The sequence below is a fragment of the Melospiza georgiana genome, chromosome 24, assembly GCF_028018845.1.
Source record: "Melospiza georgiana isolate bMelGeo1 chromosome 24, bMelGeo1.pri, whole genome shotgun sequence".
Classification (NCBI taxonomy): Eukaryota; Metazoa; Chordata; class Aves; order Passeriformes; family Passerellidae; genus Melospiza; species Melospiza georgiana.
The window spans coordinates 365,674-436,581 of NC_080453.1; positions in this window are offsets into that span (position 1 = coordinate 365,674).

A 70,908-nucleotide genomic window follows, 5' to 3' on the forward strand; every position below is an offset into this window, starting at 1 on the left:
GGCACACTGGAGCTGTGAAAGGCATCCAAAAGGGAGTGCAAAAGTGCCACAACATGGCTGCTTTCACAGCTTTTTCCTTGGCACCATCCCTATACCTAGGCTGATTTATCTGCCTAGGGTTAGGGTTAGGCTTCAGCCTAGGGCTAGGATATTTTGAACCAGGAAGCCCTGAGTTCCAGGCTTACTGCAGCTGTTAAAGGCATCCCAAAGTGAGCTCAGAAATGCCACAACATGGCTGCTTACACAGCTTTTTCCTTAGGAGGAACCCTTATACCCGGCTGATTTACCTTCGTAGGGTTTCTATTAGGCTTAGAACTAGGACTTTAAAATCAGGAAGCCCAGACCTCCAGGTACACTGGAGCTGTGAAAGGCATCCAAAAGGGAGTGCAAAAGTGCCACCACATGGCTGGTTTCACAGCTTTTTCGTTGGCACCATCCCTATACCTAGGCTGATTTATCTGCCTAGGGTTAGGGTTAGGGTTAGGGTTCAGCCTAGGGCTAGGATTTTTTGAACCAGGAAGCCCTGAGTTCCAGGCTTACTGCAGCTGCCAAAGGCATCCTAAAGTGAGCTCAGAAATGCCACAACATGGCTGCTTTCACAGCTTTTTCCTTAGGAAGAACCCTCATACCCGGCTGATTTACCTTCCTAGGGTTACTGTTAGGCTTAGGCCTAGGACTTTGAAAACCAGGAAGCCCTGTGCTCCAGGCACACTGCAGCTGTTCAAGGCATCCCAAGGGGAGCGCAAAAGTGACACAACTTGGCTGCCTCCACTGCTATTTCCATGAGACCATCCCGAACCATAGGCTGATTTTCCTTCCTAGCGTTGAGGTTTGAGTTAGGCCTAGGGTTAGGGTTCTTTTAACCTGAAAGCCCTGAGTTCCAAGAACACAGCAGCTGCGAAGGACTACCCAAGAAGAGCACAAAAGTACCACAACATGCCTGCCTCCACAGCGATTTCCTTGGGGACATCCCTAATTCCTGGCTGATTTGCCTTTCTTGTCGTCGGGCTGGGGTTAGGTAGGCCTTGTGCTAGGATTTTTAAAATCAGGAAGCCCAGACCTCCAGGCACACTGGAGCTGTGAAAGGCATCCAAAAGGGAGTGCAAAAGTGCCACAACATGGCTGCTTTCACAGCTTTTTCCTTGGCACCATCCCTATACCTAGGCTGATTTATCTGCCTAGGGTTAGGGTTCAGCCTAGGGCTAGGATGTTTTGAACCAGGAAGCCCTGAGTTCCAGGCTTACTGCAGCTGCCAAAGGCATCCCAAAGGGAGCGCAGAAGTGACACAACATGGCTGCTTTCACAGCTTTTTCCTTAGGAGGAACCCTCATACCCGGCTGATTTACCTTCCTAGGGTTACTGTTAGGCTTAGGCCTAGGACTTTTAAAACCAGGAAGCCCTGTGCTCCAGGCACACTGCAGCTGTTCAATTCATCCCAAGGGCAGCGCAAAAGTGACACAACTTGGCTGCCTCCTCTGCTATTTCCATGAGACCATCCCCAACCATAGGCTGATTTTCCTTCCTAGCGTTGAGGTTTGAGTTAGGCCTAGGGTTAGGGTTCTTTTAACCTGAAAGCCCTGAGTTCCAAGAACACAGCAGCTGCGAAGGACTACCCAAGAAGAGCACAAAAGTACCACAACATGCCTGCCTCCACAGCTATTTCCTTGGGGACATCCCTAATTCCTGGCTGATTTGCCTTTCTCGTCGTCGGGCTGGGGTTAGGTAGGACTTGTGCTAGGATTTTTAAAATCAGGAAGCCCAGACCTCCAGGCACACTGGAGCTGTGAAAGGCATCCAAAAGGGAGTGCAAAAGTGCCACAACATGGCTGCTTTCACAGCTTTTTCCTTGGCACCATCCCTACACCTAGGCTGATTTATCTGCCTAGGGTTAGGGTTAGGGTTCAGCCTAGGGCTAGGATATTTTGAACCAGGAAGCCCTGAGTTCCAGGCTTACTGCAGCTGCCAAAGGCATCCCAAAGTGAGCTCAGAAATGCCACAACATGGCTGCTTACACAGCTTTTTCCTTAGGAGGAACCCTCAGACCCGGCTGATTTACCTACGTAGGGTTTCTATTAGGCTTAGGTCTAGGACTTAAAAATCAGGAAGCCCAGACCTCCAGGCACACTGGAGCTGTGAAAGGCATCCAAAAGGGAGTGCAAAAGTGCCACCACATGGCTGGTTTCACAGCTTTTTCCTTTGCACCATCCCTATACCTAGGCTGATTTATCTGCCTAGGGTTAGGGTTAGGGTTAGGGTTCAGCCTAGGGCTAGGATTTTTTGAACCAGGAAGCCCTGAGTTCCAGGCTTACTGCAGCTGCCAAAGGCATCCCAAAGGGAGCTCAGAAATGCCACAACATGGCTGCTTTCACAGCTTTTTCCTTTGGAAGAACCCTCATACCCGGCTGATTTACCTTCCTAGGGTTACTGTTAGGCTTAGGCCTAGGACTTTTAAAACCAGGAAGCCCTGTGCTCCAGGCACACTGCAGCTGTTCAAGGCATCCGAAAGGGAGGGCAAAAGTGAGACAACTTGGCTGCCTCCACTGCTATTTCCATGAGACCATCCCCAACCATAGGCTGATTTTCCTTCCTAGCGTTGAAGTTTGAGTTAGGCCGAGGGTTAGTGTTCTTTTAACCAGAAAGCCCTGAGTTCCAAGAACACAGCAGCTGCGAAGGACTACCCAAGAAGAGCACAAAAGTACCACAACATGCCTGCCTCCACAGCGATTTCCTTGGGGACATCCCTAATTCCTGGCTGATTTGCCTTTCTCGTCGTCAGGTTGGGGTTAGGTAGGACTTGTGCTAGGATTTTTAAAATCAGGAAGCCCAGACCTCCAGGCACACTGGAGCTGTGAAAGGCATCCAAAAGGGAGTGCAAAAGTGCCACAACATGGCTGCTTTCACAGCTTATTCCTTGGCACCATCCCTATACCTAGGCTGATTTATCTGCCTAGGGTTAGGGTTAGGGTTCAGCCTAGGGCTAGGATGTTTTGAACCAGGAAGCCCTGAGTTCCAGGCTTACTGCAGCTGCCAAAGGCATCCCAAAGGGAGCGCAGAAGTGACACAACATGGCTGCTTTCACAGCTTTTTCCTTAGGAAGAACCCTCATACCCGGCTGATTTACCTTCCTAGGGTTACTGTTAGGCTTAGGCCTAGGACTTTTAAAACCAGGAAGCCCTGTGCTCCAGGCACACTGCAGCTGTTCAATTCATCCCAAGGGCAGCGCAAAAGTGACACAACTTGGCTGCCTCCACTGCTATTTCCATGAGACCATCCCGAACCATAGGCTGATTTTCCTTCCTAGCGTTGAGGTTTGAGTTAGGCCTAGGGTTAGGGTTCTTTTAACCTGAAAGCCCTGAGTTCCAAGAACACAGCAGCTGCGAAGGACTACCCAAGAAGAGCACAAAAGTACCACAACATGCCTGCCTCCACAGCTATTTCCTTGGGGACATCCCTAATTCCTGGCTGATTTGCCTTTCTCGTCGTCGGGCTGGGGTTAGGTAGGACTTGTGCTAGGACTTTTAAAATCAGGAAGCCCAGACCTCCAGGCACACTGGAGCTGTGAAAGGCATCCAAAAGGGAGTGCAAAAGTGCCACAACATGGCTGCTTTCACAGCTTTTTCCTTGGCACCATCCCTATACCTAGGCTGATTTATCTGCCTAGGGTTAGGGTTCAGCCTAGGGCTAGGATTTTTTGAACCAGGAAGCCCTGAGTTCCAGGCTTACTGCAGCTGCCAAAGGCATCCCAAAGGGAGCTCAGAAATGCCACAACATGGCTGCTTTCACAGCTTTTTCCTTTGGAAGAACCCTCATACCCGGCTGATTTACCTTCCTAGGGTTACTGTTAGGCTTAGGCCTAGGACTTTTAAAACCAGGAAGCCCTGTGCTCCAGGCACACTGCAGCTGTTCAAGGCATCCGAAAGGGAGGGCAAAAGTGACACAACTTGGCTGCCTCCACTGATATTTCCATGAGACCATCCCCAACCATAGGCTGATTTTCCTTCCTAGCGTTGAGGTTTGAGTTAGGCCGAGGGTTAGTGTTCTTTTAACCAGAAAGCCCTGAGTTCCAAGAACACAGCAGCTGCGAAGGACTACCCAAGAAGAGCACAAAAGTACCACAACATGCCTGCCTCCACAGCGATTTCCTTGGGGACATCCCTAATTCCTGGCTGATTTGCCTTTCTCGTCATCAGGTTGGGGTTAGGTAGGACTTGTGCTAGGATTTTTAAAATCAGGAAGCCCAGACCTCCAGGCACACTGGAGCTGTGAAAGGCATCCAAAAGGGAGTGCAAAAGTGCCACAACATGGCTGCTTTCACAGCTTTTTCCTTGGCACCATCCCTATACCTAGGCTGATTTATCTGCCTAGGGTTAGGGTTAGGGTTCAGCCTAGGGCTAGGATGTTTTGAACCAGGAAGCCCTGAGTTCCAGGCTTACTGCAGCTGCCAAAGGCATCCCAAAGGGAGCGCAGAAGTGACACAACATGGCTGCTTTCACAGCTTTTTCCTTAGGAGGAACCCTCATACCCGGCTGATTTACCTTCCTAGGGTTACTGTTAGGCTTAGGCCTAGGACTTTTAAAACCAGGAAGCCCTGTGCTCCAGGCACACTGCAGCTGTTCAATTCATCCCAAGGGCAGCGCAAAAGTGACACAACTTGGCTGCCTCCACTGCTATTTCCATGAGACCATCCCGAACCATAGGCTGATTTTCCTTCCAAGCGTTGAGGTTTGAGTTTGGCCTAGGGTTAGGGTTCTTTTAACCAGAAAGCCCTGAGTTCCAAGAACACAGCAGCTGCGAAGGACTACCCAAGAAGAGCACAAAAGTACCACAACATGCCTGCCTCCACAGCTATTTCCTTGGGGACATCCCTAATTCCTGGCTGATTTGCCTTTCTCGTCGTCGGGTTGGGGTTAGGTAGGCCTTGTGCTAGGATTTTTAAAATCAGGAAGCCCAGACCTCCAGGCACACTGGAGCGGTGAAAGGCATCCAAAAGGGAGTGCAAAAGTGCCACCACATGGCTGGTTTCACAGCTTTTTCCTTTGCACCATCCCTATACCTAGGCTGATTTATCTGCCTAGGGTTAGGGTTAGGGTTCAGCCTAGGGCTAGGATATTTTGAACCAGGAAGCCCTGAGTTCCAGGCTTACTGCAGCTGTCAAAGGCATCCCAAAGTGAGCTCAGAAATGCCACAACATGGCTGCTTACACAGCTTTTTCCTTAGGAGGAACCCTCAGACCCGGCTGATTTACCTACGTAGGGTTTCTATTAGGCTTAGGCCTAGGACTTTAAAATCAGGAAGCCCAGACCTCCAGGCACACTGGAGCTGTGAAAGGCATCCAAAAGGGAGTGCAAAAGTGCCACAACATGGCTGCTTTCACAGCTTTTTCCTTGGCACCATCCCTATACCTAGGCTGATTTATCTGCCTAGGGTTAGGGTTAGGGTTAGGGTTCAGCCTAGGGCTAGGATTTTTTGAACCAGGAAGCCCTGAGTTCCAGGCTTACTGCAGCTGCCAAAGGCATCCCAAAGGGAGCTCAGAAATGCCACAACATGGCTGCTTTCACAGCTTTTTCCTTTGGAAGAACCCTCATACCCGGCTGATTTACCTTCCTAGGGTTACTGTTAGGCTTAGGCCTAGGACTTTTAAAACCAGGAAGCCCTGTGCTCCAGGCACACTGCAGCTGTTCAATTCATCCCAAGGGCAGCGCAAAAGTGACACAACTTGGCTGCCTCCACTGCTATTTCCATGAGACCATCCCGAACCATAGGCTGATTTTCCTTCCTAGCGTTGAGGTTTGAGTTAGGCCTAGGGTTAGGGTTCTTTTAACCTGAAAGCCCTGAGTTCCAAGAACACAGCAGCTGCGAAGGACTACCCAAGAAGAGCACAAAAGTACCACAACATGCCTGCCTCCACAGCTATTTCCTTGGGGACATCCCTAATTCCTGGCTGATTTGCCTTTCTCGTCGTCGGGCTGGGGTTAGGTAGGACTTGTGCTAGGACTTTTAAAATCAGGAAGCCCAGACCTCCAGGCACACTGGAGCTGTGAAAGGCATCCAAAAGGGAGTGCAAAAGTGCCACAACATGGCTGCTTTCACAGCTTTTTCCTTGGCACCATCCCTATACCTAGGCTGATTTATCTGCCTAGGGTTAGGGTTCAGCCTAGGGCTAGGATTTTTTGAACCAGGAAGCCCTGAGTTCCAGGCTTACTGCAGCTGCCAAAGGCATCCCAAAGGGAGCTCAGAAATGCCACAACATGGCTGCTTTCACAGCTTTTTCCTTTGGAAGAACCCTCATACCCGGCTGATTTACCTTCCTAGGGTTACTGTTAGGCTTAGGCCTAGGACTTTTAAAACCAGGAAGCCCTGTGCTCCAGGCACACTGCAGCTGTTCAAGGCATCCGAAAGGGAGGGCAAAAGTGACACAACTTGGCTGCCTCCACTGCTATTTCCATGAGACCATCCCCAACCATAGGCTGATTTTCCTTCCTAGCGTTGAGGTTTGAGTTAGGCCGAGGGTTAGTGTTCTTTTAACCAGAAAGCCCTGAGTTCCAAGAACACAGCAGCTGCGAAGGACTACCCAAGAAGAGCACAAAAGTACCACAACATGCCTGCCTCCACAGCGATTTCCTTGGGGACATCCCTAATTCCTGGCTGATTTGCCTTTCTCGTCATCAGGTTGGGGTTAGGTAGGACTTGTGCTAGGATTTTTAAAATCAGGAAGCCCAGACCTCCAGGCACACTGGAGCTGTGAAAGGCATCCAAAAGGGAGTGCAAAAGTGCCACAACATGGCTGCTTTCACAGCTTTTTCCTTGGCACCATCCCTATACCTAGGCTGATTTATCTGCCTAGGGTTAGGGTTAGGGTTCAGCCTAGGGCTAGGATGTTTTGAACCAGGAAGCCCTGAGTTCCAGGCTTACTGCAGCTGCCAAAGGCATCCCAAAGGGAGCGCAGAAGTGACACAACATGGCTGCTTTCACAGCTTTTTCCTTAGGAGGAACCCTCATACCCGGCTGATTTACCTTCCTAGGGTTACTGTTAGGCTTAGGCCTAGGACTTTTAAAACCAGGAAGCCCTGTGCTCCAGGCACACTGCAGCTGTTCAATTCATCCCAAGGGCAGCGCAAAAGTGACACAACTTGGCTGCCTCCACTGCTATTTCCATGAGACCATCCCGAACCATAGGCTGATTTTCCTTCCAAGCGTTGAGGTTTGAGTTTGGCCTAGGGTTAGGGTTCTTTTAACCAGAAAGCCCTGAGTTCCAAGAACACAGCAGCTGCGAAGGACTACCCAAGAAGAGCACAAAAGTACCACAACATGCCTGCCTCCACAGCTATTTCCTTGGGGACATCCCTAATTCCTGGCTGATTTGCCTTTCTCGTCGTCGGGTTGGGGTTAGGTAGGCCTTGTGCTAGGATTTTTAAAATCAGGAAGCCCAGACCTCCAGGCACACTGGAGCGGTGAAAGGCATCCAAAAGGGAGTGCAAAAGTGCCACCACATGGCTGGTTTCACAGCTTTTTCCTTTGCACCATCCCTATACCTAGGCTGATTTATCTGCCTAGGGTTAGGGTTAGGGTTCAGCCTAGGGCTAGGATATTTTGAACCAGGAAGCCCTGAGTTCCAGGCTTACTGCAGCTGCCAAAGGCATCCCAAAGTGAGCTCAGAAATGCCACAACATGGCTGCTTACACAGCTTTTTCCTTAGGAGGAACCCTCAGACCCGGCTGATTTACCTACGTAGGGTTTCTATTAGGCTTAGGCCTAGGACTTAAAAATCAGGAAGCCCAGACCTCCAGGCACACTGGAGCTGTGAAAGGCATCCAAAAGGGAGTGCAAAAGTGCCACCACATGGCTGGTTTCACAGCTTTTTCCTTTGCACCATCCCTATACCTAGGCTGATTTATCTGCCTAGGGTTAGGGTTAGGGTTCAGCCTAGGGCTAGGATTTTTTGAACCAGGAAGCCCTGAGTTCCAGGCTTACTGCAGCTGCCAAAGGCATCCCAAAGGGAGCTCAGAAATGCCACAACATGGCTGCTTTCACAGCTTTTTCCTTTGGAAGAACCCTCATACCCGGCTGATTTACCTTCCTAGGGTTACTGTTAGGCTTAGGCCTAGGACTTTTAAAACCAGGAAGCCCTGTGCTCCAGGCACACTGCAGCTGTTCAAGGCATCCGAAAGGGAGGGCAAAAGTGAGACAACTTGGCTGCCTCCACTGCTATTTCCATGAGACCATCCCCAACCATAGGCTGATTTTCCTTCCTAGCGTTGAAGTTTGAGTTAGGCCGAGGGTTAGTGTTCTTTTAACCAGAAAGCCCTGAGTTCCAAGAACACAGCAGCTGCGAAGGACTACCCAAGAAGAGCACAAAAGTACCACAACATGCCTGCCTCCACAGCGATTTCCTTGGGGACATCCCTAATTCCTGGCTGATTTGCCTTTCTCGTCGTCAGGTTGGGGTTAGGTAGGACTTGTGCTAGGATTTTTAAAATCAGGAAGCCCAGACCTCCAGGCACACTGGAGCTGTGAAAGGCATCCAAAAGGGAGTGCAAAAGTGCCACAACATGGCTGCTTTCACAGCTTATTCCTTGGCACCATCCCTATACCTAGGCTGATTTATCTGCCTAGGGTTAGGGTTAGGGTTCAGCCTAGGGCTAGGATGTTTTGAACCAGGAAGCCCTGAGTTCCAGGCTTACTGCAGCTGCCAAAGGCATCCCAAAGGGAGCGCAGAAGTGACACAACATGGCTGCTTTCACAGCTTTTTCCTTAGGAAGAACCCTCATACCCGGCTGATTTACCTTCCTAGGGTTACTGTTAGGCTTAGGCCTAGGACTTTTAAAACCAGGAAGCCCTGTGCTCCAGGCACACTGCAGCTGTTCAATTCATCCCAAGGGCAGCGCAAAAGTGACACAACTTGGCTGCCTCCACTGCTATTTCCATGAGACCATCCCGAACCATAGGCTGATTTTCCTTCCTAGCGTTGAGGTTTGAGTTAGGCCTAGGGTTAGGGTTCTTTTAACCTGAAAGCCCTGAGTTCCAAGAACACAGCAGCTGCGAAGGACTACCCAAGAAGAGCACAAAAGTACCACAACATGCCTGCCTCCACAGCTATTTCCTTGGGGACATCCCTAATTCCTGGCTGATTTGCCTTTCTCGTCGTCGGGCTGGGGTTAGGTAGGACTTGTGCTAGGACTTTTAAAATCAGGAAGCCCAGACCTCCAGGCACACTGGAGCTGTGAAAGGCATCCAAAAGGGAGTGCAAAAGTGCCACAACATGGCTGCTTTCACAGCTTTTTCCTTGGCACCATCCCTATACCTAGGCTGATTTATCTGCCTAGGGTTAGGGTTCAGCCTAGGGCTAGGATTTTTTGAACCAGGAAGCCCTGAGTTCCAGGCTTACTGCAGCTGCCAAAGGCATCCCAAAGGGAGCTCAGAAATGCCACAACATGGCTGCTTTCACAGCTTTTTCCTTTGGAAGAACCCTCATACCCGGCTGATTTACCTTCCTAGGGTTACTGTTAGGCTTAGGCCTAGGACTTTTAAAACCAGGAAGCCCTGTGCTCCAGGCACACTGCAGCTGTTCAAGGCATCCGAAAGGGAGGGCAAAAGTGACACAACTTGGCTGCCTCCACTGATATTTCCATGAGACCATCCCCAACCATAGGCTGATTTTCCTTCCTAGCGTTGAGGTTTGAGTTAGGCCGAGGGTTAGTGTTCTTTTAACCAGAAAGCCCTGAGTTCCAAGAACACAGCAGCTGCGAAGGACTACCCAAGAAGAGCACAAAAGTACCACAACATGCCTGCCTCCACAGCGATTTCCTTGGGGACATCCCTAATTCCTGGCTGATTTGCCTTTCTCGTCATCAGGTTGGGGTTAGGTAGGACTTGTGCTAGGATTTTTAAAATCAGGAAGCCCAGACCTCCAGGCACACTGGAGCTGTGAAAGGCATCCAAAAGGGAGTGCAAAAGTGCCACAACATGGCTGCTTTCACAGCTTTTTCCTTGGCACCATCCCTATACCTAGGCTGATTTATCTGCCTAGGGTTAGGGTTAGGGTTCAGCCTAGGGCTAGGATGTTTTGAACCAGGAAGCCCTGAGTTCCAGGCTTACTGCAGCTGCCAAAGGCATCCCAAAGGGAGCGCAGAAGTGACACAACATGGCTGCTTTCACAGCTTTTTCCTTAGGAGGAACCCTCATACCCGGCTGATTTACCTTCCTAGGGTTACTGTTAGGCTTAGGCCTAGGACTTTTAAAACCAGGAAGCCCTGTGCTCCAGGCACACTGCAGCTGTTCAATTCATCCCAAGGGCAGCGCAAAAGTGACACAACTTGGCTGCCTCCACTGCTATTTCCATGAGACCATCCCGAACCATAGGCTGATTTTCCTTCCAAGCGTTGAGGTTTGAGTTTGGCCTAGGGTTAGGGTTCTTTTAACCAGAAAGCCCTGAGTTCCAAGAACACAGCAGCTGCGAAGGACTACCCAAGAAGAGCACAAAAGTACCACAACATGCCTGCCTCCACAGCTATTTCCTTGGGGACATCCCTAATTCCTGGCTGATTTGCCTTTCTCGTCGTCGGGTTGGGGTTAGGTAGGCCTTGTGCTAGGATTTTTAAAATCAGGAAGCCCAGACCTCCAGGCACACTGGAGCGGTGAAAGGCATCCAAAAGGGAGTGCAAAAGTGCCACCACATGGCTGGTTTCACAGCTTTTTCCTTTGCACCATCCCTATACCTAGGCTGATTTATCTGCCTAGGGTTAGGGTTAGGGTTCAGCCTAGGGCTAGGATATTTTGAACCAGGAAGCCCTGAGTTCCAGGCTTACTGCAGCTGTCAAAGGCATCCCAAAGTGAGCTCAGAAATGCCACAACATGGCTGCTTACACAGCTTTTTCCTTAGGAGGAACCCTCAGACCCGGCTGATTTACCTACGTAGGGTTTCTATTAGGCTTAGGCCTAGGACTTTAAAATCAGGAAGCCCAGACCTCCAGGCACACTGGAGCTGTGAAAGGCATCCAAAAGGGAGTGCAAAAGTGCCACAACATGGCTGCTTTCACAGCTTTTTCCTTGGCACCATCCCTATACCTAGGCTGATTTATCTGCCTAGGGTTAGGGTTAGGGTTAGGGTTCAGCCTAGGGCTAGGATTTTTTGAACCAGGAAGCCCTGAGTTCCAGGCTTACTGCAGCTGCCAAAGGCATCCCAAAGGGAGCTCAGAAATGCCACAACATGGCTGCTTTCACAGCTTTTTCCTTTGGAAGAACCCTCATACCCGGCTGATTTACCTTCCTAGGGTTACTGTTAGGCTTAGGCCTAGGACTTTTAAAACCAGGAAGCCCTGTGCTCCAGGCACACTGCAGCTGTTCAATTCATCCCAAGGGCAGCGCAAAAGTGACACAACTTGGCTGCCTCCACTGCTATTTCCATGAGACCATCCCGAACCATAGGCTGATTTTCCTTCCTAGCGTTGAGGTTTGAGTTAGGCCTAGGGTTAGGGTTCTTTTAACCTGAAAGCCCTGAGTTCCAAGAACACAGCAGCTGCGAAGGACTACCCAAGAAGAGCACAAAAGTACCACAACATGCCTGCCTCCACAGCTATTTCCTTGGGGACATCCCTAATTCCTGGCTGATTTGCCTTTCTCGTCGTCGGGCTGGGGTTAGGTAGGACTTGTGCTAGGACTTTTAAAATCAGGAAGCCCAGACCTCCAGGCACACTGGAGCTGTGAAAGGCATCCAAAAGGGAGTGCAAAAGTGCCACAACATGGCTGCTTTCACAGCTTTTTCCTTGGCACCATCCCTATACCTAGGCTGATTTATCTGCCTAGGGTTAGGGTTCAGCCTAGGGCTAGGATTTTTTGAACCAGGAAGCCCTGAGTTCCAGGCTTACTGCAGCTGCCAAAGGCATCCCAAAGGGAGCTCAGAAATGCCACAACATGGCTGCTTTCACAGCTTTTTCCTTTGGAAGAACCCTCATACCCGGCTGATTTACCTTCCTAGGGTTACTGTTAGGCTTAGGCCTAGGACTTTTAAAACCAGGAAGCCCTGTGCTCCAGGCACACTGCAGCTGTTCAAGGCATCCGAAAGGGAGGGCAAAAGTGACACAACTTGGCTGCCTCCACTGCTATTTCCATGAGACCATCCCCAACCATAGGCTGATTTTCCTTCCTAGCGTTGAGGTTTGAGTTAGGCCGAGGGTTAGTGTTCTTTTAACCAGAAAGCCCTGAGTTCCAAGAACACAGCAGCTGCGAAGGACTACCCAAGAAGAGCACAAAAGTACCACAACATGCCTGCCTCCACAGCGATTTCCTTGGGGACATCCCTAATTCCTGGCTGATTTGCCTTTCTCGTCATCAGGTTGGGGTTAGGTAGGACTTGTGCTAGGATTTTTAAAATCAGGAAGCCCAGACCTCCAGGCACACTGGAGCTGTGAAAGGCATCCAAAAGGGAGTGCAAAAGTGCCACAACATGGCTGCTTTCACAGCTTTTTCCTTGGCACCATCCCTATACCTAGGCTGATTTATCTGCCTAGGGTTAGGGTTAGGGTTCAGCCTAGGGCTAGGATGTTTTGAACCAGGAAGCCCTGAGTTCCAGGCTTACTGCAGCTGCCAAAGGCATCCCAAAGGGAGCGCAGAAGTGACACAACATGGCTGCTTTCACAGCTTTTTCCTTAGGAGGAACCCTCATACCCGGCTGATTTACCTTCCTAGGGTTACTGTTAGGCTTAGGCCTAGGACTTTTAAAACCAGGAAGCCCTGTGCTCCAGGCACACTGCAGCTGTTCAATTCATCCCAAGGGCAGCGCAAAAGTGACACAACTTGGCTGCCTCCACTGCTATTTCCATGAGACCATCCCGAACCATAGGCTGATTTTCCTTCCAAGCGTTGAGGTTTGAGTTTGGCCTAGGGTTAGGGTTCTTTTAACCAGAAAGCCCTGAGTTCCAAGAACACAGCAGCTGCGAAGGACTACCCAAGAAGAGCACAAAAGTACCACAACATGCCTGCCTCCACAGCTATTTCCTTGGGGACATCCCTAATTCCTGGCTGATTTGCCTTTCTCGTCGTCGGGTTGGGGTTAGGTAGGCCTTGTGCTAGGATTTTTAAAATCAGGAAGCCCAGACCTCCAGGCACACTGGAGCGGTGAAAGGCATCCAAAAGGGAGTGCAAAAGTGCCACCACATGGCTGGTTTCACAGCTTTTTCCTTTGCACCATCCCTATACCTAGGCTGATTTATCTGCCTAGGGTTAGGGTTAGGGTTCAGCCTAGGGCTAGGATATTTTGAACCAGGAAGCCCTGAGTTCCAGGCTTACTGCAGCTGCCAAAGGCATCCCAAAGTGAGCTCAGAAATGCCACAACATGGCTGCTTACACAGCTTTTTCCTTAGGAGGAACCCTCAGACCCGGCTGATTTACCTACGTAGGGTTTCTATTAGGCTTAGGCCTAGGACTTTAAAATCAGGAAGCCCAGACCTCCAGGCACACTGGAGCTGTGAAAGGCATCCAAAAGGGAGTGCAAAAGTGCCACAACATGGCTGCTTTCACAGCTTTTTCCTTGGCACCATCCCTATACCTAGGCTGATTTATCTGCCTAGGGTTAGGGTTAGGGTTAGGGTTCAGCCTAGGGCTAGGATTTTTTGAACCAGGAAGCCCTGAGTTCCAGGCTTACTGCAGCTGCCAAAGGCATCCCAAAGGGAGCTCAGAAATGCCACAACATGGCTGCTTTCACAGCTTTTTCCTTTGGAAGAACCCTCATACCCGGCTGATTTACCTTCCTAGGGTTACTGTTAGGCTTAGGCCTAGGACTTTGAAAACCAGGAAGCCCTGTGCTCCAGGCACACTGCAGCTGTTCAAGGCATCCCAAGGGGAGCGCAAAAGTGACACAACTTGGCTGCCTCCACTGCTATTTCCATGAGACCATCCCCAACCATAGGCTGATTTTCCTTCCTAGCGTTGAGGTTTGAGTTAGGCCGAGGGTTAGTGTTCTTTTAACCAGAAAGCCCTGAGTTCCAAGAACACAGCAGCTGCGAAGGACTACCCAAGAAGAGCACAAAAGTACCACAACATGCCTGCCTCCACAGCGATTTCCTTGGGGACATCCCTAATTCCTGGCTGATTTGCCTTTCTCGTCGTCAGGTTGGGGTTAGGTAGGACTTGTGCTAGGATTTTTAAAATCAGGAAGCCCAGACCTCCAGGCACACTGGAGCTGTGAAAGGCATCCAAAAGGGAGTGCAAAAGTGCCACAACATGGCTGCTTTCACAGCTTTTTCCTTGGCACCATCCCTATACCTAGGCTGATTTATCTGCCTAGGGTTAGGGTTAGGGTTCAGCCTAGGGCTAGGATGTTTTGAACCAGGAAGCCCTGAGTTCCAGGCTTACTGCAGCTGCCAAAGGCATCCCAAAGGGAGCGCAGAAGTGACACAACATGGCTGCTTTCACAGCTTTTTCCTTAGGAGGAACCCTCATACCCGGCTGATTTACCTTCCTAGGGTTACTGTTAGGCTTAGGCCTAGGACTTTTAAAACCAGGAAGCCCTGTGCTCCAGGCACACTGCAGCTGTTCAATTCATCCCAAGGGCAGCGCAAAAGTGACACAACTTGGCTGCCTCCTCTGCTATTTCCATGAGACCATCCCGAACCATAGGCTGATTTTCCTTCCTAGCGTTGAGGTTTGAGTTAGGCCTAGGGTTAGGGTTCTTTTAACCTGAAAGCCCTGAGTTCCAAGAACACAGCAGCTGCGAAGGACTACCCAAGAAGAGCACAAAAGTACCACAACATGCCTGCCTCCACAGCTATTTCCTTGGGGACATCCCTAATTCCTGGCTGATTTGCCTTTCTCGTCGTCGGGCTGGGGTTAGGTAGGACTTGTGCTAGGATTTTTAAAATCAGGAAGCCCAGACCTCCAGGCACACTGGAGCTGTGAAAGGCATCCAAAAGGGAGTGCAAAAGTGCCACAACATGGCTGCTTTCACAGCTTTTTCCTTGGCACCATCCCTACACCTAGGCTCATTTATCTGCCTAGGGTTAGGGTTAGGGTTCAGCCTAGGGCTAGGATTTTTTGAACCAGGAAGCCCTGAGTTCCAGGCTTACTGCAGCTGCCAAAGGCATCCCAAAGTGAGCTCAGAAATGCCACAACATGGCTGCTTACACAGCTTTTTCCTTAGGAGGAACCCTCAGACCCGGCTGATTTACCTACGTAGGGTTTCTATTAGGCTTAGGCCTAGGACTTAAAAATCAGGAAGCCCAGACCTCCAGGCACACTGGAGCTGTGAAAGGCATCCAAAAGGGAGTGCAAAAGTGCCACAACATGGCTGCTTTCACAGCTTTTTCCTTGGCACCATCCCTATACCTAGGCTGATTTATCTGCCTAGGGTTAGGGTTCAGCCTAGGGCTAGGATGTTTTGAACCAGGAAGCCCTGAGTTCCAGGCTTACTGCAGCTGCCAAAGGCATCCCAAAGGGAGCGCAGAAGTGACACAACATGGCTGCTTTCACAGCTTTTTCCTTAGGAGGAACCCTCATACCCGGCTGATTTACCTTCCTAGGGTTACTGTTAGGCTTAGGCCTAGGACTTTTAAAACCAGGAAGCCCTGTGCTCCAGGCACACTGCAGCTGTTCAATTCATCCCAAGGGCAGCGCAAAAGTGACACAACTTGGCTGCCTCCTCTGCTATTTCCATGAGACCATCCCGAACCATAGGCTGATTTTCCTTCCTAGCGTTGAGGTTTGAGTTAGGCCTAGGGTTAGGGTTCTTTTAACCTGAAAGCCCTGAGTTCCAAGAACACAGCAGCTGCGAAGGACTACCCAAGAAGAGCACAAAAGTACCACAACATGCCTGCCTCCACAGCTATTTCCTTGGGGACATCCCTAATTCCTGGCTGATTTGCCTTTCTCGTCGTCGGGCTGGGGTTAGGTAGGACTTGTGCTAGGATTTTTAAAATCAGGAAGCCCAGACCTCCAGGCACACTGGAGCTGTGAAAGGCATCCAAAAGGGAGTGCAAAAGTGCCACAACATGGCTGCTTTCACAGCTTTTTCCTTGGCACCATCCCTACACCTAGGCTGATTTATCTGCCTAGGGTTAGGGTTAGGGTTCAGCCTAGGGCTAGGATATTTTGAACCAGGAAGCCCTGAGTTCCAGGCTTACTGCAGCTGCCAAAGGCATCCCAAAGTGAGCTCAGAAATGCCACAACATGGCTGCTTACACAGCTTTTTCCTTAGGAGGAACCCTCAGACCCGGCTGATTTACCTACGTAGGGTTTCTATTAGGCTTAGGTCTAGGACTTAAAAATCAGGAAGCCCAGACCTCCAGGCACACTGGAGCTGTGAAAGGCATCCAAAAGGGAGTGCAAAAGTGCCACCACATGGCTGGTTTCACAGCTTTTTCCTTTGCACCATCCCTATACCTAGGCTGATTTATCTGCCTAGGGTTAGGGTTAGGGTTAGGGTTCAGCCTAGGGCTAGGATTTTTTGAACCAGGAAGCCCTGAGTTCCAGGCTTACTGCAGCTGCCAAAGGCATCCCAAAGGGAGCTCAGAAATGCCACAACATGGCTGCTTTCACAGCTTTTTCCTTTGGAAGAACCCTCATACCCGGCTGATTTACCTTCCTAGGGTTACTGTTAGGCTTAGGCCTAGGACTTTTAAAACCAGGAAGCCCTGTGCTCCAGGCACACTGCAGCTGTTCAAGGCATCCGAAAGGGAGGGCAAAAGTGAGACAACTTGGCTGCCTCCACTGCTATTTCCATGAGACCATCCCCAACCATAGGCTGATTTTCCTTCCTAGCGTTGAGGTTTGAGTTAGGCCGAGGGTTAGTGTTCTTTTAACCAGAAAGCCCTGAGTTCCAAGAACACAGCAGCTGCGAAGGACTACCCAAGAAGAGCACAAAAGTACCACAACATGCCTGCCTCCACAGCGATTTCCTTGGGGACATCCCTAATTCCTGGCTGATTTGCCTTTCTCGTCGTCAGGTTGGGGTTAGGTAGGACTTGTGCTAGGATTTTTAAAATCAGGAAGCCCAGACCTCCAGGCACACTGGAGCTGTGAAAGGCATCCAAAAGGGAGTGCAAAAGTGCCACAACATGGCTGCTTTCACAGCTTATTCCTTGGCACCATCCCTATACCTAGGCTGATTTATCTGCCTAGGGTTAGGGTTAGGGTTCAGCCTAGGGCTAGGATGTTTTGAACCAGGAAGCCCTGAGTTCCAGGCTTACTGCAGCTGCCAAAGGCATCCCAAAGGGAGCGCAGAAGTGACACAACATGGCTGCTTTCACAGCTTTTTCCTTAGGAAGAACCCTCATACCCGGCTGATTTACCTTCCTAGGGTTACTGTTAGGCTTAGGCCTAGGACTTTTAAAACCAGGAAGCCCTGTGCTCCAGGCACACTGCAGCTGTTCAATTCATCCCAAGGGCAGCGCAAAAGTGACACAACTTGGCTGCCTCCACTGCTATTTCCATGAGACCATCCCGAACCATAGGCTGATTTTCCTTCCTAGCGTTGAGGTTTGAGTTAGGCCTAGGGTTAGGGTTCTTTTAACCTGAAAGCCCTGAGTTCCAAGAACACAGCAGCTGCGAAGGACTACCCAAGAAGAGCACAAAAGTACCACAACATGCCTGCCTCCACAGCTATTTCCTTGGGGACATCCCTAATTCCTGGCTGATTTGCCTTTCTCGTCGTCGGGCTGGGGTTAGGTAGGACTTGTGCTAGGACTTTTAAAATCAGGAAGCCCAGACCTCCAGGCACACTGGAGCTGTGAAAGGCATCCAAAAGGGAGTGCAAAAGTGCCACAACATGGCTGCTTTCACAGCTTTTTCCTTGGCACCATCCCTATACCTAGGCTGATTTATCTGCCTAGGGTTAGGGTTCAGCCTAGGGCTAGGATTTTTTGAACCAGGAAGCCCTGAGTTCCAGGCTTACTGCAGCTGCCAAAGGCATCCCAAAGGGAGCTCAGAAATGCCACAACATGGCTGCTTTCACAGCTTTTTCCTTTGGAAGAACCCTCATACCCGGCTGATTTACCTTCCTAGGGTTACTGTTAGGCTTAGGCCTAGGACTTTTAAAACCAGGAAGCCCTGTGCTCCAGGCACACTGCAGCTGTTCAAGGCATCCGAAAGGGAGGGCAAAAGTGACACAACTTGGCTGCCTCCACTGCTATTTCCATGAGACCATCCCCAACCATAGGCTGATTTTCCTTCCTAGCGTTGAGGTTTGAGTTAGGCCGAGGGTTAGTGTTCTTTTAACCAGAAAGCCCTGAGTTCCAAGAACACAGCAGCTGCGAAGGACTACCCAAGAAGAGCACAAAAGTACCACAACATGCCTGCCTCCACAGCGATTTCCTTGGGGACATCCCTAATTCCTGGCTGATTTGCCTTTCTCGTCATCAGGTTGGGGTTAGGTAGGACTTGTGCTAGGATTTTTAAAATCAGGAAGCCCAGACCTCCAGGCACACTGGAGCTGTGAAAGGCATCCAAAAGGGAGTGCAAAAGTGCCACAACATGGCTGCTTTCACAGCTTTTTCCTTGGCACCATCCCTATACCTAGGCTGATTTATCTGCCTAGGGTTAGGGTTAGGCTTCAGCCTAGGGCTAGGATGTTTTGAACCAGGAAGCCCTGAGTTCCAGGCTTACTGCAGCTGCCAAAGGCATCCCAAAGGGAGCGCAGAAGTGACACAACATGGCTGCTTTCACAGCTTTTTCCTTAGGAGGAACCCTCATACCCGGCTGATTTACCTTCCTAGGGTTACTGTTAGGCTTAGGCCTAGGACTTTTAAAACCAGGAAGCCCTGTGCTCCAGGCACACTGCAGCTGTTCAATTCATCCCAAGGGCAGCGCAAAAGTGACACAACTTGGCTGCCTCCACTGCTATTTCCATGAGACCATCCCGAACCATAGGCTGATTTTCCTTCCAAGCGTTGAGGTTTGAGTTTGGCCTAGGGTTAGGGTTCTTTTAACCAGAAAGCCCTGAGTTCCAAGAACACAGCAGCTGCGAAGGACTACCCAAGAAGAGCACAAAAGTACCACAACATGCCTGCCTCCACAGCTATTTCCTTGGGGACATCCCTAATTCCTGGCTGATTTGCCTTTCTCGTCGTCGGGTTGGGGTTAGGTAGGCCTTGTGCTAGGATTTTTAAAATCAGGAAGCCCAGACCTCCAGGCACACTGGAGCGGTGAAAGGCATCCAAAAGGGAGTGCAAAAGTGCCACCACATGGCTGTTTTCACAGCTTTTTCCTTTGCACCATCCCTATACCTAGGCTGATTTATCTGCCTAGGGTTAGGGTTAGGGTTCAGCCTAGGGCTAGGATATTTTGAACCAGGAAGCCCTGAGTTCCAGGCTTACTGCAGCTGTCAAAGGCATCCCAAAGTGAGCTCAGAAATGCCACAACATGGCTGCTTACACAGCTTTTTCCTTAGGAGGAACCCTCAGACCCGGCTGATTTACCTACGTAGGGTTTCTATTAGGCTTAGGCCTAGGACTTTAAAATCAGGAAGCCCAGACCTCCAGGCACACTGGAGCTGTGAAAGGCATCCAAAAGGGAGTGCAAAAGTGCCACCACATGGCTGGTTTCACAGCTTTTTCCTTTGCACCATCCCTATACCTAGGCTGATTTATCTGCCTAGGGTTAGGGTTAGGGTTAGGGTTCAGCCTAGGGCTAGGATTTTTTGAACCAGGAAGCCCTGAGTTCCAGGCTTACTGCAGCTGCCAAAGGCATCCCAAAGGGAGCTCAGAAATGCCACAACATGGCTGCTTTCACAGCTTTTTCCTTTGGAAGAACCCTCATACCCGGCTGATTTACCTTCCTAGGGTTACTGTTAGGCTTAGGCCTAGGACTTTTAAAACCAGGAAGCCCTGTGCTCCAGGCACACTGCAGCTGTTCAAGGCATCCGAAAGGGAGGGCAAAAGTGAGACAACTTGGCTGCCTCCACTGCTATTTCCATGAGACCATCCCCAACCATAGGCTGATTTTCCTTCCTAGCGTTGAGGTTTGAGTTAGGCCGAGGGTTAGTGTTCTTTTAACCAGAAAGCCCTGAGTTCCAAGAACACAGCAGCTGCGAAGGACTACCCAAGAAGAGCACAAAAGTACCACAACATGCCTGCCTCCACAGCGATTTCCTTGGGGACATCCCTAATTCCTGGCTGATTTGCCTTTCTCGTCGTCAGGTTGGGGTTAGGTAGGACTTGTGCTAGGATTTTTAAAATCAGGAAGCCCAGACCTCCAGGCACACTGGAGCTGTGAAAGGCATCCAAAAGGGAGTGCAAAAGTGCCACAACATGGCTGCTTTCACAGCTTATTCCTTGGCACCATCCCTATACCTAGGCTGATTTATCTGCCTAGGGTTAGGGTTAGGGTTCAGCCTAGGGCTAGGATGTTTTGAACCAGGAAGCCCTGAGTTCCAGGCTTACTGCAGCTGCCAAAGGCATCCCAAAGGGAGCGCAGAAGTGACACAACATGGCTGCTTTCACAGCTTTTTCCTTAGGAAGAACCCTCATACCCGGCTGATTTACCTTCCTAGGGTTACTGTTAGGCTTAGGCCTAGGACTTTTAAAACCAGGAAGCCCTGTGCTCCAGGCACACTGCAGCTGTTCAATTCATCCCAAGGGCAGCGCAAAAGTGACACAACTTGGCTGCCTCCACTGCTATTTCCATGAGACCATCCCGAACCATAGGCTGATTTTCCTTCCTAGCGTTGAGGTTTGAGTTAGGCCTAGGGTTAGGGTTCTTTTAACCTGAAAGCCCTGAGTTCCAAGAACACAGCAGCTGCGAAGGACTACCCAAGAAGAGCACAAAAGTACCACAACATGCCTGCCTCCACAGCTATTTCCTTGGGGACATCCCTAATTCCTGGCTGATTTGCCTTTCTCGTCGTCGGGCTGGGGTTAGGTAGGACTTGTGCTAGGACTTTTAAAATCAGGAAGCCCAGACCTCCAGGCACACTGGAGCTGTGAAAGGCATCCAAAAGGGAGTGCAAAAGTGCCACAACATGGCTGCTTTCACAGCTTTTTCCTTGGCACCATCCCTATACCTAGGCTGATTTATCTGCCTAGGGTTAGGGTTCAGCCTAGGGCTAGGATTTTTTGAACCAGGAAGCCCTGAGTTCCAGGCTTACTGCAGCTGCCAAAGGCATCCCAAAGGGAGCTCAGAAATGCCACAACATGGCTGCTTTCACAGCTTTTTCCTTTGGAAGAACCCTCATACCCGGCTGATTTACCTTCCTAGGGTTACTGTTAGGCTTAGGCCTAGGACTTTTAAAACCAGGAAGCCCTGTGCTCCAGGCACACTGCAGCTGTTCAAGGCATCCGAAAGGGAGGGCAAAAGTGACACAACTTGGCTGCCTCCACTGCTATTTCCATGAGACCATCCCCAACCATAGGCTGATTTTCCTTCCTAGCGTTGAGGTTTGAGTTAGGCCGAGGGTTAGTGTTCTTTTAACCAGAAAGCCCTGAGTTCCAAGAACACAGCAGCTGCGAAGGACTACCCAAGAAGAGCACAAAAGTACCACAACATGCCTGCCTCCACAGCGATTTCCTTGGGGACATCCCTAATTCCTGGCTGATTTGCCTTTCTCGTCATCAGGTTGGGGTTAGGTAGGACTTGTGCTAGGATTTTTAAAATCAGGAAGCCCAGACCTCCAGGCACACTGGAGCTGTGAAAGGCATCCAAAAGGGAGTGCAAAAGTGCCACAACATGGCTGCTTTCACAGCTTTTTCCTTGGCACCATCCCTATACCTAGGCTGATTTATCTGCCTAGGGTTAGGGTTAGGCTTCAGCCTAGGGCTAGGATGTTTTGAACCAGGAAGCCCTGAGTTCCAGGCTTACTGCAGCTGCCAAAGGCATCCCAAAGGGAGCGCAGAAGTGACACAACATGGCTGCTTTCACAGCTTTTTCCTTAGGAGGAACCCTCATACCCGGCTGATTTACCTTCCTAGGGTTACTGTTAGGCTTAGGCCTAGGACTTTTAAAACCAGGAAGCCCTGTGCTCCAGGCACACTGCAGCTGTTCAATTCATCCCAAGGGCAGCGCAAAAGTGACACAACTTGGCTGCCTCCACTGCTATTTCCATGAGACCATCCCGAACCATAGGCTGATTTTCCTTCCAAGCGTTGAGGTTTGAGTTTGGCCTAGGGTTAGGGTTCTTTTAACCAGAAAGCCCTGAGTTCCAAGAACACAGCAGCTGCGAAGGACTACCCAAGAAGAGCACAAAAGTACCACAACATGCCTGCCTCCACAGCTATTTCCTTGGGGACATCCCTAATTCCTGGCTGATTTGCCTTTCTCGTCGTCGGGTTGGGGTTAGGTAGGCCTTGTGCTAGGATTTTTAAAATCAGGAAGCCCAGACCTCCAGGCACACTGGAGCGGTGAAAGGCATCCAAAAGGGAGTGCAAAAGTGCCACCACATGGCTGGTTTCACAGCTTTTTCCTTTGCACCATCCCTATACCTAGGCTGATTTATCTGCCTAGGGTTAGGGTTAGGGTTCAGCCTAGGGCTAGGATATTTTGAACCAGGAAGCCCTGAGTTCCAGGCTTACTGCAGCTGTCAAAGGCATCCCAAAGTGAGCTCAGAAATGCCACAACATGGCTGCTTACACAGCTTTTTCCTTAGGAGGAACCCTCAGACCCGGCTGATTTACCTACGTAGGGTTTCTATTAGGCTTAGGCCTAGGACTTTAAAATCAGGAAGCCCAGACCTCCAGGCACACTGGAGCTGTGAAAGGCATCCAAAAGGGAGTGCAAAAGTGCCACAACATGGCTGCTTTCACAGCTTTTTCCTTGGCACCATCCCTATACCTAGGCTGATTTATCTGCCTAGGGTTAGGGTTAGGGTTAGGGTTCAGCCTAGGGCTAGGATTTTTTGAACCAGGAAGCCCTGAGTTCCAGGCTTACTGCAGCTGCCAAAGGCATCCCAAAGGGAGCTCAGAAATGCCACAACATGGCTGCTTTCACAGCTTTTTCCTTTGGAAGAACCCTCATACCCGGCTGATTTACCTTCCTAGGGTTACTGTTAGGCTTAGGCCTAGGACTTTTAAAACCAGGAAGCCCTGTGCTCCAGGCACACTGCAGCTGTTCAAGGCATCCGAAAGGGAGGGCAAATGTGACACAACTTGGCTGCCTCCACTGCTATTTCCATGAGACCATCCCCAACCATAGGCTGATTTTCCTTCCTAGCGTTGAGGTTTGAGTTAGGCCTAGGGTTAGGGTTCTTTTAACCTGAAAGCCCTGAGTTCCAAGAACACAGCAGCTGCGAAGGACTACCCAAGAAGAGCACAAAAGTACCACAACATGCCTGCCTCCACAGCTATTTCCTTGGGGACATCCCTAATTCCTGGCTGATTTGCCTTTCTCGTCGTCGGGCTGGGGTTAGGTAGGACTTGTGCTAGGACTTTTAAAATCAGGAAGCCCAGACCTCCAGGCACACTGGAGCTGTGAAAGGCATCCAAAAGGGAGTGCAAAAGTGCCACAACATGGCTGCTTTCACAGCTTTTTCCTTGGCACCATCCCTATACCTAGGCTGATTTATCTGCCTAGGGTTAGGGTTCAGCCTAGGGCTAGGATTTTTTGAACCAGGAAGCCCTGAGTTCCAGGCTTACTGCAGCTGCCAAAGGCATCCCAAAGGGAGCTCAGAAATGCCACAACATGGCTGCTTTCACAGCTTTTTCCTTTGGAAGAACCCTCATACCCGGCTGATTTACCTTCCTAGGGTTACTGTTAGGCTTAGGCCTAGGACTTTGAAAACCAGGAAGCCCTGTGCTCCAGGCACACTGCAGCTGTTCAAGGCATCCCAAGGGGAGCGCAAAAGTGACACAACTTGGCTGCCTCCACTGCTATTTCCATGAGACCATCCCCAACCATAGGCTGATTTTCCTTCCTAGCGTTGAGGTTTGAGTTAGGCCGAGGGTTAGTGTTCTTTTAACCAGAAAGCCCTGAGTTCCAAGAACACAGCAGCTGCGAAGGACTACCCAAGAAGAGCACAAAAGTACCACAACATGCCTGCCTCCACAGCGATTTCCTTGGGGACATCCCTAATTCCTGGCTGATTTGCCTTTCTCGTCGTCAGGTTGGGGTTAGGTAGGACTTGTGCTAGGATTTTTAAAATCAGGAAGCCCAGACCTCCAGGCACACTGGAGCTGTGAAAGGCATCCAAAAGGGAGTGCAAAAGTGCCACAACATGGCTGCTTTCACAGCTTTTTCCTTGGCACCATCCCTATACCTAGGCTGATTTATCTGCCTAGGGTTAGGGTTCAGCCTAGGGCTAGGATGTTTTGAACCAGGAAGCCCTGAGTTCCAGGCTTACTGCAGCTGCCAAAGGCATCCCAAAGGGAGCGCAGAAGTGACACAACATGGCTGCTTTCACAGCTTTTTCCTTAGGAGGAACCCTCATACCCGGCTGATTTACCTTCCTAGGGTTACTGTTAGGCTTAGGCCTAGGACTTTTAAAACCAGGAAGCCCTGTGCTCCAGGCACACTGCAGCTGTTCAATTCATCCCAAGGGCAGCGCAAAAGTGACACAACTTGGCTGCCTCCTCTGCTATTTCCATGAGACCATCCCCAACCATAGGCTGATTTTCCTTCCTAGCGTTGAGGTTTGAGTTAGGCCTAGGGTTAGGGTTCTTTTAACCTGAAAGCCCTGAGTTCCAAGAACACAGCAGCTGCGAAGGACTACCCAAGAAGAGCACAAAAGTACCACAACATGCCTGCCTCCACAGCTATTTCCTTGGGGACATCCCTAATTCCTGGCTGATTTGCCTTTCTCGTCGTCGGGCTGGGGTTAGGTAGGACTTGTGCTAGGATTTTTAAAATCAGGAAGCCCAGACCTCCAGGCACACTGGAGCTGTGAAAGGCATCCAAAAGGGAGTGCAAAAGTGCCACAACATGGCTGCTTTCACAGCTTTTTCCTTGGCACCATCCCTACACCTAGGCTCATTTATCTGCCTAGGGTTAGGGTTAGGGTTCAGCCTAGGGCTAGGATTTTTTGAACCAGGAAGCCCTGAGTTCCAGGCTTACTGCAGCTGCCAAAGGCATCCCAAAGTGAGCTCAGAAATGCCACAACATGGCTGCTTACACAGCTTTTTCCTTAGGAGGAACCCTCAGACCCGGCTGATTTACCTACGTAGGGTTTCTATTAGGCTTAGGTCTAGGACTTAAAAATCAGGAAGCCCAGACCTCCAGGCACACTGGAGCTGTGAAAGGCATCCAAAAGGGAGTGCAAAAGTGCCACCACATGGCTGGTTTCACAGCTTTTTCCTTTGCACCATCCCTATACCTAGGCTGATTTATCTGCCTAGGGTTAGGGTTAGGGTTAGGGTTCAGCCTAGGGCTAGGATTTTTTGAACCAGGAAGCCCTGAGTTCCAGGCTTACTGCAGCTGCCAAAGGCATCCCAAAGGGAGCTCAGAAATGCCACAACATGGCTGCTTTCACAGCTTTTTCCTTTGGAAGAACCCTCATACCCGGCTGATTTACCTTCCTAGGGTTACTGTTAGGCTTAGGCCTAGGACTTTTAAAACCAGGAAGCCCTGTGCTCCAGGCACACTGCAGCTGTTCAAGGCATCCGAAAGGGAGGGCAAAAGTGAGACAACTTGGCTGCCTCCACTGCTATTTCCATGAGACCATCCCCAACCATAGGCTGATTTTCCTTCCTAGCGTTGAGGTTTGAGTTAGGCCGAGGGTTAGTGTTCTTTTAACCAGAAAGCCCTGAGTTCCAAGAACACAGCAGCTGCGAAGGACTACCCAAGAAGAGCACAAAAGTACCACAACATGCCTGCCTCCACAGCGATTTCCTTGGGGACATCCCTAATTCCTGGCTGATTTGCCTTTCTCGTCGTCAGGTTGGGGTTAGGTAGGACTTGTGCTAGGATTTTTAAAATCAGGAAGCCCAGACCTCCAGGCACACTGGAGCTGTGAAAGGCATCCAAAAGGGAGTGCAAAAGTGCCACAACATGGCTGCTTTCACAGCTTATTCCTTGGCACCATCCCTATACCTAGGCTGATTTATCTGCCTAGGGTTAGGGTTAGGGTTCAGCCTAGGGCTAGGATGTTTTGAACCAGGAAGCCCTGAGTTCCAGGCTTACTGCAGCTGCCAAAGGCATCCCAAAGGGAGCGCAGAAGTGACACAACATGGCTGCTTTCACAGCTTTTTCCTTAGGAAGAACCCTCATACCCGGCTGATTTACCTTCCTAGGGTTACTGTTAGGCTTAGGCCTAGGACTTTTAAAACCAGGAAGCCCTGTGCTCCAGGCACACTGCAGCTGTTCAATTCATCCCAAGGGCAGCGCAAAAGTGACACAACTTGGCTGCCTCCACTGCTATTTCCATGAGACCATCCCGAACCATAGGCTGATTTTCCTTCCTAGCGTTGAGGTTTGAGTTAGGCCTAGGGTTAGGGTTCTTTTAACCTGAAAGCCCTGAGTTCCAAGAACACAGCAGCTGCGAAGGACTACCCAAGAAGAGCACAAAAGTACCACAACATGCCTGCCTCCACAGCTATTTCCTTGGGGACATCCCTAATTCCTGGCTGATTTGCCTTTCTCGTCGTCGGGCTGGGGTTAGGTAGGACTTGTGCTAGGACTTTTAAAATCAGGAAGCCCAGACCTCCAGGCACACTGGAGCTGTGAAAGGCATCCAAAAGGGAGTGCAAAAGTGCCACAACATGGCTGCTTTCACAGCTTTTTCCTTGGCACCATCCCTATACCTAGGCTGATTTATCTGCCTAGGGTTAGGGTTCAGCCTAGGGCTAGGATTTTTTGAACCAGGAAGCCCTGAGTTCCAGGCTTACTGCAGCTGCCAAAGGCATCCCAAAGGGAGCTCAGAAATGCCACAACATGGCTGCTTTCACAGCTTTTTCCTTTGGAAGAACCCTCATACCCGGCTGATTTACCTTCCTAGGGTTACTGTTAGGCTTAGGCCTAGGACTTTTAAAACCAGGAAGCCCTGTGCTCCAGGCACACTGCAGCTGTTCAAGGCATCCGAAAGGGAGGGCAAAAGTGACACAACTTGGCTGCCTCCACTGCTATTTCCATGAGACCATCCCCAACCATAGGCTGATTTTCCTTCCTAGCGTTGAGGTTTGAGTTAGGCCGAGGGTTAGTGTTCTTTTAACCAGAAAGCCCTGAGTTCCAAGAACACAGCAGCTGCGAAGGACTACCCAAGAAGAGCACAAAAGTACCACAACATGCCTGCCTCCACAGCGATTTCCTTGGGGACATCCCTAATTCCTGGCTGATTTGCCTTTCTCGTCGTCAGGTTGGGGTTAGGTAGGACTTGTGCTAGGATTTTTAAAATCAGGAAGCCCAGACCTCCAGGCACACTGGAGCTGTGAAAGGCATCCAAAAGGGAGTGCAAAAGTGCCACAACATGGCTGCTTTCACAGCTTTTTCCTTGGCACCATCCCTATACCTAGGCTGATTTATCTGCCTAGGGTTAGGGTTAGGGTTCAGCCTAGGGCTAGGATGTTTTGAACCAGGAAGCCCTGAGTTCCAGGCTTACTGCAGCTGCCAAAGGCATCCCAAAGGGAGCGCAGAAGTGACACAACATGGCTGCTTTCACAGCTTTTTCCTTAGGAGGAACCCTCATACCCGGCTGATTTACCTTCCTAGGGTTACTGTTAGGCTTAGGCCTAGGACTTTTAAAACCAGGAAGCCCTGTGCTCCATGCACACTGCAGCTGTTCAATTCATCCCAAGGGCAGCGCAAAAGTGACACAACTTGGCTGCCTCCACTGCTATTTCCATGAGACCATCCCCAACCATAGGCTGATTTTCCTTCCTAGCGTTGAGGTTTGAGTTAGGCCGAGGGTTAGTGTTCTTTTAACCAGAAAGCCCTGAGTTCCAAGAACACAGCAGCTGCGAAGGACTACCCAAGAAGAGCACAAAAGTACCACAACATGCCTGCCTCCACAGCGATTTCCTTGGGGACATCCCTAATTCCTGGCTGATTTGCATTTCTCGTCGTCAGGTTGGGGTTAGGTAGGACTTGTGCTAGGATTTTTAAAATCAGGAAGCCCAGACCTCCAGGCACACTGGAGCTGTGAAAGGCATCCAAAAGGGAGTGCAAAAGTGCCACAACATGGCTGGTTTCACAGCTTTCTCTTTGGCACCATCCCTATACCTAGGCTGATTTATCTGCCTAGGGTTAGGGTTAGGCTTCAGCCTAGGGCTAGGATGTTTTGAACCAGGAAGCCCTGAGTTCCAGGCTTACTGCAGCTGCCAAAGGCATCCCAAAGGGAGCGCAGAAGTGACACAACATGGCTGCTTTCACAGCTTTTTCCTTAGGAGGAACCCTCATACCCGGCTGATTTACCTTCCTAGGGTTACTGTTAGGCTTAGGCCTAGGACTTTTAAAACCAGGAAGCCCTGTGCTCCAGGCACACTGCAGCTGTTCAATTCATCCCAAGGGCAGCGCAAAAGTGACACAACTTGGCTGCCTCCACTGCTATTTCCATGAGACCATCCCGAACCATAGGCTGATTTTCCTTCCTAGCGTTGAGGTTTGAGTTAGGCCTAGGGTTAGGGTTCTTTTAACCTGAAAGCCCTGAGTTCCAAGAACACAGCAGCTGCGAAGGACTACCCAAGAAGAGCACAAAAGTACCACAACATGCCTGCCTCCACAGCTATTTCCTTGGGGACATCCCTAATTCCTGGCTGATTTGCCTTTCTCGTCGTCGGGCTGGGGTTAGGTAGGACTTGTGCTAGGATTTTTAAAATCAGGAAGCCCAGACCTCCAGGCACACTGGAGCTGTGAAAGGCATCCAAAAGGGAGTGCAAAAGTGCCACAACATGGCTGCTTTCACAGCTTTCTCTTTGGCACCATCCCTATACCTAGGCTGATTTATCTGCCTAGGGTTAGGGTTAGGCTTCAGCCTAGGGCTAGGATGTTTTGAACCAGGAAGCCCTGAGTTCCAGGCACACTGCAGCTGCCAAAGGCATCCCAAAGGGAGCGCAGAAGTGACACAACATGGCTGCTTTCACAGCTTTTTCCTTAGGAGGAACCCTCATACCCGGCTGATTTACCTTCCTAGGGTTACTGTTAGGCTTAGGCCTAGGACTTTTAAAACCAGGAAGCCCTGTGCTCCAGGCACACTGCAGCTGTTCAATTCATCCCAAGGGCAGCGCAAAAGTGACACAACTTGGCTGCCTCCACTGCTATTTCCATGAGACCATCCCCAACCATAGGCTGATTTTCCTTCCTAGCGTTGAGGTTTGAGTTAGGCCTAGGGTTAGGGTTCTTTTAACCTGAAAGCCCTGAGTTCCAAGAACACAGCAGCTGCGAAGGACTACCCAAGAAGAGCACAAAAGTACCACAACATGCCTGCCTCCACAGCTATTTCCTTGGGGACATCCCTAATTCCTGGCTGATTTGCCTTTCTCGTCGTCGGGCTGGGGTTAGGTAGGACTTGTGCTAGGATTTTTAAAATCAGGAAGCCCAGACCTCCAGGCACACTGGAGCTGTGAAAGGCATCCAAAAGGGAGTGCAAAAGTGCCACAACATGGCTGCTTTCACAGCTTTTTCCTTGGCACCATCCCTACACCTAGGCTGATTTATCTGCCTAGGGTTAGGGTTAGGGTTCAGCCTAGGGCTAGGATATTTTGAACCAGGAAGCCCTGAGTTCCAGGCTTACTGCAGCTGCCAAAGGCATCCCAAAGTGAGCTCAGAAATGCCACAACATGGCTGCTTACACAGCTTTTTCCTTAGGAGGAACCCTCAGACCCGGCTGATTTACCTTCCTAGGGTTACTGTTAGGCTTAGGCCTAGGACTTTAAAATCAGGAAGCCCAGACCTCCAGGCACACTGGAGCTGTGAAAGGCATCCAAAAGGGAGTGCAAAAGTGCCACCACATGGCTGCTTTCACAGCTTTTTCCTTTGCACCATCCCTATACCTAGGCTGATTTATCTGCCTAGGGTTAGGGTTAGGGTTCAGCCTAGGGCTAGGATTTTTTGAACCAGGAAGCCCTGAGTTCCAGGCTTACTGCAGCTGCCAAAGGCATCCCAAAGGGAGCTCAGAAATGCCACAACATGGCTGCTTTCACAGCTTTTTCCTTTGGAAGAACCCTCATACCCGGCTGATTTACCTTCCTAGGGTTACTGTTAGGCTTAGGCCTAGGACTTTTAAAACCAGGAAGCCCTGTGCTCCAGGCACACTGCAGCTGTTCAAGGCATCCGAAAGGGAGGGCAAAAGTGAGACAACTTGGCTGCCTCCACTGCTATTTCCATGAGACCATCCCCAACCATAGGCTGATTTTCCTTCCTAGCGTTGAGGTTTGAGTTAGGCCTAGGGTTAGTGTTCTTTTAACCAGAAAGCCCTGAGTTCCAAGAACACAGCAGCTGCGAAGGACTACCCAAGAAGAGCACAAAAGTACCACAACATGCCTGCCTCCACAGCGATTTCCTTGGGGACATCCCTAACTCCTGGCTGATTTGCCTTTCTCGTCGTCAGGTTGGGGTTAGGTAGGACTTGTGCTAGGATTTTTAAAATCAGGAAGCCCAGACCTCCAGGCACACTGGAGCTGTGAAAGGCATCCAAAAGGGAGTGCAAAAGTGCCACAACATGGCTGCTTTCACAGCTTTTTCCTTGGCACCATCCCTATACCTAGGCTGATTTATCTGCCTAGGGTTAGGGTTAGGGTTCAGCCTAGGGCTAGGATCTTTTGAACCAGGAAGCCCTGAGTTCCAGGCTTACTGCAGCTGCCAAAGGCATCCCAAAGGGAGCGCAGAAGTGACACAACATGGCTGCTTTCACAGCTTTTTCCTTAGGAGGAACCCTCATACCCGGCTGATTTACCTTCCTAGGGTTACTGTTAGGCTTAGGCCTAGGACTCTTAAAACCAGGAAGCCCTGTGCTCCAGGCACACTGCAGCTGTTCAATTCATCCCAAGGGCAGCGCAAAAGTGACACAACTTGGCTGCCTCCACTTCTATTTCCATGAGACCATCCCCAACCATAGGCTGATTTTCCTTCCTAGCGTTGAGGTTTGAGTTAGGCCTAGGGTTAGGGTTCTTTTAACCTGAAAGCCCTGAGTTCCAAGAACACAGCAGCTGCGAAGGACTACCCAAGAAGAGCACAAAAGTACCACAACATGCCTGCCTCCACAGCGATTTCCTTGGGGACATCCCTAATTCCTGGCTGATTTGCATTTCTCGTCGTCAGGTTGGGGTTAGGTAGGACTTGTGCTAGGATTTTTAAAATCAGGAAGCCCAGACCTCCAGGCACACTGGAGCTGTGAAAGGCATCCAAAAGGGAGTGCAAAAGTGCCACAACATGGCTGGTTTCACAGCTTTCTCTTTGGCACCATCCCTATACCTAGGCTGATTTATCTGCCTAGGGTTAGGGTTAGGCTTCAGCCTAGGGCTAGGATGTTTTGAACCAGGAAGCCCTGAGTTCCAGGCTTACTGCAGCTGCCAAAGGCATCCCAAAGGGAGCGCAGAAGTGACACAACATGGCTGCTTTCACAGCTTTTTCCTTAGGAGGAACCCTCATACCCGGCTGATTTACCTTCCTAGGGTTACTGTTAGGCTTAGGCCTAGGACTTTTAAAACCAGGAAGCCCTGTGCTCCAGGCACACTGCAGCTGTTCAATTCATCCCAAGGGCAGCGCAAAAGTGACACAACTTGGCTGCCTCCACTGCTATTTCCATGAGACCATCCCGAACCATAGGCTGATTTTCCTTCCTAGCGTTGAGGTTTGAGTTAGGCCTAGGTTTAGGGTTCTTTTAACCTGAAAGCCCTGAGTTCCAAGAACACAGCAGCTGCGAAGGACTACCCAAGAAGAGCACAAAAGTACCACAACATGCCTGCCTCCACAGCTATTTCCTTGGGGACATCCCTAATTCCTGGCTGATTTGCCTTTCTCGTCGTCGGGCTGGGGTTAGGTAGGACTTGTGCTAGGATTTTTAAAATCAGGAAGCCCAGACCTCCAGGCACACTGGAGCTGTGAAAGGCATCCAAAAGGGAGTGCAAAAGTGCCACAACATGGCTGCTTTCACAGCTTTCTCTTTGGCACCATCCCTATACCTAGGCTGATTTATCTGCCTAGGGTTAGGGTTAGGCTTCAGCCTAGGGCTAGGATGTTTTGAACCAGGAAGCCCTGAGTTCCAGGCACACTGCAGCTGCCAAAGGCATCCCAAAGGGAGCGCAGAAGTGACACAACATGGCTGCTTTCACAGCTTTTTCCTTAGGAGGAACCCTCATACCCGGCTGATTTACCTTCCTAGGGTTACTGTTAGGCTTAGGCCTAGGACTTTTAAAACCAGGAAGCCCTGTGCTCCAGGCACACTGCAGCTGTTCAATTCATCCCAAGGGCAGCGCAAAAGTGACACAACTTGGCTGCCTCCACTGCTATTTCCATGAGACCATCCCCAACCATAGGCTGATTTTCCTTCCTAGCGTTGAGGTTTGAGTTAGGCCTAGGGTTAGGGTTCTTTTAACCTGAAAGCCCTGAGTTCCAAGAACACAGCAGCTGCGAAGGACTACCCAAGAAGAGCACAAAAGTACCACAACATGCCTGCCTCCACAGCTATTTCCTTGGGGACATCCCTAATTCCTGGCTGATTTGCCTTTCTCGTCGTCGGGCTGGGGTTAGGTAGGACTTGTGCTAGGATTTTTAAAATCAGGAAGCCCAGACCTCCAGGCACACTGGAGCTGTGAAAGGCATCCAAAAGGGAGTGCAAAAGTGCCACAACATGGCTGCTTTCACAGCTTTTTCCTTGGCACCATCCCTACACCTAGGCTGATTTATCTGCCTAGGGTTAGGGTTAGGGTTCAGCCTAGGGCTAGGATATTTTGAACCAGGAAGCCCTGAGTTCCAGGCTTACTGCAGCTGCCAAAGGCATCCCAAAGTGAGCTCAGAAATGCCACAACATGGCTGCTTACACAGCTTTTTCCTTAGGAGGAACCCTCAGACCCGGCTGATTTACCTTCCTAGGGTTACTGTTAGGCTTAGGCCTAGGACTTTAAAATCAGGAAGCCCAGACCTCCAGGCACACTGGAGCTGTGAAAGGCATCCAAAAGGGAGTGCAAAAGTGCCACCACATGGCTGCTTTCACAGCTTTTTCCTTTGCACCATCCCTATACCTAGGCTGATTTATCTGCCTAGGGTTAGGGTTAGGGTTCAGCCTAGGGCTAGGATTTTTTGAACCAGGAAGCCCTGAGTTCCAGGCTTACTGCAGCTGCCAAAGGCATCCCAAAGGGAGCTCAGAAATGCCACAACATGGCTGCTTTCACAGCTTTTTCCTTTGGAAGAACCCTCATACCCGGCTGATTTACCTTCCTAGGGTTACTGTTAGGCTTAGGCCTAGGACTTTTAAAACCAGGAAGCCCTGTGCTCCAGGCACACTGCAGCTGTTCAAGGCATCCGAAAGGGAGGGCAAAAGTGAGACAACTTGGCTGCCTCCACTGCTATTTCCATGAGACCATCCCCAACCATAGGCTGATTTTCCTTCCTAGCGTTGAGGTTTGAGTTAGGCCTAGGGTTAGTGTTCTTTTAACCAGAAAGCCCTGAGTTCCAAGAACACAGCAGCTGCGAAGGACTACCCAAGAAGAGCACAAAAGTACCACAACATGCCTGCCTCCACAGCGATTTCCTTGGGGACATCCCTAACTCCTGGCTGATTTGCCTTTCTCGTCGTCAGGTTGGGGTTAGGTAGGACTTGTGCTAGGATTTTTAAAATCAGGAAGCCCAGACCTCCAGGCACACTGGAGCTGTGAAAGGCATCCAAAAGGGAGTGCAAAAGTGCCACAACATGGCTGCTTTCACAGCTTTTTCCTTGGCACCATCCCTATACCTAGGCTGATTTATCTGCCTAGGGTTAGGGTTAGGGTTCAGCCTAGGGCTAGGATCTTTTGAACCAGGAAGCCCTGAGTTCCAGGCTTACTGCAGCTGCCAAAGGCATCCCAAAGGGAGCGCAGAAGTGACACAACATGGCTGCTTTCACAGCTTTTTCCTTAGGAGGAACCCTCATACCCGGCTGATTTACCTTCCTAGGGTTACTGTTAGGCTTAGGCCTAGGACTCTTAAAACCAGGAAGCCCTGTGCTCCAGGCACACTGCAGCTGTTCAATTCATCCCAAGGGCAGCGCAAAAGTGACACAACTTGGCTGCCTCCACTTCTATTTCCATGAGACCATCCCCAACCATAGGCTGATTTTCCTTCCTAGCGTTGAGGTTTGAGTTAGGCCTAGGGTTAGGGTTCTTTTAACCTGAAAGCCCTGAGTTCCAAGAACACAGCAGCTGCGAAGGACTACCCAAGAAGAGCACAAAAGTACCACAACATGCCTGCCTCCACAGCTATTTCCTTGGGGACATCCCTAATTCCTGGCTGATTTGCCTTTCTCGTCGTCGGGCTGGGGTTAGGTAGGCCTTGTGCTAGTATTTTTAAAATCAGGAAGCCCAGACCTCCAGGCACACTGGAGCTGTGAAAGGCATCCAAAAGGGAGTGCAAAAGTGCCACAACATGGCTGCTTTCACAGCTTTTTCCTTGGCACCATCCCTACACCTAGGCTGATTTATCTGCCTAGGGTTAGGGTTAGGGTTCAGCCTAGGGCTAGGATCTTTTGAACCAGGAAGCCCTGAGTTCCAGGCTTACTGCAGCTGCCAAAGGCATCCCAAAGTGCGCTCAGAAATGCCACAACATGGCTGCTTACACAGCTTTTTCCTTAGGAGGAACCCTCAGACCCGGCTGATTTACCTACGTAGGGTTTCTATTAGGCTTAGGCCTAGGACTTTAAAATCAGGAAGCCCAGACCTCCAGGCACACTGGAGCTGTGAAAGGCATCCAAAAGGGAGTGCAAAAGTGCCACCACATGGCTGGTTTCACAGCTTTTTCCTTTGCACCATCCCTATAACTAGGCTGATTTATCTGCCTAGGGTTAGGGTTAGGGTTAGGGTTCAGCCTAGGGCTAGGATTTTTTGAACCAGGAAGCCCTGAGTTCCAGGCTTACTGCAGCTGCCAAAGGCATCCCAAAGGGAGCTCAGAAATGCCACAACATGGCTGCTTTCACAGCTTTTTCCTTTGGAAGAACCCTCATACCCGGCTGATTTACCTTCCTAGGGTTACTGTTAGGCTTAGGCCTAGGACTTTTAAAACCAGGAAGCCCTGTGCTCCAGGCACACTGCAGCTGTTCAAGGCATCCGAAAGGGAGGGCAAAAGTGAGACAACTTGGCTGCCTCCACTGCTATTTCCATGAGACCATCCCCAACCTTAGGCTGATTTTCCTTCCTAGCGTTGAGGTTTGAGTTAGGCCTAGGGTTAGAGTTCATTTAACCAGAAAGCCCTGAGTTCCAAGAACACAGCAGCTGCGAAGGACTACCCAAGAAGAGCACAAAAGTACCACAACATGCCTGCCTCCACAGCGATTTCCTTGGGGACATCCCTAATTCCTGGCTGATTTGCCTTTCTCGTCGTCAGGTTGGGGTTAGGTAGGACTTGTGCTAGGATTTTTAAAATCAGGAAGCCCAGACCTCCAGGCACACTGGAGCTGTGAAAGGCATCCAAAAGGGAGTGCAAAAGTGCCACAACATGGCTGCTTTCACAGCTTTTTCCTTGGCACCATCCCTATACCTAGGCTGATTTATCTGCCTAGGGTTAGGTTTAGGGTTCAGCCTAGGGCTAGGATTTTTTGAATCAGGAAGCCCTGAGTTCCAGGCTTACTGCAGCTGCCAAAGGCATCCCAAAGGGAGCGCAGAAGTGACACAACATGGCTGCTTTCACAGCTTTTTCCTTAGGAAGAACCCTCATACCCGGCTGATTTACCTTCCTAGGGTTACTGTTAGGCTTAGGCCTAGGACTTTTAAAACCAGGAAGCCCTGTGCTCCAGGCACACTGCAGCTGTTCAAGGCATCCGAAAGGGAGCGCAAAAGTGACACAACTTGGCTGCCTCCACTGCTATTTCCATGAGACCATCCCCAACCATAGGCTGATTTTCCTTCCTAGCGTTGAGGTTTGAGTTAGGCCTAGGGTTAGTGTTCTTTTAACCAGAAAGCCCTGAGTTCCAAGAACACAGCAGCTGCGAAGGACTACCCAAGAAGAGCACACAAGTACCACAACATGCCTGCCTCCACAGCGATTTCCTTGGGGACATCCCTAATTCCTGGCTGATTTGCCTTTCTCGTCGTCAGGTTGGGGTTAGGTAGGACTTGTGCTAGGATTTTTAAAATCAGGAAGCCCAGACCTCCAGGCACACTGGAGCTGTGAAAGGCATCCAAAAGGGAGTGCAAAAGTGCCCCAACATGGCTGCTTTCACAGCTTTTTCTTTGGCACCATCCCTATACCTAGGCTGATTTATCTGCCTAGGGTTAGGGTTAGGTTTCAGCCTAGGGCTAGGATTTTTTGAATCAGGAAGCCCTGAGTTCCAGGCTTACTGCAGCTGCCAAAGGCATCCCAAAGGGAGCGCAGAAGTGACACAACATGGCTGCTTTCACAGCTTTTTCCTTAGGAAGAACCCTCATACCCGGCTGATTTACCTTCCTAGGGTTACTGTTAGGCTTAGGCCTAGGACTTTGAAAACCAGGAAGCCCTGTGCTCCAGGCACACTGCAGCTGTTCAATTCATCCCAAGGGCAGCGCAAAAGTGACACAACTTGGCTGCCTCCACTGCTATTTCCATGAGACCATCCCCAACCATAGGCTGATTTTCCTTCCTAGCGTTGAGGTTTGAGTTAGGCCTAGGGTTAGGGTTCTTTTAACCTGAAAGCCCTGAGTTCCAAGAACACAGCAGCTGCGAAGGACTACCCAAGAAGAGCACAAAAGTACCACAACATGCCTGCCTCCACAGCTATTTCCTTGGGGACATCCCTAATTCCTGGCTGATTTGCCTTTCTCGTCGTCGGGCTGGGGTTAGGTAGGACTTGTGCTAGGATTTTTAAAATCAGGAAGCCCAGACCTCCAGGCACACTGGAGCTGTGAAAGGCATCCAAAAGGGAGTGCAAAAGTGCCACAACATGGCTGCTTTCACAGCTTTTTCCTTGGCACCATCCCTATACCTAGGCTGATTTATCTGCCTAGGGTTAGGGTTAGGGTTCAGCCTAGGGCTAGGATCTTTTGAACCAGGAAGCCCTGAGTTCCAGGCTTACTGCAGCTGCCAAAGGCATCCCAAAGGGAGCGCAGAAGTGACACAACATGGCTGCTTTCACAGCTTTTTCCTTAGGAGGAACCCTCATACCCGGCTGATTTACCTTCCTAGGGTTACTGTTAGGCTTAGGCCTAGGACTTTTAAAACCAGGAAGCCCTGTGCTCCAGGCACACTGCAGCTGTTCAATTCATCCCAAGGGCAGCGCAAAAGTGACACAACTTGGCTGCCTCCACTGCTATTTCCATGAGACCATCCCCAACCATAGGCTGATTTTCCTTCCTAGCGTTGAGGTTTGAGTTAGGCCTAGGGTTAGGGTTCTTTTAACCTGAAAGCCCTGAGTTCCAAGAACACAGCAGCTGCGAAGGACTACCCAAGAAGAGCACAAAAGTACCACAACATGCCTGCCTCCACAGCTATTTCCTTGGGGACATCCCTAATTCCTGGCTGATTTGCCTTTCTCGTCGTCGGGCTGGGGTTAGGTAGGACTTGTGCTAGGATTTTTAAAATCAGGAAGCCCAGACCTCCAGGCACACTGGAGCTGTGAAAGGCATCCAAAAGGGAGTGCAAAAGTGCCACAACATGGCTGCTTTCACAGCTTTTTCCTTGGCACCATCCCTACACCTAGGCTGATTTATCTGCCTAGGGTTAGGGTTAGGGTTCAGCCTAGGGCTAGGATATTTTGAACCAGGAAGCCCTGAGTTCCAGGCTTACTGCAGCTGCCAAAGGCATCCCAAAGTGAGCTCAGAAATGCCACAACATGGCTGCTTTCACACCTTTTTCCTTAGGAGGAACCCTCAGACCCGGCTGATTTACCTACGTAGGGTTTCTATTAGGCTTAGGCCTAGGACTTTAAAATCAGGAAGCCCAGACCTCCAGGCACACTGGAGCTGTGAAAGGCATCCAAAAGGGAGTGCAAAAGTGCCACCACATGGCTGGTTTCACAGCTTTTTCCTTTGCACCATCCCTATACCTAGGCTGATTTATCTGCCTAGGGTTAGGGTTAGGGTTAGGGTTCAGCCTAGGGCTAGGATTTTTTGAACCAGGAAGCCCTGAGTTCCAGGCTTACTGCAGCTGCCAAAGGCATCCCAAAGGGAGCTCAGAAATGCCACAACATGGCTGCTTTCACAGCTTTTTCCTTTGGAAGAACCCTCATACCCGGCTGATTTACCTTCCTAGGGTTACTGTTAGGCTTAGGCCTAGGACTTTTAAAACCAGGAAGCCCTGTGCTCCAGGCACACTGCAGCTGTTCAAGGCATCCGAAAGGGAGGGCAAAAGTGACACAACTTGGCTGCCTCCACTGCTATTTCCATGAGACCATCCCCAACCATAGGCTGATTTTCCTTCCTAGCGTTGAGGTTTGAGTTAGGCCGAGGGTTAGTGTTCTTTTAACCAGAAAGCCCTGAGTTCCAAGAACATAGCAGCTGCGAAGGACTACCCAAGAAGAGCACAAAAGTACCACAACATGCCTGCCTCCACAGCGATTTCCTTGGGGACATCCCTAATTCCTGGCTGATTTGCCTTTCTCGTCGTCAGGTTGGGGTTAGGTAGGACTTGTGCTAGGATTTTTAGAATCAGGAAGCCCAGACCTCCAGGCACACTGGAGCTGTGAAAGGCATCCAAAAGGGAGTGCAAAAGTGCCACAACATGGCTGCTTTCACAGCTTTTTCCTTGGCACCATCCCTATACCTAGGCTGATTTATCTGCCTAGGGTTAGGGTTAGGGTTCAGCCTAGGGCTAGGATGTTTTGAACCAGGAAGCCCTGAGTTCCAGGCTTACTGCAGCTGCCAAAGGCATCCCAAAGGGAGCGCAGAAGTGACACAACATGGCTGCTTTCACAGCTTTTTCCTTAGGAAGAACCCTCATACCCGGCTGATTTACCTTCCTAGGGTTACTGTTAGGCTTAGGCCTAGGACTTTTAAAACCAGGAAGCCCTGTGCTCCAGGCACACTGCAGCTGTTCAATTCATCCCAAGGGCAGCGCAAAAGTGACACAACTTGGCTGCCTCCACTGCTATTTCCATGAGACCATCCCCAACCATAGGCTGATTTTCCTTCCTAGCGTTGAGGTTTGAGTTAGGCCTAGGGTTAGGGTTCTTTTAACCTGAAAGCCCTGAGTTCCAAGAACACAGCAGCTGCGAAGGACTACCCAAGAAGAGCACAAAAGTACCACAACATGCCTGCCTCCACAGCTATTTCCTTGGGGACATCCCTAATTCCTGGCTGATTTGCCTTTCTCGTCGTCGGGCTGGGGTTAGGTAGGACTTGTGCTAGGATTTTTAAAATCAGGAAGCCCAGACCTCCAGGCACACTGGAGCTGTGAAAGGCATCCAAAAGGGAGTGCAAAAGTGCCACAACATGGCTGCTTTCACAGCTTTTTCCTTGGCACCATCCCTATACCTAGGCTGATTTATCTGCCTAGGGTTAGGGTTAGGGTTCAGCCTAGGGCTAGGATCTTTTGAACCAGGAAGCCCTGAGTTCCAGGCTTACTGCAGCTGCCAAAGGCATCCCAAAGGGAGCGCAGAAGTGACACAACATGGCTGCTTTCACAGCTTTTTCCTTAGGAGGAACCCTCATACCCGGCTGATTTACCTTCCTAGGGTTACTGTTAGGCTTAGGCCTAGGACTTTTAAAACCAGGAAGCCCTGTGCTCCAGGCACACTGCAGCTGTTCAATTCATCCCAAGGGCAGCGCAAAAGTGACACAACTTGGCTGCCTCCACTGCTATTTCCATGAGACCATCCCCAACCATAGGCTGATTTTCCTTCCTAGCGTTGAGGTTTGAGTTAGGCCTAGGGTTAGGGTTCTTTTAACCTGAAAGCCCTGAGTTCCAAGAACACAGCAGCTGCGAAGGACTACCCAAGAAGAGCACAAAAGTACCACAACATGCCTGCCTCCACAGCTATTTCCTTGGGGACATCCCTAATTCCTGGCTGATTTGCCTTTCTCGTCGTCGGGCTGGGGTTAGGTAGGACTTGTGCTAGGATTTTTAAAATCAGGAAGCCCAGACCTCCAGGCACACTGGAGCTGTGAAAGGCATCCAAAAGGGAGTGCAAAAGTGCCACAACATGGCTGCTTTCACAGCTTTTTCCTTGGCACCATCCCTACACCTAGGCTGATTTATCTGCCTAGGGTTAGGGTTAGGGTTCAGCCTAGGGCTAGGATATTTTGAACCAGGAAGCCCTGAGTTCCAGGCTTACTGCAGCTGCCAAAGGCATCCCAAAGTGAGCTCAGAAATGCCACAACATGGCTGCTTACACAGCTTTTTCCTTAGGAGGAACCCTCAGACCCGGCTGATTTACCTACGTAGGGTTTCTATTAGGCTTAGGCCTAGGACTTTAAAATCAGGAAGCCCAGACCTCCAGGCACACTGGAGCTGTGAAAGGCATCCAAAAGGGAGTGCAAAAGTGCCACCACATGGCTGCTTTCACAGCTTTTTCCTTTGCACCATCCCTATACCTAGGCTGATTTATCTGCCTAGGGTTAGGGTTAGGGTTAGGGTTCAGCCTAGGGCTAGGATTTTTTGAACCAGGAAGCCCTGAGTTCCAGGCTTACTGCAGCTGCCAAAGGCATCCCAAAGGGAGCTCAGAAATGCCACAACATGGCTGCTTTCACAGCTTTTTCCTTTGGAAGAACCCTCATACCCGGCTGATTTACCTTCCTAGGGTTACTGTTAGGCTTAGGCCTAGGACTTTTAAAACCAGGAAGCCCTGTGCTCCAGGCACACTGCAGCTGTTCAAGGCATCCGAAAGGGAGGGCAAAAGTGACACAACTTGGCTGCCTCCACTGCTATTTCCATGAGACCATCCCCAACCATAGGCTGATTTTCCTTCCTAGCGTTGAGGTTTGAGTTAGGCCGAGGGTTAGTGTTCTTTTAACCAGAAAGCCCTGAGTTCCAAGAACATAGCAGCTGCGAAGGACTACCCAAGAAGAGCACAAAAGTACCACAACATGCCTGCCTCCACAGCGATTTCCTTGGGGACATCCCTAATTCCTGGCTGATTTGCCTTTCTCGTCGTCAGGTTGGGGTTAGGTAGGACTTGTGCTAGGATTTTTAGAATCAGGAAGCCCAGACCTCCAGGCACACTGGAGCTGTGAAAGGCATCCAAAAGGGAGTGCAAAAGTGCCACAACATGGCTGCTTTCACAGCTTTTTCCTTGGCACCATCCCTATACCTAGGCTGATTTATCTGCCTAGGGTTAGGGTTAGGGTTCAGCCTAGGGCTAGGATGTTTTGAACCAGGAAGCCCTGAGTTCCAGGCTTACTGCAGCTGCCAAAGGCATCCCAAAGGGAGCGCAGAAGTGCCACAACATGGCTGCTTTCACAGCTTTTTCCTTAGGAAGAACCCTCATACCCGGCTGATTTACCTTCCTAGGGTTACTGTTAGGCTTAGGCCTAGGACTTTTAAAACCAGGAAGCCCTGTGCTCCAGGCACACTGCAGCTGTTCAATTCATCCCAAGGGCAGCGCAAAAGTGACACAACTTGGCTGCCTCCACTGCTATTTCCATGAGACCATCCCGAACCATAGGCTGATTTTCCTTCCTAGCGTTGAGGTTTGAGTTAGGCCTAGGGTTAGGGTTCTTTTAACCTGAAAGCCCTGAGTTCCAAGAACACAGCAGCTGCGAAGGACTACCCAAGAAGAGCACAAAAGTACCACAACATGCCTGCCTCCACAGCTATTTCCTTGGGGACATCCCTAATTCCTGGCTGATTTGCCTTTCTCGTCGTCGGGCTGTGGTTAGGTAGGACTTGTGCAAGGACTTTTAAAATCAGTAAGCCCAGACCTCCAGGCACACTGGAGCTGTGAAAGGCATCCAAAAGGGAGTGCAAAAGTGCCACAACATGGCTGCTTTCACAGCTTTTTACTTGGCACCATCCCTATACCTAGGCTGATTTATCTGCCTAGGGTTAGGGTTCAGCCTAGGGCTAGGATTTTTTGAACCAGGAAGCCCTGAGTTCCAGGCTTACTGCAGCTGCCAAAGGCATCCCAAAGGGAGCTCAGAAATGCCACAACATGGCTGCTTTCACAGCTTTTTCCTTAGGAAGAACCCTAATACCCGGCTGATTTACCTTCCTAGGGTTACTGTTAGGCTTAGGCCTAGGACTTTTAAAACCAGGAAGCCCTGTGCTCCAGGCACACTGCAGCTGTTCAAGGCATCCGAAAGGGAGGGCAAAAGTGACACAACTTGGCTGCCTCCACTGCTATTTCCATGAGACCATCCCCAACCATAGGCTGATTTTCCTTCCTAGCGTTGAGGTTTGAGTTAGGCCGAGGGTTAGTGTTCTTTTAACCAGAAAGCCCTGAGTTCCAAGAACATAGCAGCTGCGAAGGACTACCCAAGAAGAGCACAAAAGTACCACAACATGCCTGCCTCCACAGCGATTTCCTTGGGGACATCCCTAATTCCTGGCTGATTTGCCTTTCTCGTCGTCAGGTTGGGGTTAGGTAGGACTTGTGCTAGGATTTTTAAAATCAGGAAGCCCAGACCTCCAGGCACACTGGAGCTGTGAAAGGCATCCAAAAGGGAGTGCAAAAGTGCCACAACATGGCTGCTTTCACAGCTTTTTCCTTGGCACCATCCCTATACCTAGGCTGATTTATCTGCCTAGGGTTAGGGTTAGGGTTCAGCCTAGGGCTAGGATTTTTTGAACCAGGAAGCCCTGAGTTCCAGGCTTACTGCAGCTGCCAAAGGCATCCCAAAGGGAGCGCAGAAGTGACACAACATGGCTGCTTTCACAGCTTTTTCCTTAGGAGGAACCCTCATACCCAGCTGATTTACCTTCCTAGGGTTACTGTTAGGCTTAGGCCTAGGACTTTTAAAACCAGGAAGCCCTGTGCTCCAGGCACACTGCAGCTGTTCAATTCATCCCAAGGGCAGCGCAAAAGTGACACAACTTGGCTGCCTCCACTGCTATTTCCATGAGACCATCCCCAACCATAGGCTGATTTTCCTTCCTAGCGTTGAGGTTTGAGTTAGGCCTAGGGTTAGGGTTCTTTTAACCTGAAAGCCCTGAGTTCCAAGAACACAGCAGCTGCGAAGGACTACCCAAGAAGAGCACAAAAGTACCACAACATGCCTGCCTCCACAGCTATTTCCTTGGGGACATCCCTAATTCCTGGCTGATTTGCCTTTCTCGTCGTCGGGCTGGGGTTAGGTAGGACTTGTGCTAGGATTTTTAAAATCAGGAAGCCCAGACCTCCAGGCACACTGGAGCTGTGAAAGGCATCCAAAAGGGAGTGCAAAAGTGCCACAACATGGCTGCTTTCACAGCTTTTTCCTTGGCACCATCCCTACACCTAGGCTGATTTATCTGCCTAGGGTTAGGGTTAGGGTTCAGCCTAGGGCTAGGATATTTTGAACCAGGAAGCCCTGAGTTCCAGGCTTACTGCAGCTGCCAAAGGCATCCCAAAGTGAGCTCAGAAATGCCACAACATGGCTGCTTACACAGCTTTTTCCTTAGGAGGAACCCTCAGACCCGGCTGATTTACCTACGTAGGGTTTCTATTAGGCTTAGGCCTAGGACTTTAAAATCAGGAAGCCCAGACCTCCAGGCACACTGGAGCTGTGAAAGGCATCCAAAAGGGAGTGCAAAAGTGCCACCACATGGTTGGTTTCACAGCTTTTTCCTTTGCACCATCCCTATACCTAGGCTGATTTATCTGCCTAGGGTTAGGGTTAGGGTTAGGGTTCAGCCTAGGGCTAGGATTTTTTGAACCAGGAAGCCCTGAGTTCCAGGCTTACTGCAGCTGCCAAAGGCATCCCAAAGGGAGCTCAGAAATGCCACAACATGGCTGCTTTCACAGCTTTTTCCTTTGGAAGAACCCTCATACCCGGCTGATTTACCTTCCTAGGGTTACTGTTAGGCTTAGGCCTAGGACTTTTAAAACCAGGAAGCCCTGTGCTCCAGGCACACTGCAGCTGTTCAAGGCATCCGAAAGGGAGCGCAAAAGTGACACAACTTGGCTGTCTCCACTGCTATTTCCATGAGACCATCCCCAACCATAGGCTGATTTTCCTTCCTAGCGTTGAGGTTTGAGTTAGGCCGAGGGTTAGTGTTCTTTTAACCAGAAAGCCCTGAGTTCCAAGAACATAGCAGCTGCGAAGGACTACCCAAGAAGAGCACAAAAGTACCACAACATGCCTGCCTCCACAGCGATTTCCTTGGGGACATCCCTAATTCCTGGCTGATTTGCCTTTCTCGTCGTCAGGTTGGGGTTAGGTAGGACTTGTGCTAGGATTTTTAAAATCAGGAAGCCCAGACCTCCAGGCACACTGGAGCTGTGAAAGGCATCCAAAAGGGAGTGCAAAAGTGCCACAACATGGCTGCTTTCACAGCTTTTTCCTTGGCACCATCCCTATACCTAGGCTGATTTATCTGCCTAGGGTTAGGGTTAGGGTTCAGCCTAGGGCTAGGATGTTTTGAACCAGGAAGCCCTGAGTTCCAGGCTTACTGCAGCTGCCAAAGGCATCCCAAAGGGAGCGCAGAAGTGACACAACATGGCTGCTTTCACAGCTTTTTCCTTAGGAAGAACCCTCATACCCGGCTGATTTACCTTCCTAGGGTTACTGTTAGGCTTAGGCCTAGGACTTTTAAAACCAGGAAGCCCTGTGCTCCAGGCACACTGCAGCTGTTCAATTCATCCCAAGGGCAGCGCAAAAGTGACACAACTTGGCTGCCTCCACTGCTATTTCCATGAGACCATCCCGAACCATAGGCTGATTTTCCTTCCTAGCGTTGAGGTTTGAGTTAGGCCTAGGGTTAGGGTTCTTTTAACCTGAAAGCCCTGAGTTCCAAGAACACAGCAGCTGCGAAGGACTACCCAAGAAGAGCACAAAAGTACCACAACATGCCTGCCTCCACAGCTATTTCCTTGGGGACATCCCTAATTCCTGGCTGATTTGCCTTTCTCGTCGTCGGGCTGGGGTTAGGTAGGACTTGTGCTAGGACTTTTAAAATCAGGAAGCCCAGACCTCCAGGCACACTGGAGCTGTGAAAGGCATCCAAAAGGGAGTGCAAAAGTGCCACAACATGGCTGGTTTCACAGCTTTTTCCTTGGCACCATCCCTATACCTAGGCTGATTTATCTGCCTAGGGTTAGGGTTAGGGTTCAGCCTAGGGCTAGGATATTTTGAACCAGGAAGCCCTGAGTTCCAGGCTTACTGCAGCTGCCAAAGGCATCCCAAAGGGAGCTCAGAAATGCCACAACATGGCTGCTTTCACAGCTTTTTCCTTTGGAAGAACCCTCATACCCGGCTGATTTACCTTCCTAGGGTTACTGTTAGGCTTAGGCCTAGGACTTTTAAAACCAGGAAGCCCTGTGCTCCAGGCACACTGCAGCTGTTCAAGGCATCCGAAAGGGAGGGCAAAAGTGACACAACTTGGCTGCCTCCACTGCTATTTCCATGAGACCATCCCCAACCATAGGCTGATTTTCCTTCCTAGCGTTGAGGTTTGAGTTAGGCCGAGGGTTAGTGTTCTTTTAACCAGAAAGCCCTGAGTTCCAAGAACACAGCAGCTGCGAAGGACTACCCAAGAAGAGCACAAAAGTACCACAACATGCCTGCCTCCACAGCTATTTCCTTGGGGACATCCCTAATTCCTGGCTGATTTGCCTTTCTCGTCGTCGGGCTGGGGTTAGGTAGGACTTGTGCTAGGATTTTTAAAATCAGGAAGCCCAGACCTCCAGGCACACTGGAGCTGTGAAAGGCATCCAAAAGGGAGTGCAAAAGTGCCACAACATGGCTGCTTTCACAGCTTTTTCCTTGGCACCATCCCTACACCTAGGCTGATTTATCTGCCTAGGGTTAGGGTTAGGGTTCAGCCTAGGGCTAGGATCTTTTGAACCAGGAAGCCCTGAGTTCCAGGCTTACTGCAGCTGCCAAAGGCATCCCAAAGGGAGCGCAGAAGTGACACAACATGGCTGCTTTCACAGCTTTTTCCTTAGGAGGAACCCTCATACCCGGCTGATTTACCTTCCTAGGGTTACTGTTAGGATTAGGCCTAGGACTTTTAAAACCAGGAAGCCCTGTGCTCCAGGCACACTGCAGCTGTTCAATTCATCCCAAGGGCAGCGCAAAAGTGACACAACTTGGCTGCCTCCACTGCTATTTCCATGAGACCATCCCGAACCATAGGCTGATTTTCCTTCCTAGCGTTGAGGTTTGAGTTAGGCCTAGGGTTACGGTTCTTTTAACCTGAAAGCCCTGAGTTCCAAGAACACAGCAGCTGCGAAGGACTACCCAAGAAGAGCACAAAAGTACCACAACATGCCTGCCTCCACAGCTATTTCCTTGGGGACATCCCTAATTCCTGGCTGATTTGCCTTTCTCGTCGTCGGGCTGGGGTTAGGTAGGACTTGTGCTAGGATTTTTAAAATCAGGAAGCCCAGACCTCCAGGCACACTGGAGCTGTGAAAGGCATCCAAAAGGGAGTGCAAAAGTGCCACAACATGGCTGCTTTCACAGCTTTTTCCTTGGCACCATCCCTACACCTAGGCTGATTTATCTGCCTAGGGTTAGGGTTAGGGTTCAGCCTAGGGCTAGGATATTTTGAACCAGGAAGCCCTGAGTTCCAGGCTTACTGCAGCTGCCAAAGGCATCCCAAAGTGAGCTCAGAAATGCCACAACATGGCTGCTTACACAGCTTTTTCCTTAGGAGGAACCCTCAGACCCGGCTGATTTACCTACGTAGGGTTTCTATTAGGCTTAGGCCTAGGACTTTAAAATCAGGAAGCCCAGACCTCCAGGCACACTGGAGCTGTGAAAGGCATCCAAAAGGGAGTGCAAAAGTGCCACCACATGGCTGGTTTCACAGCTTTTTCCTTTGCACCATCCCTATACCTAGGCTGATTTATCTGCCTAGGGTTAGGGTTAGGGTTAGGGTTCAGCCTAGGGCTAGGATTTTTTGAACCAGGAAGCCCTGAGTTCCAGGCTTACTGCAGCTGCCAAAGGCATCCCAAAGGGAGCTCAGAAATGCCACAACATGGCTGCTTTCACAGCTTTTTCCTTTGGAAGAACCCTCATACCCGGCTGATTTACCTTCCTAGGGTTACTGTTAGGCTTAGGCCTAGGACTTTTAAAACCAGGAAGCCCTGTGCTCCAGGCACACTGCAGCTGTTCAAGGCATCCGAAAGGGAGGGCAAAAGTGACACAACTTGGCTGCCTCCACTGCTATTTCCATGAGACCATCCCCAACCATAGGCTGATTTTCCTTCCTAGCGTTGAGGTTTGAGTTAGGCGTAGGGTTAGGGTTCTTTTAACCAGAAAGCCCTGAGTTCCAAGAACACAGCAGCTGCGAAGGACTACCCAAGAAGAGCACAAAAGTACCACAACATGCCTGCCTCCACAGCGATTTCCTTGGGGACATCCCTAATTCCTGGCTGATTTGCCTTTCTCGTCGTCAGGTTGGGGTTAGGTAGGACTTGTGCTAGGATTTTTAAAATCAGGAAGCCCAGACCTCCAGGCACACTGGAGCTGTGAAAGGCATCCAAAAGGGAGTGCAAAAGTGCCACAACATGGCTGCTTTCACAGCTTTTTCCTTGGCACCATCCCAATACCTAGGCTGATTTATCTGCCTAGGGTTAGGGTTAGGGTTCAGCCTAGGGCTAGGATTTTTTGAACCAGGAAGCCCTGAGTTCCAGGCTTACTGCAGCTGCCAAAGGCATCCCAAAGGGAGCGCAGAAGTGACACAACATGGCTGCTTTCACAGCTTTTTCCTTAGGAAGAACCCTCATACCCAGCTGATTTACCTTCCTAGGGTTACTGTTAGGCTTAGGCCTAGGACTTTTAAAACCAGGAAGCCCTGTGCTCCAGGCACACTGCAGCTGTTCAATTCATCCCAAGGGCAGCGCAAAAGTGACACAACTTGGCTGCCTCCACTGCTATTTCCATGAGACCATCCCCAACCATAGGCTGATTTTCCTTCCTAGCGTTGAGGTTTGAGTTAGGCGTAGGGTCAGGGTTCTTTTAACCAGAAAGCCCTGAGTTCCAAGAACACAGCAGCTGCGAAGGACTACCCAAGAAGAGCACAAAAGTACCACAACATGCCTGCATCCACAGCAATTTCCTTGGGGACATCCCTAATTCCTGGCTGATTTGCCTTTCTCGTCGTCGGGTTGGGGTTAGGTAGGCCTTGTGCTAGGATTTTTAAAATCAGGAAGCCCAGACCTCCAGGCACACTGGAGCTGTGAAAGGCATCCAAAAGGGAGTGCAAAAGTGCCACAACATGGCTGCTTTCACAGCTTTTTCCTTGGCACCAACCCTATACCTAGGCTGATTTATCTGCCTAGGGTTAGGGTTAGGCTTCAGCCTAGGGCTAGGATATTTTGAACCAGGAAGCCCTGAGTTCCAGGCTTACTGCAGCTGCCAAAGGCATCCCAAAGGGAGCGCAGAAGTGCCACAACATGGTTGCTTTCACAGCTTTTTCCTTAGGAAGAACCCTCATACCCGGCTGATTTACCTTCCTAGGGTTACTGTTAGGCTTAGGCCTAGGACTTTGAAAACCAGGAAGCCCTGTGCTCCAGGCACACTGCAGCTGTTCAAGGCATCCCAAGGGGAGCGCAAAAGTGACACAACTTGGCTGCCTCCACTGCTATTTCCATGAGACCATCCCCAACCATAGGCTGATTTTCCTTCCTAGCGTTGAGGTTTGAGTTAGGCCTAGGGTTAGTGTTCTTTTAACCAGAAAGCCCTGAGTTCCAAGAACACAGCAGCTGCGAAGGACTACCCAAGAAGAGCACACAAGTACCACAACATGCCTGCCTCCACAGCGATTTCCTTGGGGACATCCCTAATTCCTGGCTGATTTGCCTTTCTCGTCGTCAGGTTGGGGTTAGGTAGGACTTGTGCTAGGATTTTTAAAATCAGGAAGCCCAGACCTCCAGGCACACTGGAGCTGTGAAAGGCATCCAAAAGGGAGTGCAAAAGTGCCACAACATGGCTGCTTTCACAGCTTTCTCTTTGGCACCATCCCTATACCTAGGCTGATTTATCTGCCTAGGGTTAGGGTTAGGTTTCAGCCTAGGGCTAGGATTTTTTGAATCAGGAAGCCCTGAGTTCCAGGCTTACTGCAGCTGCCAAAGGCATCCCAAAGGGAGCGCAGAAGTGACACAACATGGCTGCTTTCACAGCTTTTTCCTTAGGAAGAACCCTAATACCCGGCTGATTTACCTTCCTAGGGTTACTGTTAGGCTTAGGCCTAGGACTTTGAAAACCAGGAAGCCCTGTGCTCCAGGCACACTGCAGCTGTTCAATTCATCCCAAGGGCAGCGCAAAAGTGACACAACTTGGCTGCCTCCACTGCTATTTCCATGAGACCATCCCCAACCATAGGCTGATTTTCCTTCCTAGCGTTGAGGTTTGAGTTAGGCCTAGGGTTAGGGTTCTTTTAACCTGAAAGCCCTGAGTTCCAAGAACACAGCAGCTGCGAAGGACTACCCAAGAAGAGCACAAAAGTACCACAACATGCCTGCCTCCACAGCTATTTCCTTGGGGACATCCCTAATTCCTGGCTGATTTGCCTTTCTCGTCGTCGGGCTGGGGTTAGGTAGGACTTGTGCTAGGATTTTTAAAATCAGGAAGCCCAGACCTCCAGGCACACTGGAGCTGTGAAAGGCATCCAAAAGGGAGTGCAAAAGTGCCACAACATGGCTGCTTTCACAGCTTTTTCCTTGGCACCATCCCTACACCTAGGCTGATTTATCTGCCAAGGGTTAGGGTTAGGGTTCAGCCTAGGGCTAGGATATTTTGAACCAGGAAGCCCTGAGTTCCAGGCTTACTGCAGCTGCCAAAGGCATCCCAAAGTGAGCTCAGAAATGCCACAACATGGCTGCTTACACAGCTTTTTCCTTAGGAGGAACCCTCAGACCCGGCTGATTTACCTACGTAGGGTTTCTATTAGGCTTAGGCCTAGGACTTTAAAATCAGGAAGCCCAGACCTCCAGGCACACTGGAGCTGTGAAAGGCATCCAAAAGGGAGTGCAAAAGTGCCACCACATGGCTGGTTTCACAGCTTTTTCCTTTGCACCATCCCTATACCTAGGCTGATTTATCTGCCTAGGGTTAGGGTTAGGGTTAGGGTTCAGCCTAGGGCTAGGATTTTTTGAACCAGGAAGCCCTGAGTTCCAGGCTTACTGCAGCTGCCAAAGGCATCCCAAAGGGAGCTCAGAAATGCCACAACATGGCTGCTTTCACAGCTTTTTCCTTTGGAAGAACCCTCATACCCGGCTGATTTACCTTCCTAGGGTTACTGTTAGGCTTAGGCCTAGGACTTTTAAAACCAGGAAGCCCTGTGCTCCAGGCACACTGCAGCTGTTCAAGGCATCCGAAAGGGAGGGCAAAAGTGACACAACTTGGCTGCCTCCACTGCTATTTCCATGAGACCATCCCCAACCATAGGCTGATTTTCCTTCCTAGCGTTGAGGTTTGAGTTAGGCGTAGGGTTAGGGTTCTTTTAACCAGAAAGCCCTGAGTTCCAAGAACACAGCAGCTGCGAAGGACTACCCAAGAAGAGCACAAAAGTACCACAACATGCCTGCCTCCACAGCGATTTCCTTGGGGACATCCCTAATTCCTGGCTGATTTGCCTTTCTTGTCGTCAGGTTGGGGTTAGGTAGGACTTGTGCTAGGATTTTTAAAATCAGGAAGCCCAGACCTCCAGGCACACTGGAGCTGTGAAAGGCATCCAAAAGGGAGTGCAAAAGTGCCACAACATGGCTGCTTTCACAGCTTTTTCCTTGGCACCATCCCTATACCTAGGCTGATTTATCTGCCTAGGGTTAGGGTTAGGGTTCAGCCTAGGGCTAGGATTTTTTGAACCAGGAAGCCCTGAGTTCCAGGCTTACTGCAGCTGCCAAAGGCATCCCAAAGGGAGCGCAGAAGTGACACAACATGGCTGCTTTCACAGCTTTTTCCTTAGGAAGAACCCTCATACCCAGCTGATTTACCTTCCTAGGGTTACTGTTAGGCTTAGGCCTAGGACTTTTAAAACCAGGAAGCCCTGTGCTCCAGGCACACTGCAGCTGTTCAATTCATCCCAAGGGCAGCGCAAAAGTGACACAACTTGGCTGCCTCCACTGCTATTTCCATGAGACCATCCCCAACCATAGGCTGATTTTCCTTCCTAGCGTTGAGGTTTGAGTTAGGCGTAGGGTCAGGGTTCTTTTAACCAGAAAGCCCTGAGTTCCAAGAACACAGCAGCTGCGAAGGACTACCCAAGAAGAGCACAAAAGTACCACAACATGCCTGCATCCACAGCAATTTCCTTGGGGACATCCCTAATTCCTGGCTGATTTGCCTTTCTCGTCGTCGGGTTGGGGTTAGGTAGGCCTTGTGCTAGGATTTTTAAAATCAGGAAGCCCAGACCTCCAGGCACACTGGAGCTGTGAAAGGCATCCAAAAGGGAGTGCAAAAGTGCCACAACATGGCTGCTTTCACAGCTTTTTCCTTGGCACCATCCCTATACCTAGGCTGATTTATCTGCCTAGGGTTAGGGTTAGGCTTCAGCCTAGGGCTAGGATTTTTTGAACCAGGAAGCCCTGAGTTCCAGGCTTACTGCAGCTGCCAAAGGCATCCCAAAGGGAGCGCAGAAGTGCCACAACATGGTTGCTTTCACAGCTTTTTCCTTAGGAAGAACCCTCATACCCGGCTGATTTACCTTCCTAGGGTTACTGTTAGGCTTAGGCCTAGGACATTTAAAACCAGGAAGCCCTGTGCTCCAGGCACACTGCAGCTGTTCAAGGCATCCGAAAGGGAGGGCAAAAGTGAGACAACTTGGCTGCCTCCACTGCTATTTCCATGAGACCATCCCCAACCATAGGCTGATTTTCCTTCCTAGCGTTGAGGTTTGAGTTAGGCCTAGGGTTAGTGTTCTTTTAACCAGAAAGCCCTGAGTTCCAAGAACACAGCAGCTGCGAAGGACTACCCAAGAAGAGCACACAAGTACCACAACATGCCTGCCTCCACAGCGATTTCCTTGGGGACATCCCTAATTCCTGGCTGATTTGCCTTTCTCGTCGTCAGGTTGGGGTTAGGTAGGACTTGTGCTAGGATTTTTAAAATCAGGAAGCCCAGACCTCCAGGCACACTGGAGCTGTGAAAGGCATCCAAAAGGGAGTGCAAAAGTGCCACAACATGGCTGCTTTCACAGCTTTCTCTTTGGCACCATCCCTATACCTAGGCTGATTTATCTGCCTAGGGTTAGGGTTAGGTTTCAGCCTAGGGCTAGGATTTTTTGAATCAGGAAGCCCTGAGTTCCAGGCTTACTGCAGCTGCCAAAGGCATCCCAAAGGGAGCGCAGAAGTGACACAACATGGCTGCTTTCACAGCTTTTTCCTTAGGAAGAACCCTAATACCCGGCTGATTTACCTTCCTAGGGTTACTGTTAGGCTTAGGCCTAGGACTTTGAAAACCAGGAAGCCCTGTGCTCCAGGCACACTGCAGCTGTTCAATTCATCCCAAGGGCAGCGCAAAAGTGACACAACTTGGCTGCCTCCACTGCTATTTCCATGAGACCATCCCCAACCATAGGCTGATTTTCCTTCCTAGCGTTGAGGTTTGAGTTAGGCCTAGGGTTAGGGTTCTTTTAACCTGAAAGCCCTGAGTTCCAAGAACACAGCAGCTGCGAAGGACTACCCAAGAAGAGCACAAAAGTACCACAACATGCCTGCCTCCACAGCTATTTCCTTGGGGACATCCCTAATTCCTGGCTGATTTGCCTTTCTCGTCGTCGGGCTGGGGTTAGGTAGGACTTGTGCTAGGATTTTTAAAATCAGGAAGCCCAGACCTCCAGGCACACTGGAGCTGTGAAAGGCATCCAAAAGGGAGTGCAAAAGTGCCACAACATGGCTGCTTTCACAGCTTTTTCCTTGGCACCATCCCTACACCTAGGCTGATTTATCTGCCAAGGGTTAGGGTTAGGGTTCAGCCTAGGGCTAGGATATTTTGAACCAGGAAGCCCTGAGTTCCAGGCTTACTGCAGCTGCCAAAGGCATCCCAAAGTGAGCTCAGAAATGCCACAACATGGCTGCTTACACAGCTTTTTCCTTAGGAGGAACCCTCAGACCCGGCTGATTTACCTACGTAGGGTTTCTATTAGGCTTAGGCCTAGGACTTTAAAATCAGGAAGCCCAGACCTCCAGGCACACTGGAGCTGTGAAAGGCATCCAAAAGGGAGTGCAAAAGTGCCACCACATGGCTGGTTTCACAGCTTTTTCCTTTGCACCATCCCTATACCTAGGCTGATTTATCTGCCTAGGGTTAGGGTTAGGGTTAGGGTTCAGCCTAGGGCTAGGATTTTTTGAACCAGGAAGCCCTGAGTTCCAGGCTTACTGCAGCTGCCAAAGGCATCCCAAAGGGAGCTCAGAAATGCCACAACATGGCTGCTTTCACAGCTTTTTCCTTTGGAAGAACCCTCATACCCGGCTGATTTACCTTCCTAGGGTTACTGTTAGGCTTAGGCCTAGGACTTTTAAAACCAGGAAGCCCTGTGCTCCAGGCACACTGCAGCTGTTCAAGGCATCCGAAAGGGAGGGCAAAAGTGAGACAACTTGGCTGCCTCCACTGCTATTTCCATGAGACCATCCCCAACCATAGGCTGATTTTCCTTCCTAGCGTTGAGGTTTGAGTTAGGCGTAGGGTTAGGGTTCTTTTAACCAGAAAGCCCTGAGTTCCAAGAACACAGCAGCTGCGAAGGACTACCCAAGAAGAGCACAAAAGTACCACAACATGCCTGCCTCCACAGCGATTTCCTTGGGGACATCCCTAATTCCTGGCTGATTTGCCTTTCTCGTCGTCAGGTTGGGGTTAGGTAGGACTTGTGCTAGGATTTTTAAAATCAGGAAGCCCAGACCTCCAGGCACACTGGAGCTGTGAAAGGCATCCAAAAGGGAGTGCAAAAGTGCCACAACATGGCTGCTTTCACAGCTTTTTCCTTGGCACCATCCCTATACCTAGGCTGATTTATCTGCCTAGGGTTAGGGTTAGGGTTCAGCCTAGGGCTAGGATTTTTTGAATCAGGAAGCCCTGAGTTCCAGGCTTACTGCAGCTGCCAAAGGCATCCCAAAGGGAGCGCAGAAGTGACACAACATGGCTGCTTTCACAGCTTTTTCCTTAGGAAGAACCCTCATACTCAGCTGATTTACCTTCCTAGGGTTACTGTTAGGCTTAGGCCTAGGACTTTTAAAACCAGGAAGCCCTGTGCTCCAGGCACACTGCAGCTGTTCAATTCATCCCAAGGGCAGCGCAAAAGTGACACAACTTGGCTGCCTCCACTGCTATTTCCATGAGACCATCCCCAACCATAGGCTGATTTTCCTTCCTAGCGTTGAGGTTTGAGTTAGGCGTAGGGTCAGGGTTCTTTTAACCAGAAAGCCCTGAGTTCCAAGAACACAGCAGCTGCGAAGGACTACCCAAGAAGAGCACAAAAGTACCACAACATGCCTGCATCCACAGCAATTTCCTTGGGGACATCCCTAATTCCTGGCTGATTTGCCTTTCTCGTCGTCGGGTTGGGGTTAGGTAGGCCTTGTGCTAGGATTTTTAAAATCAGGAAGCCCAGACCTCCAGGCACACTGGAGCTGTGAAAGGCATCCAAAAGGGAGTGCAAAAGTGCCACCACATGGCTGGTTTCACAGCTTTTTCCTTTGCACCATCCCTATACCTAGGCTGATTTATCTGCCTAGGGTTAGGGTTAGGCTTCAGCCTAGGGCTAGGATTTTTTGAACCAGGAAGCCCTGAGTTCCAGGCTTACTGCAGCTGCCAAAGGCATCCCAAAGGGAGCGCAGAAGTGCCACAACATGGTTGCTTTCACAGCTTTTTCCTTAGGAAGAACCCTCATACCCGGCTGATTTACCTTCCTAGGGTTACTGTTAGGCTTAGGCCTAGGACATTTAAAACCAGGAAGCCCTGTGCTCCAGGCACACTGCAGCTGTTCAAGGCATCCGAAAGGGAGGGCAAAAGTGAGACAACTTGGCTGCCTCCACTGCTATTTCCATGAGACCATCCCCAACCATAGGCTGATTTTCCTTCCTAGCATTGAGGTTTGAGTTAGGCGTAGGGTTAGGGTTCTTTTAACCAGAAAGCCCTGAGTTCCAAGAACACAGCAGCTGCGAAGGACTACCCAAGAAGAGCACACAAGTACCACAACATGCCTGCCTCCACAGCGATTTCCTTGGGGACATCCCTAATTCCTGGCTGATTTGCATTTCTCGTCGTCAGGTTGGGGTTAGGTAGGACTTGTGCTAGGATTTTTAAAATCAGGAAGCCCAGACCTCCAGGCACACTGGAGCTGTGAAAGGCATCCAAAAGGGAGTGCAAAAGTGCCACAACATGGCTGCTTTCACAGCTTTCTCTTTGGCACCATCCCTATACCTAGGCTGATTTATCTGCCTAGGGTTAGGGTTAGGTTTCAGCCTAGGGCTAGGATTTTTTGAATCAGGAAGCCCTGAGTTCCAGGCTTACTGCAGCTGCCAAAGGCATCCCAAAGGGAGCGCAGAAGTGACACAACATGGCTGCTTTCACAGCTTTTTCCTTAGGAAGAACCCTAATACCCGGCTGATTTACCTTCCTAGGATTACTGTTAGGCTTAGGCCTAGGACTTTGAAAACCAGGAAGCCCTGTGCTCCAGGCACACTGCAGCTGTTCAATTCATCCCAAGGGCAGCGCAAAAGTGACACAACTTGGCTGCCTCCACTGCTATTTCCATGAGACCATCCCCAACCATAGGCTGATTTTCCTTCCTAGCGTTGAGTTTTGAGTTAGGCCTAGGGTTAGGGTTCTTTTAACCTGAAAGCCCTGAGTTCCAAGAACACAGCAGCTGCGAAGGACTACCCAAGAAGAGCACAAAAGTACCACAACATGCCTGCCTCCACAGCTATTTCCTTGGGGACATCCCTAATTCCTGGCTGATTTGCCTTTCTCGTCGTCGGGCTGGGGTTAGGTAGGACTTGTGCTAGGATTTTTAAAATCAGGAAGCCCAGACCTCCAGGCACACTGGAGCTGTGAAAGGCATCCAAAAGGGAGTGCAAAAGTGCCACCACATGGCTGCTTTCACAGCTTTTTCCTTGGCACCATCCCTACACCTAGGCTGATTTATCTGCCTAGGGTTAGGGTTAGGGTTCAGCCTAGGGCTAGGATATTTTGAACCAGGAAGCCCTGAGTTCCAGGCTTACTGCAGCTGCCAAAGGCATCCCAAAGTGAGCTCAGAAATGCCACAACATGGCTGCTTACACAGCTTTTTCCTTAGGAGGAACCCTCAGACCCGGCTGATTTACCTACGTAGGGTTTCTATTAGGCTTAGGTCTAGGACTTTAAAATCAGGAAGCCCAGACCTCCAGGCACACTGGAGCTGTGAAAGGCATCCAAAAGGGAGTGCAAAAGTGCCACCACATGGCTGGTTTCACAGCTTTTTCCTTTGCACCATTCCTATACCTAGGCTGATTTATCTGCCTAGGGTTAGGGTTAGGGTTAGGCTTCAGCCTAGGGCTAGGATTTTTTGAACCAGGAAGCCCTGAGTTCCAGGCTTACTGCAGCTGCCAAAGGCATCCCAAAGGGAGCGCAGAAGTGCCACAACATGGTTGCTTTCACAGCTTTTTCCTTAGGAAGAACCCTCATACCCGGCTGATTTACCTTCCTAGGGTTACTGTTAGGCTTAGGCCTAGGACTTTTAAAACCAGGAAGCCCTGTGCTCCAGGCACACTGCAGCTGTTCAAGGCATCCAAAGGGGAGCGCAAAAGTGAAACAACTTGGCTGCCTCCACTGCTATTTCCATGAGACCATCCCCAACCATAGGCTGATTTTCCTTCCTAGCGTTGAGGTTTGAGTTAGGCCTAGGGTTAGTGTTCTTTTAACCAGAAAGCCCTGAGTTCCAAGAACACAGCAGCTGCGAAAGTACACCCAAGAAGAGCACAAAAGTACCACAACATGCCTGCCTCCACAGCGATTTCCTTGGGGACATCCCTAATTCCTGGCTGATTTGCCTTTCTCGTCGTCGGGTTGGGGTTAGGTAGGCCTTGTGCTAGGATTTTTAAAATCAGGAAGCCCAGACCTCCAGGCACACTGGAGCTGTGAAAGGCATCCAAAAGGGAGTGCAAAAGTGCCACCACATGGCTGCTTTCACAGCTTTTTCCTTTGCACCATCCCTATACCTTGGCTGATTTATCTGCCTAGGGTTAGGGTTAGGGTTCAGCCTAGGGCTAGGATTTCTTGAACCAGGAAGCCCTGAGTTCCAGGCTTACTGCAGCTGCCAAAGGCATCCCAAAGGGAGCGCAGAAGTGCCACAACATGGCTGCTTTCACAGCTTTTTCCTTAGGAAGAACCCTCATACCCGGCTGATTTACCTTCGTAGGGTTAGTGCTAGGCTTAGGGCTCCGACTTTAAAATCAGGAAGCCCAGACCTCCAGGCACACTGGAGCTGTGAAAGGCATCCAAAAGGGAGTGCAAAAGTGCCACCACATGGCTGCTTTCACAGCTTTTTCCTTTGCACCATCCCTATACCTAGGCTGATTTATCTGCCTAGGGTTAGGGTTAGGGTTCAGCCTAGGGCTAGGATATTTTGAACCAGGAAGCCCTGAGTTCCAGGCTTACTGCAGCTGCCAAAGGCATCCCAAAGGGAGCGCAGAAGTGGCACAACATGGCTGCTTTCACAGCTTTTTCCTCAGGAAGAACCCTCATACCCGGCTGATTTACCTTCCTAGGGTTACTGTTAGGCTTAGGCCTAGGACATTTAAAACCAGGAAGCCCTGTGCTCCAGGCACACTGCAGCTGTTCAAGGCATCCGAAAGGGAGGGCAAAAGTGACACAACTTGGCTGCCTCCACTGCTATTTCCATGAGACCATCCCCAACCATAGGCTGATTTTCCTTCCTAGCGTTGAGGTTTGAGTTAGGCCTAGGGTTAGTGTTCTTTTAACCAGAAAGCCCTGAGTTCCAAGAACACAGCAGCTGCGAAGGACTACCCAAGAAGAGCACAAAAGTACCACAACATGCCTGCCTCCACAGCGATTTCCTTGGGGACATCCCTAATTCCTGGCTGATTTGCCTTTCTCGTCGTCAGGTTGGGGTTAGGTAGGACTTGTGCTAGGATTTTTAAAATCAGGAAGCCCAGACCTCCAGGCACACTGGAGCTGTGAAAGGCATCCAAAAGGGAGTGCAAAAGTGCCACAACATGGCTGCTTTCACAGCTTTTTCCTTGGCACCATCCCTCTACCTAGGCTGATTTATCTGCCTAGGGTTAGGGTTAGGGTTCAGCCTAGGGCTAGGATTTTTTGAACCAGGAAGCCCTGAGTTCCAGGCTTACTGCAGCTGCCAAAGGCATCCGAAAGGGAGCTCAGAAATGCCACAACATGGCTGCTTTCACAGCTTTTTCCTTAGGAAGAACCCTAATACCCGGCTGATTTACCTTCCTAGGGTTACTGTTAGGCTTAGGCCTAGGACTTTTATAACCAGGAAGCCCTGTGCTCCAGGCTTACTGCAGCTGTTCAAGGCATCCGAAAGGGAGGGCAAAAGTGACACAACTTGGCTGCCTCCACTGCTATTTCCATGAGACCATCCCGAACCATAGGCTGATTTTCCTTCCTAGCGTTGAGGTTTGAGTTAGGCCGAGGGTTAGTGTTCTTTTAACCAGAAAGCCCTGAGTTCCAAGAACACAGCAGCTGCGAAGGACTACCCAAGAAGAGCACAAAAGTACCACAACATGCCTGCCTCCACAGCGATTTCCTTGGGGACATCCCTAATTCCTGGCTGATTTGCCTTTCTCGTCGTCAGGTTGGGGTTAGGTAGGCCTTGTGCTAGGATTTTTAAAATCAGGAAGCCCAGACCTCCAGGCACACTGGAGCTGTGAAAGGCATCCAAAAGGGAGTGCAAAAGTGCCACAACATGGCTGCTTTCACAGCTTTTTCCTTGGCACCATCCCTATACCTAGGCTGATTTATCTGCCTAGGGTTAGGGTTAGGGTTCAGCCTAGGGCTAGGATTTTTTGAATCAGGAAGCCCTGAGTTCCAGGCTTACTGCAGCTGCCAAAGGCATCCCAAAGGGAGCGCAGAAGTGACACAACATGTCTGCTTTCACAGCTTTTTCCTTTGGAAGAACCCTCATACCCGGCTGATTTACCTTCCTAGGGTTACTGTTAGGCTTAGGCCTAGGACTTTTAAAACCAGGAAGCCCTGTGCTCCAGGCACACTGCAGCTGTTCAAGGCATCCGAAAGGGAGGGCAAATGTGACACAACTTGGCTGCCTCCACTGCTATTTCCATGAGACCATCCCCAACCATAGGCTGATTTTCCTTCCTAGCGTTGAGGTTTGAGTTAGGCCTGGGGTTAGGGTTCTTTTAACCAGAAAGCCCTGAGTTCCAAGAACACAGCAGCTGCGAAGGACTACCCAAGAAGAGCACAAAAGTACCACAACATGCCTGCCTCCACAGCTATTTCCTTGGGGACATCCCTAATTCCTGGCTGATTTGCCTTTCTCGTCGTCGGGCTGGGGTTAGGTAGGACTTGTGCTAGGATTTTTAAAATCAGGAAGCCCAGACCTCCAGGCACACTGGAGCTGTGAAAGGCATCCAAAAGGGAGTGCAAAAGTGCCACAACATGGCTGCTTTCACAGCTTTTTCCTTTGCACCATCCCTATACCTAGGCTGATTTATCTGCCTAGGGTTAGGGTTAGGGTTCAGCCTAGGGCTAGGATATTTTGAGCCAGGAAGCCCTGAGTTCCAGGCTTACTGCAGCTGCCAAAGGCATCCCAAAGGGAGCGCAGAAGTGACACAACATGGCTGCTTTCACAGCTTTTTCCTTAGGAAGAACCCTCATACCCTGCTGATTTACCTTCCTAGGGTTACTGTTAGGCTTAGGCCTAGGACTTTGAAAACCAGGAAGCCCTGTGCTCCAGGCACACTGCAGCTGTTCAATTCATCCCAAGGGCAGCGCAAAAGTGACACAACTTGGCTGCCTCCACTGCTATTTCCATGAGACCATCCCCAACCATAGGCTGATTTTCCTTCCTAGCGTTGAGGTTTGAGTTAGGCCTAGGGTTAGGGTTCTTTTAACCTGAAAGCCCTGAGTTCCAAGAACACAGCAGCTGCGAAGGACTACCCAAGAAGAGCACAAAAGTACCACAACATGCCTGCCTCCACAGCGATTTCCTTGGGGACATCCCTAATTCCTGGCTGATTTGCCTTTCTCGTCGTCAGGTTGGGGTTAGGTAGGACTTGTGCTAGGATTTTTAAAATCAGGAAGCCCAGACCTCCAGGCACACTGGAGCTGTGAAAGGCATCCAAAAGGGAGTGCAAAAGTGCCACAACATGGCTGCTTTCACAGCTTTTTCCTTGGCACCATCCCTATACCTAGGCTGATTTATCTGCCTAGGGTTAGGGTTAGGGTTCAGCCTAGGGCTAGGATTTTTTGAATCAGGAAGCCCTGAGTTCCAGGCTTACTGCAGCTGCCAAAGGCATCCCAAAGGGAGCGCAGAAGTGACACAACATGGCTGCTTTCACAGCTTTTTCCTTAGGAAGAACCCTCATACCCGGCTGATTTACCTTCCTAGGGTTACTGTTAGGCTTAGGCCTAGGACTTTGAAAACCAGGAAGCCCTGTGCTCCAGGCACACTGCAGCTCTTCAAGGCATCCCAAGGGGAGCACAAAAGTTACACAACTTGGCTGCCTCCACTGCTATTTCCATGAGACCATCCCCAACCATAGGCTGATTTTCCTTCCTAGCGTTGAGGTTTGAGTTAGGCGTAGGGTTAGGGTTCTTTTAACCAGAAAGCCCTGAGTTCCAAGAACACAGCAGCTGCGAAGGACTACCCAAGAAGAGCAGAAAAGTACCACAACATGCCTGCATCCACAGCAATTTCCTTGGGGACATCCCTAATTCCTGGCTGATTTGCCTTTCTCGTCGTCGGGTTGGGGTTAGGTAGGCCTTGTGCTAGGATTTTTAAAATCAGGAAGCCCCGACCTCCAGGCACACTGGAGCTGTGAAAGGCATCCAAAAGGGAGTGCAAAAGTGCCACCACATGGCTGGTTTCACAGCTTTTTCCTTTGCACCATCCCTATACCTAGGCTGATTTATCTGCCTAGGGTTAGGGTTAGGCTTCAGCCTAGGGCTAGGATTTTTTGAACCAGGAAGCCCTGAGTTCCAGGCTTACTGCAGCTGCCAAAGGCATCCCAAAGGGAGCGCAGAAGTGCCACAACATGGTTGCTTTCACAGCTTTTTCCTTAGGAAGAACCCTCATACCCGGCTGATTTACCTTCCTAGGGTTACTGTTAGGCTTAGGCCTAGGACTTTGAAAACCAGGAAGCCCTGTGCTCCAGGCACACTGCAGCTGTTCAAGGCATCCAAAGGGGAGCGCAAAAGTGAAACAACTTGGCTGCCTCCACTGCTATTTCCATGAGACCATCCCCAACCATAGGCTGATTTTCCTTCCTAGCGTTGAGGTTTGAGTTAGGCCTAGGGTTAGTGTTCTTTTAACCAGAAAGCCCTGAGTTCCAAGAACACAGCAGCTGCGAAAGTACACCCAAGAAGAGCACAAAAGTACCACAACATGCCTGCCTCCACAGCGATTTCCTTGGGGACATCCCTAATTCCTGGCTGATTTGCCTTTCTCGTCGTCGGGTTGGGGTTAGGTAGGCCTTGTGCTAGGATTTTTAAAATCAGGAAGCCCAGACCTCCAGGCACACTGGAGCTGTGAAAGGCATCCAAAAGGGAGTGCAAAAGTGCCACAACATGGCTGCTTTCACAGCTTTTTCCTTTGCACCATCCCTATACCTAGGCTGATTTATCTGCCTAGGGTTAGGCTTTGGGTTAAGGCTAGGGCTAGGATTTTTTGAACCAGGAAGCCCTGAGTTCCAGGCTTACTGCAGCTGCCAAAGGCATCCCAAAGGGAGCGCAGAAGTGGCACAACATGGCTGCTTTCACAGCTTTTTCCTTAGGAAGAACCCTCATACCCGGCTGATTTACCTTCCTAGGGTTACTGTTAGGCTTAGGCCTAGGACATTTAAAACCAGGAAGCCCTGTGCTCCAGGCACACTGCAGCTGTTCAAGGCATCCGAAAGGGAGGGCAAAAGTGACACAACTTGGCTGCCTCCACTGCTATTTCCATGAGACCATCCCCAACCATAGGCTGATTTTCCTTCCTAGCGTTGAGGTTTGAGTTAGGCCTAGGGTTAGTGTTCTTTTAACCAGAAAGCCCTGAGTTCCAAGAACACAGCAGCTGCGAAGGACTACCCAAGAAGAGCACACAAGTACCACAACATGCCTGCCTCCACAGCGATTTCCTTGGGGACATCCCTAATTCCTGGCTGATTTGCCTTTCTCGTCGTCAGGTTGGGGTTAGGTAGGACTTGTGCTAGGATTTTTAAAATCAGGAAGCCCAGACCTCCAGGCACACTGGAGCTGTGAAAGGCATCCAAAAGGGAGTGCAAAAGTGCCACAACATGGCTGCTTTCACAGCTTTCTCTTTGGCACCATCCCTATACCTAGGCTGATTTATCTGCCTAGGGTTAGGGTTAGGTTTCAGCCTAGGGCTAGGATTTTTTGAATCAGGAAGCCCTGAGTTCCAGGCTTACTGGAGCTGCCAAAGGCATCCCAAAGGGAGCGCAGAAGTGACACAACATGGCTGCTTTCACAGCTTTTTCCTTAGGAAGAACCCTAATACCCGGCTGATTTACCTTCCTAGGGTTACTGTTAGGATTAGGCCTAGGACTTTTAAAACCAGGAAGCCCTGTGCTCCAGGCACACTGCAGCTGTTCAAGGCATCCCAACGGGAGTGCAAAAGTGACACAACTTGGCTGCCTCCACTGCTATTTCCATGAGACCATCCCCAACCATAGGCTGATTTTCCTTCCTAGCGTTGAGGTTTGAGTTAGGCCTAGGGTTAGGGTTCTTTTAACCTGAAAGCCCTGAGTTCCAAGAACACAGCAGCTGCGAAGGACTACCCAAGAAGAGCACAAAAGTACCACAACATGCCTGCCTCCACAGCTATTTCCTTGGGGACATCCCTAATTCCTGGCTGATTTGCCTTTCTCGTCGTCGGGCTGGGGTTAGGTAGGACTTGTGCTAGGATTTTTAAAATCAGGAAGCCCAGACCTCCAGGCACACTGGAGCTGTGAAAGGCATCCAAAAGGGAGTGCAAAAGTGCCACAACATGGCTGCTTTCACAGCTTTTTCCTTGGCACCATCCCTATACCTAGGCTGATTTATCTGCCTAGGGTTAGGGTTAGGGTTCAGCCTAGGGCTAGGATTTTTTGAATCAGGAAGCCCTGAGTTCCAGGCTTACTGCAGCTGCCAAAGGCATCCCAAAGGGAGCGCAGAAGTGACACAACATGGCTGCTTTCACAGCTTTTTCCTTTGGAAGAACCCTCATACCCGGCTGATTTACCTTCCTAGGGTTACTGTTAGGCTTAGGCCTAGGACTTTTAAAACCAGGAAGCCCTGTGCTCCAGGCACACTGCAGCTGTTCAAGGCATCCGAAAGGGAGGGCAAATGTGACACAACTTGGCTGCCTCCACTGCTATTTCCATGAGACCATCCCCAACCATAGGCTGATTTTCCTTCCTAGCGTTGAGGTTTGAGTTAGGCCTAGGGTTAGGGTTCTTTTAACCAGAAAGCCCTGAGTTCCAAGAACACAGCAGCTGCGAAGGACTACCCAAGAAGAGCACAAAAGTACCACAACATGCCTGCCTCCACAGCGATTTCCTTGGGGACATCCCTAATTCCTGGCTGATTTGCCTTTCTCGTCGTCAGGTTGGGGTTAGGTAGGACTTGTGCTAGGATTTTTAAAATCAGGAAGCCCAGACCTCCAGGCACACTGGAGCTGTGAAAGGCATCAAAAAGGGAGTGCAAAAGTGCCACAACATGGCTGCTTTCACAGCTTTTTCGTTGGCACCATCCCTATACCTAGGCTGATTTATCTGCCTAGGGTTAGGGTTAGGCTTCAGCCTAGGGCTAGGATTTTTTGAACCAGGAAGCCCTGAGTTCCAGGCTTACTGCAGCTGCCAAAGGCATCCCAAAGGGAGCGCAGAAGTGCCACAACATGGCTGCTTTCACAGCTTTTTCTTTAGGAAGAACCCTAATACCCGGCTGATTTACCTTCCCAGGGTTAGTGCTAGGCTTAGGCCTCGGACTTTAAAATCAGGAAGCCCAGACCTCCAGGCACACTGGAGCTGTGAAAGGCATCCAAAAGGGAGTGCAAAAGTGCCACCACATGGCTGCTTTCACAGCTTTTTCCTTTGCACCATCCCTATACCTAGGCTGATTTATCTGCCTAGGGTTAGGGTTAGGGTTAGGGTTCAGCCTAGGGCTAGGATTTTTTGAACCAGGAAGCCCTGAGTTCCAGGCTTACTGCAGCTGCCAAAGGCATCCCAAAGGGAGCTCAGATATGCCACAACATGGCTGCTTTCACAGCTTTTTCCTTAGGAATAACCCTCATACCCGGCTGATTTACCTTCCTAGGGTTACTGTTAGGCTTAGGCCTAGGACTTTGAAAACCAGGAAGCCCTGTGCTCCAGGCACACTGCAGCTGTTCAAGGCATCCGAAAGGGAGGTCAAAAGTGACACAACTTGGCTGCCTCCACTGCTATTTCCATGAGACCATCCCCAACCATAGGCTGATTTTCCTTCCTAGCGTTGAGGTTTGAGTTAGGACTAGGGTTAGGGTTCTTTTAACCTGAAAGCCCTGAGTTCCAAGAACACAGCAGCTGCGAAGGACTACCCAAGAAGAGCACAAAAGTACCACAACATGCCTGCCTCCACAGCTATTTCCTTGGGGACATCCCTAATTCCTGGCTGATTTGCCTTTCTCGTCGTCGGGCTGGGGTTAGGTAGGACTTGTGCTAGGATTTTTAAAATCAGGAAGCCCAGACCTCCAGGCACACTGGAGCTGTGAAAGGCATCCAAAAGGGAGTGCAAAAGTGCCACCACATGGCTGCTTTCACAGCTTTTTCCTTTGCACCATCCCTATACCTAGGCTGATTTATCTGCCTAGGGTTAGGGTTAGGGTTCAGCCTAGGGCTAGGATTTTTTGAACCAGGAAGCCCTGAGTTCCAGGCTTACTGCAGCTGCCAAAGGCATCCCAAAGGGAGCTCAGATATGCCACAACATGGCTGCTTTCACAGCTTTTTCCTTTGGAAGAACCCTCATACCCGGCTGATTTACCTTCCTAGGGTTACTGTTAGGCTTAGGCCTAGGACATTTAAAACCAGGAAGCCCTGTGCTCCAGGCACACTGCAGCTGTTCAAGGCATCCGAAAGGGAGGGCAAATGTGACACAACTTGGCTGCCTCCACTGCTATTTCCATGAGACCATCCCCAACCATAGGCTGATTTTCCTTCCTAGCGTTGAGGTTTGAGTTAGGCCTAGGGTTAGGGTTCTTTTAACCAGAAAGCCCTGAGTTCCAAGAACACAGCAGCTGCGAAGGACTACCCAAGAAGAGCACAAAAGTACCACAACATGCCTGCCTCCACAGCGATTTCCTTGGGGACATCCCTAATTCCTGGCTGATTTGCCTTTCTCGTCGTCAGGTTGGGGTTAGGTAGGACTTGTGCTAGGATTTTTAAAATCAGGAAGCCCAGACCTCCAGGCACACTGGAGCTGTGAAAGGCATCAAAAAGGGAGTGCAAAAGTGCCACAACATGGCTGCTTTCACAGCTTTTTCGTTGGCACCATCCCTATACCTAGGCTGATTTATCTGCCTAGGGTTAGGGTTAGGCTTCAGCCTAGGGCTAGGATTTTTTGAACCAGGAAGCCCTGAGTTCCAGGCTTACTGCAGCTGCCAAAGGCATCCCAAAGGGAGCGCAGAAGTGCCACAACATGGCTGCTTTCACAGCTTTTTCTTTAGGAAGAACCCTAATACCCGGCAGATTTACCTTCCCAGGGTTAGTGCTAGGCTTAGGCCTAGGACTTGAAAATCAGGAAGCCCAGACCTCCAGGCACACTGGAGCTGTGAAAGGCATCCAAAAGGGAGTGCAAAAGTGCCACCACATGGCTGCTTTCACAGCTTTTTCCTTTGCACCATCCCTATACCTAGGCTGATTTATCTGCCTAGGGTTAGGGTTAGGGTTAGGGTTCAGCCTAGGGCTAGGATTTTTCGAACCAGGAAGCCCTGAGTTCCAGGCTTACTGCAGCTGCCAAAGGCATCCCAAAGGGAGCTCAGATATGCCACAACATGGCTGCTTTCACAGCTTTTTCCTTAGGAAGAACCCTCATACCCGGCTGATTTACCTTCCTAGGGTTACTGTTAGGCTTAGGCCTAGGACTTTGAAAACCAGGAAGCCCTGTGCTCCAGGCACACTGCAGCTGTTCAAGGCATCCGAAAGGGAGGGCAAAAGTGACACAACTTGGCTGCCTCCACTGCTATTTCCATGAGACCATCCCCAACCATAGGCTGATTTTCCTTCCTAGCGTTGAGGTTTGAGTTAGGCCGAGGGTTAGGGTTCTTTTAACCTGAAAGCCCTGAGTTCCAAGAACACAGCAGCTGCGAAGGACTACCCAAGAAGAGCACAAAAGTACCACAACATGCCTGCCTCCACAGCGATTTCCTTGGGGACATCCCTAATTCCTGGCTGATTTGCCTTTCTCGTCGTCGGGCTGGGGTTAGGTAGGACTTGTGCTAGGATTTTTAAAATCAGGAAGCCCAGACCTCCAGGCACACTGGAGCTGTGAAAGGCATCCAAAAGGGAGTGCAAAAGTGCCACAACATGGCTGCTTTCACAGCTTTTTCCTTGGCACCATCCCTATACCTAGGCTGATTTATCTGCCTAGGGTTAGGGTTAGGGTTCAGCCTAGGGCTAGGATTTCTTGAACCAGGAAGCCCTGAGTTCCAGGCTTACTGCAGCTGCCAAAGGCATCCCAAAGGGAGCGCAGAAGTGCCACAACATGGCTGCTTTCACAGCTTTTTCCTTAGGAAGAACCCTAATACCCGGCTGATTTACCTTCCCAGGGTTAGTGCTAGGCTTAGGCCTCGGACTTTAAAATCAGGAAGCCCAGACCTCCAGGCACACTGGAGCTGTGAAAGGCATCCAAAAGGGAGTGCAAAAGTGCCACCACATGGCTGCTTTCACAGCTTTTTCCTTTGCACCATCCCTATACCTAGGCTGATTTATCTGCCTAGGGTTAGGGTTTGGGTTCAGCCTAGGGCTAGGATTTTTTGAACCAGGAAGCCCTGAGTTCCAGGCTTACTGCAGCTGCCAAAGGCATCCCAAAGGGAGCTCAGATATGCCACAACATGGCTGCTTTCACAGCTTTTTCCTTTGGAAGAACCCTCATACCCGGCTGATTTACCTTCCTAGGGTTACTGTTAGGCTTAGGCCTAGGACATTTAAAACCAGGAAGCCCTGTGCTCCAGGCACACTGCAGCTGTTCAAGGCATCCGAAAGGGAGGGCAAAAGTGACACAACTTGGCTGCCTCCACTGCTATATCCATGAAACCATCCCCAACCATAGGCTGATTTTCCTTTCTAGCTTTGAGATTTGAGTTAGGCCTAGGGTTAGTGTTCTTTTAACCAGAAAGCCCTGAGTTCCAAGAACACAGCAGCTGCGAAGGACTACCCAAGAAGTGCACAAAAGTACCACAACATGCCTGCTTCCACAGCGATTTCCTTGGGGACATGCCTAATTCCTGGCTGATTTGCCATTCTCGTCGTCAGGTTGGGGTTAGGTAGGACTTGTGCTAGGATTTTTAAAATCAGGAAGCCCAGACCTCCAGGCACACTGGAGCTGTGAAAGGCATCCAAAAGGGAGTGCAAAAGTGCCACAACATGGCTGCTTTCACAGCTTTTTCGTTGGCACCATCCCTATACCTAGGCTGATTTATCTGCCTAGGGTTAGGGTTAGGGTTCAGCCTAGGGCTAGGATTTTTTGAATCAGGAAGCCCTGAGTTCCAGGCTTACTGCAGCTGCCAAAGGCATCGCAAAGGGAGCGCAGAAGTGCCACAACATGGCTGCTTTCACAGCTTTTTCCTTAGGAAGAACCCTAATACCCGGCTGATTTACCTTCGTAGGGTTAGTGCAAGGCTTAGGCCTAGGACTTGAAAATCAGGAAGCCCAGACCTCCAGGCACACTGGAGCTGTGAAAGGCATCCAAAAGGGAGTGCAAAAGTGCCTCAACATGGCTGCTTTCACAGCTTTTTCCTTGGCACCATCCCTATACCTAGGCTGATTTATCTGCCTAGGGTTAGGGTTAGGGTTCAGCCTAGGGCTAGGATTTTTTGAACCAGGAAGCCCTGAGTTCCAGGCTTACTGCAGCTGCCAAAGGCATCCCAAAGGGAGCGCAGAAGTGCCACAACATGGCTGCTTTCACGGCTTTTTCCTTAGGAAGAACCCTCATACCCGGCTGATTTACCTTCCTAGGGTTACTGTTAGGCTTAGGCCTAGGCCTTTTAAAACCAGGAAGCCCTGTGCTCCAGGCACATTGCAGCTGTTCAAGGCATCCGAAAGGGAGGGCAAAAGTGACACAACTTGGCTGCCTCCACTGCTATTTCCATGAGACCATCCCCAACCATAGGCTGATTTTCCTTCCTAGCGTTGAGGTTTGAGTTAGGCCTAGGGTTAGTGTTCTTTTAACCTGAAAGCCCTGAGTTCCAAGAACACAGCAGCTGCGAAAGTACACCCAAGAAGAGCACAAAAGTACCACAACATGCCTGCCTCCACAGCGATTTCCTTGGGGACATCCCTAATTCCTGGCTGATTTGCCTTTCTCGTCGTCAGGTTGGGGTTAGGTAGGACTTGTGCTAGGATTTTTAAAATCAGGAAGCCCAGACCTCCAGGCACACTGGAGCTGTGAAAGGCATCCAAAAGGGAGTGCAAAAGTGCCACAACATGGCTGCTTTCACAGCTTTTTCCTTGGCACCATCCCTATACCTAGGCTGATTTATCTGCCTAGGGTTAGGGTTAGGGTTCAGCCTAGGGCTAGGATTTTTTGAACCAGGAAGCCCTGAGTTCCAGGCTTACTGCAGCTGCCAAAGGCATCCCAAAGGGAGCGCAGAAGTGCCACAACATGGCTGCTTTCACAGCTTTTTCCTTAGGAAGAACCCTAATACCCGGCTGATTTACCTTCCCAGGGTTAGTGCTAGGCTTAGGCCTCGGACTTTAAAATCAGGAAGCCCAGACCTCCAGGCACACTGGAGCTGTGAAAGGCATCCAAAAGGGAGTGCAAAAGTGCCACCACATGGCTGCTTTCACAGCTTTTTCCTTTGCACCATCCCTATACCTAGGCTGATTTATCTGCCTAGGGTTAGGGTTTGGGTTCAGCCTAGGGGTAGGATTTTTCGAACCAGGAAGCCCTGAGTTCCAGGCTTACTGCAGCTGCCAAAGGCATCCCAAAGGGAGCTCAGATATGCCACAACATGGCTGCTTTCACAGCTTTTTCCTTTGGAAGAACCCTCATACCCGGCTGATTTACCTTCCTAGGGTTACTGTTAGGCTTAGGCCTAGGACATTTAAAACCAGGAAGCCCTGTGCTCCAGGCACACTGCAGCTGTTCAAGGCATCCGAAAGGGAGGGCAAAAGTGACACAACTTGGCTGCCTCCACTGCTATTTCCATGAGACCATCCCCAACCATAGGCTGATTTTCCTTCCTAGCGTTGAGGTTTGAGTTAGGCCTAGGGTTAGGGTTCTTTTAACCTGAAAGCCCTGAGTTCCAAGAACACAGCAGCTGCGAAGGACTACCCAAGAAGAGCACAAAAGTACCACAACATGCCTGCCTCCACAGCTATTTCCTTGGGGACATCCCTAATTCCTGGCTGATTTGCCTTTCTCGTCGTCGGGCTGGGGTTAGGTAGGACTTGTGCTAGGATTTTTAAAATCAGGAAGCCCAGACCTCCAGGCACACTGGAGCTGTGAAAGGCATCAAAAAGGGAGTGCAAAAGTGCCACAACATGGCTGCTTTCACAGCTTTTTCGTTGGCACCATCCCTATACCTAGGCTGATTTATCTGCCTAGGGTTAGGGTTAGGTTTCAGCCTAGGGCTAGGATTTTTTGAATCAGGAAGCCCTGAGTTCCAGGCTTACTGCAGCTGCCAAAGGCATCCCAAAGGGAGCGCAGAAGTGCCACAACATGGCTGCTTTCACAGCTTTTTCCTTAGGAAGAACCCTAATACCCGGCTGATTTACCTTCGTAGGGTTAGTGCTAGGCTTAGGCCTAGGACTTGAAAATCAGGAAGCCCAGACCTCCAGGCACACTGGAGCTGTGAAAGGCATCCAAAAGGGAGTGCAAAAGTGCCAGCACCTGGCTGCTTTCACAGCTTTTTCCTTTGCACCATCCCTATACCTAGGCTGATTTATCTGCCTAGGGTTAGGGTTAGGGTTCAGCCTAGGGCTAGGATTTTTTGAACCAGGAAGCCCTGAGTTCCAGGCTTACTGCAGCTGCCAAAGGCATCCGAAAGGGAGCTCAGAAATGCCACAACATGGCTGCTTTCACAGCTTTTTCCTTAGGAAGAACCCTCATACCCGGCTGATTTACCTTCCTAGGGTTACTGTTAGGCTTAGGCCTAGGACTTTTAAAACCAGGAAGCCCTGTGCTCCAGGCACACTGCAGCTGTTCAAAGCATCCGAAAGGGAGGGCAAAAGTGACACAACTTGGCTGCCTCCACTGCTATTTCCATGAGACCATCCCCAACCATAGGCTGATTTTCCTTCCTAGCGTTGAGGTTTGAGTTTGGCCTAGGGTTAGTGTTCTTTTAACCAGAAAGCCCTGAGTTCCAAGAACACAGCAGCTGCGAAGAACTACCCAAGAAGTGCACAAAAGTACCACAACATGCCTGCTTCCACAGCTATTTCCTTGGGGACATGCCTAATTCCTGGCTGATTTGCCATTCTCGTCATCAGGTTGGGGTTAGGTAGGACTTGTGCTAGGATTTTTAAAATCAGGAAGCCCAGACCTCCAGGCACACTGGAGCTGTGAAAGGCATCCAAAAGGG